At 38.5% G+C, this 66,937-nt stretch overlaps 1 protein-coding gene across 1 annotated transcript; it reads left to right on the top strand.

Annotated features, from left to right (window-relative positions):
* The first annotated feature begins 23,894 nt into the window (after window positions 1-23,894).
* SLC10A2 (solute carrier family 10 member 2) lies at window positions 23,895-48,545 on the top strand. Its single transcript, XM_032151294.2, has 6 exons — window positions 23,895-24,324; window positions 31,837-31,955; window positions 37,494-37,582; window positions 38,771-38,946; window positions 40,748-40,905; window positions 43,920-48,545. Exons 1-6 carry the CDS (start codon window positions 23,948-23,950, stop codon window positions 44,045-44,047), a joined length of 1,047 nt encoding a protein of 348 aa, XP_032007185.1. The 5' UTR covers window positions 23,895-23,947; the 3' UTR covers window positions 44,048-48,545.
* Window positions 48,546-66,937: the final 18,392 nt, after the last annotated feature.

Here is a 66,937-nt window from a genome sequence, read left to right as displayed (position 1 = left end):
GTGGTGGACACCTGTAGTTCCAGCTACTCTGGAGGCTGAGGCAGGAGAATGGTGTGAACCCAGGAGTTGGAGCTTTCAGTGAGCCGAGATCAAGCCACTGCACTCCAGCCTGAGTGACAGAGCAAGACTCCGTCAAAAAAAAAAAAAAAAAAAAAAAAAAAACTTACTCATTAGTTCTAGTATCTGTTTTGTAAATTGTAGATTTCTAAGGTTATATATGTACAATTCATGCCATCCATATATAAAGACACTTCTTCCTTTCCAATCTAAAGTCTTTGTTTTTCTTATCGTATTGCACTGCATAGAAAAACCTCCGGTACAACACTGAATTTAGGTGATGAAGATGACTAGCTTTGTCTTATTTCTGTCTTAGGTGCCTAATGTCGGTAGACATGACTGAAAATAGGTTTCTTTTATAGACACCCTTTACCAGGTTGTGGAAATTTTCTTCCACTCCTAGTTTACTGAGAGTTTTTACCATGAGTGGATGTTGTATTTTGTGAAATTCTTTTCCTCAACTATCAAGATGACATGAGTTTCCTTTTATAGTAAGAGTTAATAAGTTTTTCTTTTATAGCAAGAGTTTATCTCTGGAATGCAAAGTTGGTTTATTGTTTGGAAATAAACCAACAATGTAATCATTATACTAACATAATGGTTAATATAACATGGTTTCTATATATCACTTAATTCAATTTGCTACTGTGTGTGTGTGTGTGTGTGTGTGTTTGTGTGTGTGTGTGTGTGTGTCTTGAGATAGAGTCTTACTCTGTTGCCCAGGCTAGAGTGAAATGGTGTGATCATAGCTCACTGCACCTCAATCTCCTGAGCTCAAGCAATTCTCCTGCCTCAGCCTCCTGAGTACTCTGCCCTGCAAATTCCAGCCTCCTCCTTCTCTGTCTTCTCAGATCAGTGCAACCACTATGCTCTGCTTGTGTTCCCTCTCCTCATATCATGGTCCAAAAAGTGTTTTCAGGGAGAAATCTGAGGCAACTATAGGACTCACATTGTTAGTTTCCCTTTTCTCAGGCATTAGAAGACTGTGCTGCCTATTGCCAAATATCTGAAAAGTTATTTCCTACATATCAGCCAACATGGCAGTTGATTGCATAGATAAGTGAGTCCTATATTACCTATTTCCTTCTCTTTTTTTTCTTTTTTTGGGGGAGGGGGAGGGACAGAGTCTTGTTCTGTCACCCAGGCTGGAGTGCAGTGGCCCAATCTTGGCTAACTGCAACCTCTGTCTCCCAAGTTCAAGGGATTCTCCCGCCTCAGCCTCCTAAGTAACTGGCATTACAAGCATGTGCCACCATGCCCAGCTAATTTTTTTTTTGTGGTTTTGGTAGAAATGGGGTTTTGCTATGTTGCTTGGCCAGGTTGGTCTCACTCTTGACCTCAAGTGATCCACCTGCCTTGGCCTCCCAAAGTGTTGGGATTACAGGCATGAACCACTGTCCCTGGCCACTATTTCTTTCATAGTTGAAATCTCTATGCATTTCTACATACATTTAATATACAATGTGTCATTTGAATTATAGCTTTTTAAAATTAATCTACGACACCCTGCTAAAACACTTTGAGGTCAAGAATTTTTGTCTTTCATATTTATGAAACCTGTATTTAGCAAAATGCCTGGCATATAATGAACATTGGCATAAAATGTTTGTGGAATATGTGCTTTCTTCTTCTCTCCCAACTCTGGCCTCCAGTCTCCTGGATGTGTACTGGCAGGCTGACTTAATTTTATTTTTCATAAACCTTGTTTCCCCCATTATTCTCTCTGTTTCCTTCAATTCAGGTGTAGAGCTATGTAATTTAAGCCAAGTCAGGTCAATCTACCCTGATTCCTGTTTATTTCTTGACTTGATTTTTGGTATCCCAAATCCAACTAAATTAGTAAGAGAAAGGGAAAGATGTAAGCTTCCTCCTTTAGCAGGCCTAGGAAAATCAGATAACATATGTGGTAATGCACATCCAAAAAATCAGGTAACACATAAATGGTACTTAATAAATGTGTTGTTATTCTCATACTCTCACTTATCAGCCTTCATCAACACAGAAATCATCAAAGGACCCACCACTTTTCCATTCCCAAATACAAGTTAACAGAAACACTCAATGGTTAATTTGCCACCCCAATTACACAGCTACCTTGCCTTTTACATGCAAAATTTTTAATCCAGTTTTGACCCATACTCACTTTGAGAGTTTTTGTCTGCTCACTTACTAGTTCTGTGTTTTATGCCTTTGTCTATCAGTTCATCATGTACATAAGCTCCTAGTAGACAGTAATATCAGCAATAGCTCATGTTTATCTGGCACTTAGTCTGTGCCAGACACCGTTGCAAGTATTGTGGATCTATTAATTCATTTAAATTTCCCAACAACCTTGGGTGGTAGGTGCTATTATTTTCTCTACTATAAAGATGAGATAACCGATGCCCATAAAGGACATGAAACTTGCCCAAGGTCACCTAGCTAGTAAATTCAGGAGCTGGGATTCAAATTCCAGAGCTGGAACTCCTGCCCACCACCAGATGCTGCCTCCACAAGGATGTTGTTCTTATGTTTCCTGACAGCAGAATAGTCCTCATACATTTATATTATGTGCCTTGAATTGGATGCCAGACCACCTTATCATCACCTCAGATCCACCAGGCCCCATCTGCCCCCTGGGTCCCAGTCACTTGCTTCATCTTCTGGCCACAATGGCTGCAGTAAAGACAGAAGCTTCTGCAATCATTTCTCTGCATCTTATAACACCATCACTTTTCTCAGTCTCCCTAGAGGATAAGAGTCAGGCTTTGTCTTGGCTTTTATCTCACTCTTTCCTGCAGGAAATACAACCATCTCAATGCCCAGATCCAATGTGACTTGACCCACCCAGGGTCTAGTTACTCAACAAGATGTCCAGAGTGACAAATTAATACTGCTAAGAAGGATGAGGAGTTAATGCCTTATGGAAAGTAATGTGACCTTTGATAGACAGGAAGAAGCCAGGAGATCAATTATTCTTCCTTCCTTCCTACTTGACTGCTCCAAGACACAGTGATTCCATGTCACCTCTCCAACTCTCTAGATACAGCCCCAGTAACTGAGCAACCAACTATGTCATCTTGCAAAGCTGTAGCCTGCTCTATTAGGCACCACTTTGAATTGTTTCCTGTCTTCCTTGCCTCGCTTTATTTTCCCCTCATTATTGCTTCCCTCCAATTATATCCTCTAGCAAAGCATAAGCACATAAGCTTGACGAGGCTTTGTTTTCTTTGGGCAACCAACTTGTTTTATTCCAATAATACAGGTTAATTTGTTCTTACACATATGTTCTCTGTCTTTGTATATAAATTGTCTATTGTTGTATAACAAATCAGTCAACACTTAGTGGCTTAAATCAAGAAACACTTACTATCTCTTGGTTTAAATGCGTAAGATATGCAGAAGCTGCTTAGCTGGGTAGTTATGGCTCAAGGTCTCTCCAGAGGTTGCAGTCAAGATAACAGGCAGAGCTGCAACCTTCTGAAAGCTCAACTGGGGCTGGGCCATCTGCTTCCACAATGGCACACTCACAGCTATCGCCAGAAGCCTTGGTTTCTCACCAACTCTTAGCAGAAGGCCTCAGTTCCTCACCACATGTATCTCTCCATAGGGCTGCTTACGTATCCTCCAGAATGAGTGTTCCACGAGAGGGCAACAAGGAAGATGCAATGCCTTTTATGACCTTCAAAGTCACACACCATCATTTTTGCCTCATCCTATTCATTAGAAACAAGTCACTAAATGTGGCTCACATTCGAAGGGAATAGAATTACTCTCTACCTTTTAAAGAAAAGAGTGTGGACAGAATTTTAAATCACCACACGTGGTTTTTCTAGTTGCTAAGAATATATATTTACAAGACAGATTGCTAGGGTTATAGTCTACAAGCTTGAAATAGAGAGTTGCTAATGATTCTACAAAAAAAAAAAAAATTGAACTCATGGCCACCACTAACACTTTGCAGAGTTCTAACTAGCTGTCTTGCTGTACTGCACTATCACAAATGATTCAAAATTCTTTTAGGATGTAATATGTGATGTCAGCAACCCAAAATCATTTTGGTTCAGCCTTTCTTGGTTCTTTATTCAGTCCTCTCCAAACCTATATCCGCATTTTATGATAAACATCCCAACAAGTGATCGATACTGACCACATCTACTATTGGTAATGAATGTTAACAAAAATAAATCTTCTCATTTGTCGGTAATAACAAGGTTATTAGAAGAATCAAGTAAGTCAGCAAATGAAAAATGACTATCGAGTACTGTCTGGCCCAGTGGGTGGTCAATAAATGTTCTCCTTTAAATCAAAACAAAAGAAATCTAAAAAAAAACTATTTATCAGCTAATAGCTCTTACTTTGCTGCTTCTTGAGTCACTACAACTATACTCTTGCAGATCACATAACCCAAATTTGTTCTGTCCCTACATGGTGATATGTAACTTGCCTCTTTCACCTGATATTTTGTTGGTATAAAACATATAAAAACAATGACATGTCAGGTTGGGTATTTCTGCTAACTATCTTCTTCCCATGCTTTTGATATACCTTGTCTACCACTTCGGCCTCGGTGAAATTGAATCTCACTCACACTACAGGTTCAATGAGATTATTATTGCCCTGCATATTCAGTAAGATAGTAGTATATGTCATTAGTTTCTTACGTCAAGATACATCCACTCAGCTATTGAAACAATTAAAATTTTAACTGAAAACAAATGCTAATTGCTGGCCACAGACACAACTTTCTATGTATTATTATTATTTAAAATGAATATTTTGCACACACATAAAGGTAAGCCTTATAGCCACTCATCGAATATCTTTAGGTCTCTTGTTAAGTTCCTATGTACAGTTAATTATTTGTGCTAATAAGTAACAACATAATTGAAATTAATGAGCCAGTAACTGTCTCCAATCTTCCAAAAACCTTCCTTTTCTCTTTACTACAATGCCTACCACACTTAAAAAATGTATTTTATTTCCTTCTATTTCTTCTCTATGCTTATAAAGTGCTAATAAGCAGAGAAGAGTCAAAATAGGTCAGCCTGAAGAAGAAAAGCAAAGATCTTAGTATACATAAAATGAATATTCATTCCTCAAACAAATGGGAATGAAATGCACTTCTAGGTATAAATACAGAGTGGGAAAAATCTTTATATCATGATAATTATAAGTGATATGCCCTTAGACCAAGAAATTATGTTTATAACTAGGCCAATAAATAGTTTTCAACTCATGTACCAGTTTCATATGGTGCACATACTGAAAAGGATCCCAAAACCAAAGACACAAGGGACAGAGGATGATAGCACATCCTAGGGACGCAGTTGATCCCCATGCTCAGCACATAGCTCCCCAGGTGTGTTTTGTCATCAGGCTAACACTCTATTTAGCATCCATTTCTTTAATGAGTACTTTGCCCTCACAGGGTTGACTGTTGACTCAGACAGATGCAAAAGGCCTCCACACTTGATGTGCCCAAGATCTGGAATGTCCTTCCAGACAAACGCCCAGTAGCTGGGAGCCCATTTATTGTAAAGACAAATGCATTTGTTCCCATCACAGAACTGCAGGCAAAGTCTAGCAGAGTGGGAATGGGAACACGAAAAATATATCTTTATAGTCTATGTCTGTGTATGATTTCAACCAAAGTAACAAGGCCGACAAAGTAACAAGGCCAAATAAATTTACACCAAAGACTTCCTACTCCAATGTTAACATTGTTGTGGATACAGTTTGTAAAATATAAAAAATAAAAACTGGATGCGGTGGCTCAAACCTGTAATCCCAATGCTTTGGAAGGCTAAGCTGGGAGGATTGCTTCAGGCCAGAAGTTTGAGACCAGCCTGGGCATCATAGCAAAACCCTGCCTGGAAAAAATAAATAAATAAATAAATAAATAAATAAATACATACATACATACATACATACATACATACATACATAAATACATAAATAAATATAATTTTTTAATTTTTAAAAAATCTGTTTTGAAGACCAAATCTTAATGTTGTAAGTATCTAATCTAAGTACCATTTATTTAGGTTACTCTAGTGGGTCCTAGATGATATCATGTGCAATTTTTACCTAAATTTCTATGACTTTACTGTTGAAACACTGGACTTGGTATTTTTTAACTTTCCTAGGCTACTTACCCTCAATTTTCCTTTTCCTATTTTTCTCTTTAAGCTAAATTCTAACTTTACCACTTCCAGGCTATGTGATCTCAAACAAGTCACTTCGCCTCCTTCTGAAGTTTACCTCCTGAAGTTTCACCTATGAAGTGCAGGTAAAATAGACCCCACCTCATAAAGCTGGTGGAAGAACTGAATATGAATACATTGAAACCTCACAGAACTGAGGCATGCCTTTCTCAGATTCAATATCACCATCGGAGAGAGGGAAAAAATGCAGGTTACAATATTGGCAACTTCACTCTTATATAATGAATATTAAATAAATATTACCTATTATTATTGGGCCCACTACCCAATAGGACCATGTTCCAGGTATACCAATCCTAGGCATTTTTATCGTATTCGGTCATTTCTCATCAACATCGTTCTCATCATAAGCTGACTAATGACTTTAGACTTTCCCTCTTTTAAGTAGGCAGGCTTTGTATTTGTCTTCTGGCTCCAATCTTTCCTGGCTGTCTTGAGTAAAGATGCAATACCTATCCTCCCATGCCTCCCTCCCAACACCTTTCCCAAGGTAACTGAACATTGATAAACAGGAACCTGTGCAGTGAGAGGGAGCTGCTCAAGTGCATGAACTGGGAAACAGTGTCTTGAGCAAGGGCTGGGTAAATCAGTATAAGTGCATTTTTTGGAGCTTGTTTCAGCTCACTCTTTCTTCCATCACTTTGTGGTTTATAGAGTGATAAATGACATTTTTAAATGTTGCTTTCGTGATACTCAAGTGGAAAGAAAACCTGCCATCAACTAGATAGCAACCTTTGCACATGCTATCCCCCTGTTCCCGTTTCCTGGGCAAGCCTAGAAAGCCCAGGACTTAGGAAGGAAAGTGAGACACATCTAAGTCCAGAAGTAGCAGGGAGCTGATTGATTTGGTCTAGCCAAGCCTCTTTGGAAGACAGAAGCAGGCTATAACACAACTGACGCTCTCGGCTCTCCTCAGATCCACCGTTACTGCCACCAACCTTCTTTAGAGTCTTATCACCTCTCACATGGATTCTAAATTGCTTCCAAGTCTTTCTTGCTCTTACAAATTCCTTCTGATCCACAGCACTTTTCAAATGGATGCCAAATTAATCTGATTATTGCACTCAGATCTTAAATGGTTTCTTGCAGCCGGCCACGTTAGGTAAAAAAGACGCATTCTGGCATTCAAAGCCCTTCAGAAGTTTAGCCCCAACCTCACTTTCTGGCCTGATCTCCTTTCATTGCCTACACACACCATACTCTCCAGCAGGGCCAGATCTTTCTCAGTGATCCTTTTCAATGACTTGTAACTTAATATCCACCAGAAACTTATCTCCCATTTCTCCCCCAGTCAATTTCCATTTCAAATTTTACTTCCTTCCTGACCACAATCACCCTATCCTCCTGCTCTCACAACGAGATGTAATCTCTTCTCCATCAAACAAGTCTTGGTGCTGTAGGTATATCCCTCCTTAGGCTCTTACTACATTCTGTTCTAGATGATAGTCACTTTCATATGGAATTTTTTCCTTGCCACACCAAACCATAATCAGCCTGAGCATAAAGACTGTATCATTACATTTCCTCCGATGCCTAAAACAGAGCTTGGCCTGCTGAAAGCACTGAGGAAATATTTTTCGAATTGAATTGAATAGTGTATCATGGAGAAATATCCTTTATTTACCTTATATTTATTTAAATTTGTTTTATTTTGCAAATATTAGTAACTATGTCAACCTAACATTTATTTTTCCCTTCTGTTCCTATTACTGGCAGTGAACAATATTTTCCATAGCTGTGTCTATATACTGAAAGCCAGAGACAGAGAGAGAGAGAGAAGAGAGAACCAGGCATTATATTTAAAGTTTCCAGATGAAAGCCCACCAGTACTTCATGTTCTCAGGTGACCGCATAATGCACCAGGCCATGGAGTCACTGAAATAAAATAAAGTTTAAAAGGCAAGATTCTATTATTATTCTTTGGGACCATACTTCTCAATTGCCCTTTGGTTTATCTTTAAAAGAGTCTTTCATCCCATGAAATTTAGCGTTCTCTCCCTTTTCTCATTATAAACAATTCACTTCACATATGCAGAAAAATGAAATTAGGTTGAATAATACAAAGTTATGAATGCTGATAGAAAATAAATATCTTCTTATCTTCCTTTCACTTTGCTGCTTGGTCTCTGTGGTTTTGCCTTTCTGGATCTGTGCCTTTTAAATGCCTTAAAGTCTAAAAGTTGAAAGGTAGAAAAGACAAGAAGATTTACTGTTAATGAGCACAATTGGGTCCTATGTCTTTATAGTCAATACTTTAAGTAGTTTAAGGAAAAGAATGTTAATTTAAGAGATAGATCAAATATTTTGTCTTGTTTTTCAACAGAAGCCCCTGGAAGAATATGTTGTTTTTATTTATTAGATATTTACAAAGCTCTCATAGCCCAGCAAATTATGATGAACACTAGGTATTTAATATAATGTAATAAACATAAAAACTGCCAATACAGTTTGTTTGTTTCCAGATTCTTTTAAAAAGTACTAAATCATGGAACCAGTAAAAAAGAAAGACAGAGAAATAGAAGGAAGAGAGGAAGGAAAGAAAGAAACAGAAAAGAAAAAGGAATGCTGATATTGGGAGAGTTAGCCAGGCTGTCTTTCATAATAAGCACATTGAAAGAGCAAAGGGAAGGCTTTCAGCTAACTTACCGAAGCACCTGTCAAAATCCAGGGTTGAGTCTACCTAAAGAAAACAATACGGTCAGTTTCTATTTACATTAAAGAGCTACAATAAATCTATTCGAAATGTCTAAATGTATGCTTATTGTGACTCACTGTTTTGCTGAACACACAGTCATGTACCTATCTCTTATACAGGTGGTAGCATTTAAGGTAACTTTATAGGTTGAATGACCAAAAGGCTATGTGTCTTGGAAACCCTTTGCCCTTTACCTTATACAGAACATCTATGCTGGAGGATCAAGGAAGATCAAGGTGGGGTCAGGGGAGGGGGCTCAGAAATATACAGTTAAAAAAAAAATGAGAAAGAAAGAGTACTATTCCAGAGATTATTCCCACCCCAATTCTTCATTCAGATATTTCTACTCAAAACCTAATTTTCTCAAAAACAAAATGCCTACATATATTTCTCTTGCCGTTTCCTTAAATTAAAATTCCTTCTATTCCCTATTTCTCTTATTGGGGTTGCAAAATTTAGCAAATAAAAATACAGGACATCAAACAAAGTTTGAATTTCAGAAAAATAATGAATAAATTTTAGTAAAAGTATATTCCATGCAATATTTTGTATATACTTACACAAAAAAATAGATTGTCTGCCTGAAATGTAAACAGTGAATCATTTTTAGTATAAGTATGTCCCAAATATTGCATGAAATATATTTACACTGAAAAAAAAATTGATGTTTATCTGAAATTCTTATTTAACTGGACATCCTGCATTTGATCTGGCAACTGTCATGTAAATTCTCCCATCTTTCAAAGCCCATATCAAATCTCATTTCTTTAGTGAATAGTTTCGTAGCCATTTTATTTCAAAAGGATTCATGCATTTATTCATTCAATCAACAAATATGGGTTGAACATTTAGTGTCCTCCAGAAACTGTTGGGCATTAGGGCTAAAACAAAGAGCCCGTTGTTAGAAGGCAGAGAGTACCCTTGAAACCAGCAAGAAGGACACGGGAACAAGAGCTATGAGAAAGGTGCACGGGGCACCGTGGGAGACCCTCAGTGAGCCTCTCCCTCTTGTCTCCTGTCTAACCGCATCACACATCAGCATTTGGAGCTACACCTTTCACTTCTAAGCCTCTCCCTAGTGTACTACTTTGCTCGTGGTAGGCACTTAATATTTATTTGTTTTCATATAATGAAGGGCTTTTTCCATTCACCTACCCTTCACTGGAGTTATTAGAAAGCTAACCACAGGATCGGGTTTGGTTTGTTTCTCTTTAACCAAAGTAAGAAACTGCCTTTTCCAATAAGCTAAATGTGACAAGCTTTGCTCCATGTTCTTTGAACAGTCATTTAATCCTCATGCTGTCATCATGAACTAGGTACTATTTATAATCCGTTTTACTAAAGAGGAAACAAAGACACAAAACGCTTCCGCTAATTTGCCCCAAGTCAGATGAGTAGGAAAGGTAGGGCTGAGATTCAGATGAGCGGTCTGGCTCCAGAATGTTCTGTTGCCACTCTGTAATAAGTAATAGAGGTGACTTTAAACATTAAAAATTAATAAGCTTCTGGAATTTTCTGTAGACATTTAATATGTTCCTTTTTAATTTTATATTTTAAAAGAGCTATCCTTATTATATTTCTGATGATCCGCAAATGAACCAGATAGACTCCTCTCTAATTCAAGAGAAAGAAACGTTAAGGAGAAGGAAGCCAAAACTGTGCCATCTAACATAACGAAGGCATTTGTTTGTTCATTGCATTTTCCTTCATTGCAGCCAATGCAAATCATTCTGGTCTGTGCTGCAGTCTAATGTCTGATTCCAAGGGTCAACTCCATACCCACCGATACGGCTTAGTCCTGGACAGTAGCAAATCTGATGTCACTGGGAAAGTAGAGTCATGAAAGCTTTTCCAAGTGACTGTTTAACTTAAGGTTGGCCACTGTGGAGTTAAAATAAATGAAAACATTCACAAACATTCGCTAAGAAATGTTGAGGAAACGTAACACAGGAGAGAGAGAAGTCCTAGGTATTGAGTGTTGTTACTTTATTGCCTGATCTATGAAAATTCAAATTTAAGTATACTGAATGTTATAAAGTCTAAGTGACTTCCAAAATGTGTTCTGTGTGAAGCTATTGATGAATGTTAAAAATATCCATTTTCCATTTGTAGAGAATGAGGATACTTAAACATAAACAGATTAATTTGGATGCACTACAAGTGCCCTTTCTCTCAACACAGTACTGCCTGTTCCCACTTCTTGATAGATGGGATTTCTCACAAATATGTCATGATTTAAATGTTAGCTACCTGAGATACCAATAGGAACCAGATAAAAACCATTTTTACTATGGGAAAAGATGAAGAATTGACAGCGCTCATAAAGAGACTTTCATCTTCAGGAAATAATTGTCCTGCTTTGAATGGTGCAGGTTGTTGTGGTTTGGCCTCAGTGTTCATGTCCCACTTAGATTAACATGTTACATTAGGAGAAGGCTAGCTTCGTGGAGTCTTTGCTAATAAATTATGTGTTAAGATAAGTAAAATAAATAAAATTGTCGGGATAGACCTGTTTGTCCCTAGATGGCATTCTGATACCAAAGCTAAGACTCTATTGATATTTTTTAAAGGTCTGTTAACTGTAAAATATAGTTTATGGCCTCCTTCACTTTCAAAGTCAGAAAATAATGCAGAAATGGGAAGTTATTGTAGAAAATTCTGTTCAATATCTTATATAAATCACAAGTTTCAGAATCTCAAAACCATACAAAGCCCTCTTATTTTGCATAAACTGTCCCATATAGAAACTAATATGAATTTCCTATATAATTGATAGGAGAGTGACATTTAGAAAAATATAAAATGTCAACAGGGACATCTTGAGTAAACACGTCATAAAAGCCTGTGTTTATAACAATAAAAGACAAATAGATTTGGGGGGCATAAAAGAATCTCAGAGGTTGAAAGAACTTTAAAGTTTATCTAGTTCACCCACCCCACTCTCATACACTCTATATTGTCTCCTCCAGAAACTTGAGCCTGGGTGCTTGGGCAGTATCTCCTAGGAGTTCACAGACTCTGTCCACCCAAACATTATCCCTGGGACTTACTGGTAAAGAACGAGAAAATGAGGCCAAGATCAGGAAGGACTTTGAAAGCAACTATTTTCCCCCTCTCCCACAACAAGCAATGCTTTTGTCTCCCTCTTAACCTCTCAGCACTTTGCCTCCTAACCCTTGGGGAATGTAGGTGCTCGAGGAAGCACCATGGGGTGAACCAAGAACCATGGACAGGAAAATCCATGTGCAATGAAAGCAAGGCCAGGAAAAGGGTGAAGGTCTGCGGGACAGTGCAGAGCTCTGATGGGGGTGGCAAATGTCCTGGCGTTGGTCTGAAGCTGAGAAACAGCCATATGATCCAAGACTATCCTTTCATGTTTAAATTGTGGTTGAAAAAATATGTGACATAAAATTTATGATCTTAACCATTTTTAAGTACATAGTATTAACCATATTCACATTGTTGTGCAACAGATCTCTAGAACTTTCCGTCCTGCAAAACCAAAACTCTATGCCCACTGAACAACGCCCCATTTTCCCTTCCCACATCCCCTGGTGACCACTTTTCTGCTTCCTGTTTCTAAGAGTCTCACTACTCTAGATACCTCCTGTAAGTGGAATTATGCAGTATTTGTCTTTTTGTGACTGGCTTCTTTCATTTAGCTAATGTTTTCGAGGTTCATCCATGCAATAGCTCATGATGGGACTTCCTTCTGTTTCAATATATATATTCCATATATATACTCCATATATCTACAACAATATATATATATTCCATATATATACAACACATCTCGTCAGCCATCCATCTGTCCATGTTTATTTAAGTTGCTTCCACCTCTTGGCTATTGTGAATAATGGTGCAATGAAACATAAATGTGTAAATAATTCTTTGAGATATTGTTTTCAGTCCTTTTGGATATATCCCACAAGTGGGAATGCTGGATCATATGGTAATTCCATTTTTCATTTTTTGAGGACCTCAAGACTTCTTATTTAACCATATTGCTACTTATTCTTTTCAATTGCCTGTTCTTCCAATTCTTGCTTCCCAGTAGAGGCTCTTAAATCGATCCAGGGACACCTGGGGACAACCTGCCACTGGCTTCTCCTACACAGATCACACTATTACTGGGACCAAACCAAGCCCTTCTGTACCACTTTTCACACATTGCTACAAAGATGAAACACAGACCAATCATTCTATACTTACTACATTTGGACAGGAAATAAATGTTGATTCCCTTTAGTAATTATTTCCCATTTTAGTTTCAAGATATCATTCAGGAAATCCTCCCAACTACACAAATGCAATTTTTATTTCAAAGGAGTGATCTTCTTCCTTTTTTCATTTCAGAAAATATTTAGATGTTTTTAGGGGTAAAAAGTATTATTTTGAGAGACTTGATATGAAACATGTAAATATGTTTGTGTATATTAACTTATGAACATAATTTATAAACTAGGTAATGCCCACCAAATAGCTAAGATGGTTATCTTCTGCAAATTAAATTAGTAAAATAAACATGTCAAGGAAAAGATAGATTTATTGCAAAAGTCTTCAGAATGACAATGTTTTTAGGTAAAATCTTCAAAAAGCAGAGCCTATGATATGGTTTGGTTGTGTCCCCACCAAAATCTCATCTTGAATTGTAGCTTCCACGATTCCCATGTGTTGTGAGAGGGACCTGATGGGAGGTAACTGAATCATGGGGGCAGGTCTTTCCCTTGCTGTTCTCATGATAGTGAATAAGTCTCACAAGATCCGGTGGTTTTAAAAAGGGGAGTTCCCCTGCACAAGCTCTCTCTTGCCTGTCGCCATGTAAGACATCCCTTGCTCTTCCCCCAGGATTGTGAGGCCTCCCCAGCCATGTGGAACTGTGAGTCATTTAAACCTCTTTCTTTTATAAATTACTCAGTCTCACGTATGTCTTTATTAGCAGCATGAGAACAGACTAGCCCAGAAAAAACTAGCTATCCAGAAAATGTTCAGTGGGATTATTATTCTGAAAAAATAATGCATAAACATCAAGGCAATGTTCAGCAGAGGTCGAATAAGGGCAAGTGCAAATCAAAGAAATTCCTCTCTGTTTATCAAGTATTTAGAAGAAAGCAAGACTGAATCAGGGACAGAAATGCTGTTCTCTCTAAAGCTCACTGGAGTTGGGAAATCTGGAAGGCAGGGAGAGCTCTCTGGATTTTACATAGCCTGGAAAAAAAGCAGATTTTAAGATTATCTTTCTCCCTTTGCTCTTTTTAGCAAGCAAAATTCTGAGTACCCCTAAGCTACCCTGACACTGCAAAGGAGGTATGTGAATAGAGACCACCAGAAATAAATGTTCTCCATTGCAATTAATAATTATTTGGCATTTTGGTTCAAATATCACTGTCTTGTAAGTTGATTTAAGGAATCAGTCATTGGAAAGTTGATCAACTCCAACCACTCTGCACGAGCACACCAGAAGCTAAGACACAGGGAGACCCTATCCTGGTTCCTGCTTAGCTATGCAATCCGCCTACCACTTCCTGAGTGATAGAAACCCAAAAAGTGACCAACTGCTTGGAATAAAAAGAAATTCTTACAGCAAAAATAATAATAATAATAATATTCAAAGAATTATTCTACCACACATGCAGCGAAAATTCAAAATGTTCTCTTCAGTAATTATCAAATGCCAAGAAAACCCTCCATGAAACAGATAGAATAAATCGTAGTTAAATTTTTAAACATTTATTGGGGCTGCAGCAACTTTGCAGACAGTCCAAAATTCCAGAGTAATATTCTTCAAGATGTAGTGGAGATTTTTGGAGTTCCAACCACATCTGAGAAGCTCTGCTCTTCCTTTTCAGCACTCAGTAACAGAGAAGGGTGTTCTGATTAATAACTTCCAAATCAATGAGATTTTCTGTTTGTGGAAATGAGATATGCCACAGGAAAATCAAGCCCATATGTGAGTAAATTGTGGGGACTTATGATGCTTGATGGGAATTGACACCCATTTATTTTTCAAAATATACATTGTACCAGAACTCAGATTTTTGTTTGTTTGTTTTTTGAGACAGAGTCTTGCCCTGTCATTCAGGCTGGAGTGCAGTGGCATGATCTCAGCTCACTGCAACCTCCGCCTCCCGGCCTCAAGAAACTCTCCTGACTCAGCTTCCTGAGTAGCTGGGACTACGGACGTGTGCCACTGTGCCTGGCTAATTTTTGTATTTTTAGTAGAGACGAGGCTCAGATGTTTTACAAGGCTTTCCCACATAGTATCAGCTTCACCCATTCTATAATTAAGTTCAATCAATATGTCCCAAATACCAGAGGAGTTGTCAATAGTGACAATATTTAGTACAATTGATGTATAAAAATTAAAATGTTTGTTCTTTATTGCATTTAGTTTCATATCATACACCTCTTTACATCTCTAATGTCTCTTCTTAGAACCCTGAGAATTAAATTTTCTTGTGGTAGTTTGTACATATCAATGTATTTTAGAGGCAAGTTTACTGGAAGACCACATAGTATGAAGATTAAACAATCAGCTCATAATAAGAGTGAGAAGTTTCCATCCCTGGCCCCTCTTTCCTGTCAATTGGCTAGTTGAAATCAGGCTTCGTGGAAGAGATTATCTTTAAAGATGAGAAAAGAACAGTTTGAAAAGAAGAAATAGAATATTCCTCAAGATACGCAATAGTAACCCCCACTTCTATCAAGTAAGGGGAATGAACTAAAATAAATTCTAAGTACAGTCAGACCTACAATATTTAGTGACTATTTGAGCATAAAACAAAATACAATGGTAAAAATCAAAGACAGGCAGCAGCCAGCAATAAACTACGTGGTAAGGTTTGAGATGGTGCTTACTAGTATGACTTAGTACCACATTTATCTCAAAATAAAGCTTTCACATTAATTGCAAATTCTGATTGACTAACTCTTTGACAGAAATAAATTCACATATGAATGTCAATCAATAAAAGGACAAAAGGAAAGTAACACTAAAAAGAAACATTTGATAATTCATCAAAATAAAAGTATCCAAGTTAAAGCAGAGTAAGCATTTTTGACCAACATTTTCATGAGACGAAAATAGGTGTAAAAACCTTAAAAAAATCTGCTTGAAGATAAAAGAGAGCTAATAAGATAGGAAATAGAGATCCAAGGAGGTTAAATAAACGGCGGAGGCCATTTTTCCCAAAGGATTGTTCTTGGAATACTAGAAGAGACAATGGAGAGAATTAGCTGCACAGCTGACAATGTTTTAGGAATAGAAGACAGTGATTGGAGTCTGGTACATAATTTTTTAAAATCCTCAAGGAGACAGGCCAGCATAAATGAAACCCACTATGGAAAAAAAAAAAAAAAAAGGCAATGGAATCAGATCCATGGTGGTTCCAGATACTGGAGAGTCTATATTTTTAAGGAAGTCTGCATACTGTGTTCAAGAAGTTCACAAACAAAATTTTCATCAGAGAAGTAGACAACTTAAAAAACTGAAAATTCTGGAAATAAAAGGTACAATAATTGAAATTAGAAAAATATAGATCAGCTTGGCAGCAGAGTAAACACAGCTGAATGAAAAGAGAATTGGTGAATTGGTATAGACCAGAAGAATAGATTCAAAATAAAGGATGGAAAAAATATTATAGACGCTATATAAGAAAGAGTGAGCAACTCAGAAGGCACGGTGAGAAAGCCTAAAGTATGTACAATTTGTGTCTGAGAAAAAAAAGAAGTAATATTTGCTAAGATAGTGGCTGACAGCTTGCCAAAATTGAGATGAGATATTGATAATCTATTTAAAATCATTATGAAGCTCAGGCAAGATAAATAAAAATAAAAGTAAATGTAAGTACATTGTATAAAATGCTGAAAACCAAAGACAAAGAGAAAATATTGAAATCAGCCAGAGGGGAGAAAAAGGATAAGTTACTTTCACAGGAACAATAATAAGCCTTATAGATAATCACTCAACAGACACAATGGAATTCAGAATAAAATGTAATTATAGCTTCAAAGTGCTGAAAGTAAATCACTCCTAAAATATAATTTCATACTTAGTTAAAATGTCCTGCAAGAACGGAGATAGCAAATCACAACTGAAAAAAAATTGCTGCTAGAAGCCTCTCCCTAAAGAAAATGCTAAGTTTTGTCTTCAGGAAGAAAAAAAACAGTTGTTCAGAAATGCAAATAAAAATAAAAATAAATAAAGAGCAACAAGATAAGAAGTATTTGGATAAATGTAATGAATATTGACTTGTAAATGAAAATAATGGTTATTTTCTTCATTTAAGCTAGGGAGACATAAAATTCACGGCATTAATAACATGTGTCCATAGGGGTTCTTGCATTATCTGAGAATGAGACAAAAACACAAAAACTATGGCTTGAAAAGTAAAGGAGGCATGGTGTAATGTCTAATGCCACCAGTAAAATAATAAGAGCAACAGTGTTTAAAACTCCCAATCTAACGCATAGGACAAATGTAATAGAAAATAATAAATTAAAAACAAGGCAAGAAAGAAAAAGGGAATATAAAATATGTATTCAAATAGAAAGTATTTGGTAAAACTAAAGATTTAAACCCAAATATAGAATAAATCATATTAAATGTAAGTGAAAGGAATTTTCAGAATAAATAAAGTCTACATTGCTATTAAAAAAACACATCTTAAATTTAAAGAAAAAGAAAGATTAAAAATGAAAGGATACAAAAAGATATGCCACACAAGCACAACAAAGAGAAATCTGCTGTAGTCATTGATATGGTTTGGCCCTGTGTCCCCACCCAAATCTCATCTTGAATTATAATAATCAGCATGTGTCAAGGATGGTGCCAGGTGGAGATTATTGAATCATGCGCGCAGTTTCCCCCATACTGTTCTCGTAATAGTGAATAAGTCTCATGAGATCTGATGGCTTTATAAATGGGATTTCCCCTGTACATGCTCTCTTACTTGCCGCCACGTAAGACATCCCTTGCTCTTATGCCATGATTGTGAGGCCCCCCCAGCCGTGTGGAACTGTGAGTCCATTAAACCTCTTTTCTTTATAAATTACCCAGTCTCAGATATGTCTTTGTTAGCAGCAGGAGAACAGACCAGTACAGTCATATTTTTTAAAACTGATAAAATTTACTTTAAGACAAAAAGCATCATCAGAGATAGATAGATTGGCAGGCATTCCCCGTGTCACTCAACATGTCCAAATTCCCTCTTTTTCTGAGGACACCACCCTAATGGCCACATTATAACTTAACCACCACTTTATAGACCTTATCTCCAAATATTATTACATTCTGAGGTACCAGGGATTAAGGCTTCCGATTCATGAATTTTGTGGGGACACAATCAACCTATCATCGGTAATTATAGTAACTCACAGAAAATGCTGATCTGATTAGCTTGAAAATCACAGCGGATAAGTAACTGTCCGTTTTTACTATTTTATATTCTATGACAAAAGCCCCCACACTCCTTGTTGTTTATAGCACAACCTCGTGTTTCTGTGGTTCCATGGCTCTGCTCCACGTGTCTTCTTATTCTACGAACAGAGGAGGGAAGAGCTTTTAGCTGGGATTTGCCATTCCCACACACAGGGGAAAGAGTGGGGAAAATGTGGTGCATGATTTTAGGAGTTTCTGCTTGGAGGTAGCATACCCATCACTATCACTATTGCTGACTTGGCCAAAGCAATCCCACGGCTCAACACTAATGCTTAACAATTGGCTATTCTGGGCAGGTGTGGTGGCCCATGCCTGTAATCCCAGAATATTAGGAAGCCAAGACGGGAGGATTGCTCAAGCCCAGGAGTTTGAGACCACTCTGGGCAACATAGTGAGACTCCCTCCAGCCCACCCCCTGACCCCATCCCACCCCCGCCCGTCTTTACAAAAATTTAAAAGTTAGCCAGGCATGGTAACGCATGCGTGTGGTCCCAACTAGTAGAGAGGGTGAGGTGGGAGAACTGCTTGAGCCTGGGCGATGGAGGCTACAGTGAGCTGTGATCACACCACTGTACTCCAGTATGGGCGACAGAGTGAGATTCTGTCCCCTGATCCTGCAAAAAAAGCCAGAAAAAAAATTGGCTATTCCTTCAACAGGGAAGCACTGCAAGTCAATTTCAACAGCTGTGGCTACAGAATCCCATTACAGAGAAGTAGGAAGCAATTAACTGAGAGCAATAATACAATCAGCCACCGCAAGGTCATGGATTTACAGAAATTTGCTATTCATCCACATTATAAAAGCAAAGACAAAAAATGTGAGTAACGAAATGTTTGTCATGCTTGCAAGAGACAACAGGAGCTATTAGCAAAATACATCAATTAATTTTCTACTTTAAGATTACGTGTTACTAGTGAACCAGAAAGCATGCAAAAGTTGCTGTCTACGAAGAGGATTTGCTTGAAGGTTTACCCAGGACTGATTAAACAAAAAGTATTTAATTATAGTTTCGGAGAACTTAATGTTTCCGATACTTAGAAAATGTTTGACTGACAACAACAACAAAATGAGTAAGACACAGGATAATCAACAGAGCCAACCCTTGCTAAAATGATGAAGGTGAACTAGCCATCCACCTACACACCTCCTAGCCCTATCCCCCAACTTCTCCTCCCGTCTCTACTCCCAGCCTTTATTCTCTCCTGACTTCTTCTCAAGTTTAGTGTCGTTTCCTGCCTTCTCTAGGCCTGGGCACAGACTGCTTCCCAATCTCTTCTTATCAAATGTGTCAGGTTGATTTTTGTTTTTGTTTTTGTTTACTTTATATTGAAGTATTGGTACTTGTGACCCCTCCTAGTGTCTGATCTTCCATACTTCCAAGGTAACGACTATCCTAACTTCTAACACCATAGATTTGCTTTGCCTGTTTTTGTATGTGTTCTTTAGTTTCTGGTTTCTTTCACTCAACATTAGATTTGTGGTAGTAGGTTACTCATCCAGCTGATGTATAGAAGTCCATCGTGTGAATATACCACAATATATTTACCTATTCTACCCTTGATGGACATTTGGATAGTTTCCAGTTTGACGATATTATGAATGGAGTCACTGTGAACATTCTACTTCATGTCTTTTGGGGAACTTAATTTACAGATTTCTTTAGATTGAAACCTAGGACTGGAATGACTGGGTCGGAGGGCATATGGACATTTAGCTATAATCATTTTCCAAAGTGGTGGGCCCATCCTACAGACGTTTAATAAGGATTCACATTCATTCATAAAAACATGAATAGTCTGCACAGTATTTTCAAAAGAAGCAGATCTAGAACCCAGTTCTGATTCCAAGCCTAGTGCATGTTCCATCCAGTAGATTCCAGGTTCTTCTATCCTACTTTCTTCTCCTCAATACTATGCTGCCTTTTTCCTCTAAAGACTCAAGAATGAATAGCTAGTCATTCACGGGGCATTCTCCCCAGGGTACCTTTTGCCTTAAAGAAGGTCAGTGGTAACTCTAAAGAGCTCTACTTGTGGGACTTTCAGGTTTCATAAAAGATCAATCTGTAGAAAGGAACTAGAGAGGAGAGAGAGGGAGATAACTTCAGTCACAGGAAAGTACTTAACAGAGTCAATCAAATCCGAGAGGTCCATTGATCTAAATAGAGCCATTTGTGATGAAACACAATAGAAGATAGGAAGCTCATCTTTTATCATGTGAACTTCAGGGCAAACATGCTAGAAAGCTGTTAAACCCTGGCCTCCTCACACTGATACACAGGAACCAAAGGGAAGCCTCAGATGTCAAATTCTCACGTCTGTGCCCAGGCGGCCAGAAGCAGGAACTGGCTGCTGGTTTCTTGAGGGTGGCCTGCATGTGAGCCCAGGGTGTGACAAAATGTAGCAGAAAAGACTGAGAAGGATGATGATGAAAATGAAGCTCCAGCCTCCTGACTACCCCTCTCAGGTGTGCATCTGTTCCCAATTCCATATTACAATTAAAGAGAATGATTTTTATATACTTAGATACTTTCAGTGTCTGAATTTGAATATAGCTGAAGTTAAGGGTACTAATTAATTGTGAATCATTCCAATACTTGAATATAAAACCTCTCGAGCCTAATGTGCAAATTTATGTAAAAACAATGTGAAAATTAGAAATGCATTGGCATTTTTTTTTTTTTAAGCAGAACTGTAGCACTCTGTCTAGTCAAACAGACTGCTCATTTGCAAGTTGTCTATATGCAAAGCATTCTGCCCCTGGGAGCCTAAAATCTCCTTAGCAAGTCATCTGAAATTTGAGAAGAGCTTTGTTCTGAACCTGCTTTCTGCTCTCTTCACTTTTCTTCCCTGCTTCCAGCACTGTGGGCAAAAAGCCTAAGTATGGATTACACCTGGCCAACCCAGAAACAGCCATGGCCCAAACAGGAGGCCTGCCCTGGGAAACCCATTTGAGTTCAAAGGAGGGTGTCTAAATATGTTTGTCTTGAGCCCTGTGCATTGGGCCTTGCACTGCAGCCTTCCAACTTCAAGAGAAATTTCAGAATCCAAATTCTTCCCACCTGCAGGGCTCAGATTTTCCTTTGCAGATCAGACCTGGTGAAGAGGCTATTTGCCGTTCAATCCTAGGCTAGCTTTCTACCTTTCACCTAATGTTTGAGGTTAAGAGAAATCAGAAAAGAGAGACTGTAAACTGATCAACACTGCATGGGCATCTGCCTCACCCAGCTTTGGGAGTGGGGGGAAGAGTCAGCCACAGGTGCTCAGGTGCAGGTGCCCAGGTGTGAGCGGCCAGGTGCAGATGCTCAGGTGTGGCAGCAGGGAGTGCACTTGGCTCATCTGCCTTGGGGAGGGCCAGCTCCCAACAGAAGTAGGCCAGAGGTCAGTCCCAGGAAATGCTTGGAGCGGCCGGCAGGGTAGGGCCAACTCATGATACACCTAGGAGTGGGAGGGGGGGCCTCTTTTGGGAATTACCTGGTTTATCATTTAGCTGTTGGGGTGGGGAAGGAGGTGGGAAAGACAGAAGGCTCTACCAGGAATTGGCAGGCGGCCAGGTCAGAGGTAATGGCAGCCCACTTGTGCTAGAAAGGCAGGCAGGATATGACTGCTCAGATATTCTCTCCTGGGCCAGGAGCCACATCAACAAGTACAAATCGCGGTTGCCCTGGAAGGAAATGGCTCAGGTTTTTCCCAGTAGCTCAGTGCCTCGGCATCCCCACCAGTGGTTTGGGCATTTCACTCTATTAGCTCTTCTGCTCAGTGGTCCATTCTGCTAGCCACAGCTCACATTTACTCAAGTTATGAAAAAGGTTAATTTCCCCATATTGAGTTTCTCTGCAAAACCTGCTTTCAGTTGTGACCGGTAAGTTCCGTTGTCACCAGTATGGGTACAACTGTTGTGACCCTGATATTGTGAAGCTGTGATACTAAAAGTGTGACCCTAGATCAGTGTCATCGCCATCAACTACAATCTTGCTAGAAAGAAAACTCGCCCTAGACTTCTACAATCAGAATCTGCATTTTAACAAGGCCCCCAGGGGAGTCCTGTTCACACTGAGTTTTGAGAAGCTCTGTTCTAAGCTATTACTTCAATCCCCAGCAAGCCAAACCGACCACTTTCGTCACATAATCAGAACGCTCGGTTCCAGTATTTCCAGATACGAGCCATAGGAAAGCACATTGTTCTCTCATTTCCCTTGCACTCAATTTCCTCAACCCTTAAGTCCTCATCTGTAAAATGGGAGTGCTAATCCTACTTAATTTAAGATGATTAAGTTGAATAATAAATTAGAATTTGTCCTACAAATTGTGAATCATGATCGGAATATTCAATTTTATTATTACTCTGTGTCCTAACTCAATAACTGGGTTATAAACTCCTGAAAACAGGACAATCTCTTCTCTACCTCTTTCTTTATCTTCCCTATATACTGAAATACAGCGTTCTGCCCATAATGAGGTCGACTATTTGACATTTACAAAAATCTCTCTTGGAATCCCCCTGCCAAAAAAAAAAAAAAAATCGAATTTCAATTTATGACTCCAAGCACAAAGAGATCCTGTCACTTTGACCTAATTCTCTGAGGTTCATCCCTCTAAATAATTGTATTGTCTCCATCTATAAAGTACTCTGTTACTATGACAACGCACACATAATTGCATGTGTAAGTAGTTGAGGATGGCTGTAGAAGTCAGGCTCCTTTCCACCAGAAAACACAGAAAACATTCTATCTTCCCAAATGTTACTCTCTCAGATTTGCACCAAGACCCTAGAAGTTTCTTAAACTTCCATATACTTTATGGACACTATAAAGCAATTCCAGGAAACACTAATAGAGTAGCAAAACTATTGGGGAGTGGAAATTGGATGGAGATCTGGGTCCCAGTTCAGAGTCTGACACCTGATTTGCAACATAATTAGGCACAGGGCACTCAACTATTCAGGGCCCTAAACCCTCCTATTGAAAAGGAAATGAGAGAACAATATGTGTTCCTATGGCTCAATCCCTATAAGATTCTGTACTGTTCAGAGTTGATTTTAAGTGTCACTTAACTGAAATTATCCAACAAACCTTCATGGCATGAAACATTAACATGGCTCTTTTTATATGGCATGGTTCCTATGCCTCAATCCCTATAAGATTCCGTACCATTCGGAGTTTATTTTAAGTGTCACTTAACTGAAATTATCCAACAAACCCTCGTGGCATTAAACATTAACGTGGCTCTTTTTATATGGCATGGTTCATTATCATGCCAATAAATGATTAATCGTAACTCTCTGTCTTGACCAATAATTTTGCTGGACTTTTATGATTCACAACGTGCTCTGTGTTGTAATGCTACCTCTTGAAACTGACATCCTAGCATTTATTGTTTTTTATTACTTCCCTAAGGTGGCTTTCAAAAGAGACACCAAATGACATATTTTTAGGAGGAGTTTAAAAGTTTGATGGGGTAGAAGTAAACATTGCTTAACTCAACCGGCAGCAGAGCCAGGACCCAGGGACCAGCGCTTCTGTGGACTTGGCCTTTCAAGCAGCAGACCCAGCAATGAATGATCCGAACAGCTGTGTGGACAATGCAACAGTTTGCTCTGGTGCATCCTGTGTGGTACCTGAGAGCAATTTCAATAACATTCTAAGTGTGGTCCTAAGTACGGTGCTGACCATCCTATTGGCCTTGGTGATGTTCTCCATGGGATGCAACGTGGAAATCAAGAAATTTCTAGGGCACATAAGGCGGCCGTGGGGCATTTGTGTTGGCTTCCTCTGTCAGTTTGGAATCATGCCCCTCACAGGATTCATCCTGTCAGTGGCCTTTGACGTCCTCCCCCTCCAGGCTGTGGTGGTGCTCATTATGGGATGCTGCCCTGGAGGAACTGCCTCCAATATCTTGGCCTATTGGGTCGATGGCGACATGGACCTGAGGTAAGATTATCTATACCTCTAACTACTGCAATCACCTTGGAGTAATCCTTCCAGAAGCCTACGGCATTCTGAATGTCCAACTGATTTGCTACGCGTCTAAAGTATGACTAAGGAATTAAACAGGGGAGAATAAATGCATTCACATGCCTTCTAGCACAGCTGTTTAGCTATTGGAATTGGGGGATTTATATTTTGTGTTTGTGTTTTTAAATCTAACTCAGTTAACAGGGAGTTGCATAATTGCTGTTGATCTCTAGGAAAAGATTCAAAGCTTTTTAAAAAAAGTAATCTTTTCCAAACCACAAGCTGCAGCTGAGGAGGTTTATCCTGTTGGTAGCAGGAAAAAATAAAAAGCAAAATACACTTTCTTTGTAATGATGAGGAGCTCTGGGTGCAATCATAAAATAAAACTGTTTGTCAAACATTAGAACCTCTAGTGAGACAGTGGTCAACTCCATCAAATATAGCCAGTTCTTTGGGCAAATATTTTCCTGGTATAAAACCTAAGGAAGAATTCATAAATTTGCTTCACCTCTACTGGCATTAAAAGTGGGGGGAAAAGCCTACAGCAGCTTTTTTAAAATTATGCTTACCTTACTACAAAATAAACAGAAAATGGTTTCTCCACTTCCTACAGAGTAATCTAAATTGCAATGTTTGCCCATTTCATCCTGTGCCAGTCTGAACTAGCACTGGAAAAAAAAAAAAACTAATAGAAATAAGATGTAGCATTAATGTGACTAGACTGAGAAATTTAATGCTGAAAGTTGAATAGACAAATGTCTTTTTCCTTAGCTCACAATTCCTCATTTCCCTTGAAAGGTATGCATTTCCTTCTGCAAACCATCCAGGTGCTAATGCAACGTGTGCTTATTAAATACTGTACAGTAGGCAATTAGCTCTGTTCATCCCCAGCTACTATTGGCAGAGGAGAGAAGCACAAAGTGTAGAATTGTAAACACTGGATGGATAGAGTACCCAGTGAGCAATTAGGAACCTGCTGTCTCATTTCAACTGGTGCTGGTTTCTCCAGAAGCTTCAGAAAAGTCATACAAACCCTATACCTTCATATGGCTTAGTCTTTCACATAAGAAAACACATGATATCCACCTTGCAATTGCTTTTTTTTTTTTTTTTTTTAAGGAAAGCCCTATAAAACAACATAGGATGGCAAGTGCTATTCAGGTTTAGTTAATCTGTGAACCACAATATAGCAATAAGGTCTTCTTAGACCTCAATTTAGTTTGACCTGGACACAGGTACACAGAAGTGAGAATTCTAAATGCCAGCACCTATTACACTGAGAAAAGTGAACTACATGCAACACTGGGCCTTGACCTCCAATAAACAGCTTTCTCATAATATTTGTAACTTTTAATGCAGAGGAGTTTTGTACCTCAATGTAATGTCACACATGGAACCCTTTTATAAGACACAAAAAAATGTGTGTGGTGCTGGACTATTAGGTTGTTGAAATGAATTCTCTTCTCTGAGCTAAAAACAGTAAGATCTAACCTAAAAGCTCCAAGTTACATTTTTCTGTGGTTTTAAGGAAATCTTATTTCTCTTGAAACAGGAGATGATTATGTAATCCTGTCCACCTAGCATAACAATTCCTATAAATTTTTTTTTTAATAAGAACTAAAAGTAGAATATGAAGCCTTGGTAGAAACCTCCAGCTAAATCTGTGTAAATGAATCCTTCCAGCAAGTCAAAATAAGCCCTATAACACAACATGGAGCAACCTCACCTATCCAGAGCTCAACAAGACCCAATAAAAGACACTGCACACCCAAAATAAATTTCACTTAATCTCATAAATGCTCCTCATGCAGGACCAACTTAACTATTTTTATTTTAAAGCTCTGTTGTGCTATTTCCCAGAAATAAGAAGCGGGGAAGGAAGCAGAGTGTTAGGAAGGGCAAAAGAGAAGGTGAAACGCCTACAAAGCAAAGCAGACACTGGCAACACACAGCCATCTCTCTATCACTTATCCTCTATCACTTATTCCCTCTATCACATATTCTCTCTTAATTATCAATTATTCTCTCTGGTTTCTGTAGCACTTATTCTAGTCTCTGGTCTCTGTATCACTTATTCTTCTGCAAACACAAGAAGATGTCACTGTATTTTAGAACAACCGATAATCATGTTTATCATGATCGGTCTTAATCATTGAGAAGAGGTTAAATTATACTGCTATGTAAGATGATGACATTATGCATTGTGTGTTAGGAAAACAATATTCCAATATTTCTTTAATACAAATTAATTAAAAGAGTAAAACCTGAGCTATTGGGTAACAGTTTTCCAAAACTTTTTATTCTTCCGGATTAAGAATTGGATAACTAAAGTCTCCTGATAATTTATTTAGATACAGTCCTATCTAACATTTATACTACCAGTTGTGTACACTTAGAATTTTACCTTCTCCATCTCCACTTGAACTCTAGCAATGGCATGAAGACATGACTGTTTATGTTAACAGGCAGCTACACTAATTGAGCTAATGCCACACAATGCCAGCAAAACCATTCCACCTAGTTTTAGCTCTCTTGGTTATGGTTCTTGGGAGAAGAAACCAAAACATTTCCATCTCACCCTATCACCTCTTATGAACCCGGAAAGCCACTGCATTTTGCAATCTCTAGTGACTTTGAAAAATAAAAAATAATAGACAATAATTCTTGATCATTGGAATCCAGCAAGTACTATTTCAGCTCCTTCTCTGACCACTCCCAGCCTGGAGTTTGTGAATCTGATTGGTGCACATATATTTTCACCTAAGTTGCAGCTGTGCCATGGATATCACATGCACAAAAAGCATCAAGGAGAAGAGAAGGTGACCTTTCAGGTGAATCTGCTGGTGGCCAAAACCCATAGTTGTTTTGGCCACCAGCAGAAAACACAGAAACATCCTATCTCCTTTGTGTCTGCTGTCTCCCCAGACACAGGCAAATATCCTGTATCTTCATCCTTCTTAATGGCCTCAGCCACACCATGCAAGGACTTCTCATTTCCTTTCTTTGGCTTCCTCTTTGGGGAATCCATTCTTATGCGTCCTTCTCCCAGTTGCCCTCAATTCCTTCCCTGCCACCTACTTTCTACTTTCCTTTTCATTGTTTCGTAGACTTTCCTACCACATCCTTTGTTCTTTGGGTAAACACTGATAGATTTTTCAGCTTCCAGTGCAGCATTCATTGATATTTTAGATATTCAAGAAACCTCACCCTGTAGCTTATCACAAATTCACAGCAATCAATCCTTCCTATGTCAACCCCATAAATGTCCTTCTCTTCTCTACTCTGGGATACCTAACCCAAAACCATTTGGCTTTTTCCTTTATTCTCCCTCAAAGTAACCAAACATTGTTTCTCTCCAGTAGCACTGATTTTACTAGCTAATATTTATTAAACACTAGTATATGCCATGCACAGTGCTAAGTACTCAAAATAAGTTGGTGTATTTCGTCCTCCCAAGAATCCTCTAAAGTTAGTACTATTATTTTCTGCATTTGGCAGACAATAAAGTTAAGATTCATAACCTTGACCAAGGTCATTGAGTCAATGTATGCCTGAGTCAGAATTGGAATCACCCAGATCTACCCACTAACACTTTGCAGGCTCATAAGCCTTCCCTACACTGTTTCTATCACTTTTCATTTCTCCAGTTTCTAGCACTGCCTGTATACACTACATTAGAGCCTTCAAACTTGGTATTTTACTTCTAATATGATTACAGTCTTTTACATTGCTTAACACTGATTTCACTGAATTCCTCTACATTCACTAAATTTACATTTATTCTTTCTTTTATTTCCATACACACAAAAGAAAATCTCCCTGGCAGTTAATAGAGCTGAAGTCAAAATTAAGGCCAAGATTTTTTTTTTAATTTTCTTATACTTTACTCTTTTCTCTCATTCTAATATAAATTCAAGGCAGTATATGTATTTTTTATATCCATGCCTTTTATAGAACTTCAGATTTTTTCGTGTAAGATGATATTTTCTTTTGCTGATTTAGGCTCCTATATTATTTCTTAAAATTCGTTATCTGTGAATTGTTTTGAATCTCATTTTGAGTGGTTTGATTTTGTTCTTATATTCATTCAAATAGCATCAACTTCCAGCTACCTATTCGTCTGTTCATCTGCAAAGTCTCTTCGTCAAGGCTGCTCACAAGTCTAAACCTTTCCTTCTCCAAATCCTCTTTCGTCCCTCATCACGATCCTTAAGAAACTTCTCTCACCAAACTCAAAATTATGATACAACGTCATAGATTGTCTTAGCAATATTCAGAATTAAAGGTTTTGCAAGGATCTTTGAAAGAAAAACAAAGACAGAAAAAGACTTCCTTCTTAAACATTTTCTCACATTTTAAAACAAAAATTCTCAGACTTCTCTTCACTGGAACCCAGCTAATAAATCCTCCTCACTTCCCCACCAGATTCCCACCACACTCTAGAAAAAAAATATTGGACGCACAGAAACAAAAGTGATTTTATTATAGGGACAATTTTAAATCCATTCTAATATATTTTTAAAAATAAAAGATAAAGAGAACACTGAAAGAAGGGAGGAAGGAACAGAGAAAAAAAATCACCTTCAAACTCCAGTACTTTCTTTATAAGTAGAACAAAGTACTATTAATAACAAATTAACTTGTTTGTGTGGTGTACGATTCTGCCTTAGCATCATTTAATATCTAAATTAAGTTAACCTATAACCAGAATAGATTGAACTGCTTAAAGTTTTAAATACATCCACAGCATTTGTTTCTGTTATAACATTTTAGCTCTACTAAAACAAGTATTTTTATCTAAATTATTTAAGCCTATTTTAAATGAGGTCATTCTGGTTAAAAATAAATATGTTATTAGAGAAGTTAAGCTCTCTGATGAACTTTGTCCCACCCTGTATTTTGCCAAACTGTGCAAATTTAACTGTGCCTTGAAACAAAATTTCTCATTGTTAGCTCCTTTCTTAGTATAGTGTGGTGGTGGTGGTGGTGGTGTTGTTGTTGTTGTTGTTGTTGTTTTGGGCGGCAGGTGATATAAATATTTATCATTTTCTTTCAAGTACACCTGTAATACACTTAAAAAATTACTACTCTTGACAACCTCAATGACGACCTGTTGGGAGAAATTTCTCATTTCTCTAAGTTTCCCGATTCTATTTGGTGGAACACAAAATACACAAACATGGTAACATAAATGATCACAGCAGAGAGATGCAGGGTACGGTGGCTCCTGCCTGTAATACCAGCATTTTGGAAGGCCTAGGCGAGTGGATCACCTGAGCCCAGGAGTTTGAGACAACCCTGGACAACATGGTGAAACCCCATCTCTACAAAAAATTTAAAAATTAGCCTGGCATAGTGGCTCGTGCCTGTAGTCCCAGCTACTTGGGAGGCTGAAGTGCAAAGATCACTTGAGCCCAGGCTTCAGTGAGCCAAGATGGTGACCTTGTACTCCGGCCTGGGTGACAGAGAGAGACCCTATTTAAAAAAAAAAAAAAAAAAATGGTAGTAGCAACCAGCTCTTAATAGAGTGCTTTGCATTGTTCTAAGTGCCAGACACCATTGGCTCATTCTATCCTTACAGCCATTTTAGATAAGGAAACTGGTAAAGAGAAGTCAACTAAATTACTCAAATTAACACACTAAGTGGCACCGCCTGCTTTCAGCCCAGACAGCGTGTGGCTTTAGAGCTCAGGCTTTAAAGGCAGAGAATGTATGCTGTATACAGATCACTTCGAAGAGGACCAGGAAGACTTACTCCCCAAAAGTCTTTCTTTGACCCACTGTCCTAGTACTAGAGATAGCATCATTTGGCATTAATGTCTCCATGTAGAAAGCCTACTCAGCCAGACCCTGTTACTAAAATGCAAACGCTCTGAGCAGGGATGATACCAGACACTAGTTCTTCTGAACACACATTTGCTAAATTGCCAGTGACCTACTCAGTGCTAAGAATTTAGGTCTACCCTGCCTGCTTGCATGCTTTCTTTTGATTTTTAAGTCAGTTTCCGCTTGTTTTCTCAAGCTAGGGTCACTTGGGCAGTAATTTTTCTGCTTTATGGCAACACACTGAGGCCTCCTCCCTCGGACATGCGTTCTATTCCAGGGGCCCAGGGAGGCCCGTTCCATCTCAGCATGGTCAGACACATGCAGTGTTTGTGGTGTCAGCTGCTTTAAATGTGTTTGCTGTTTTTTGATTGAATGTTTGAAGGATGGCACACTTAGCGAACCTTATACATTATTTAATGATGACTTTTAACCCATCGTTTAATACTGTTTCTGACCCTTAAGAATAAAGGGAGAGGGAAGGATAGCACAAGGCAAAGTGGAAAGACACCAAATATGGCCCATTTTGCTCAAGGCCAAGCCCTGAATACATTCAGGCACATGTATATTTCTGTTCATCACACCAGACGATGCTACAGGTTGAGACAGATTCTTGCAGGACTTTCTTATCATAAATCGAAAATAAAAATTTTCTCCCATTCTGGAGGTTGTCTACTCTGTTGATAGTTTCCTTTGCTATGCAGAAGCGCTTTAGTTTAATTAAATTCCAAGAAAACAACGAACAAACCCATTAAAAAGTGGGCAAAGGACGTGAACGGACGCTTTTCAAAAGAAGTCACACATGCAGCCAACAATCATATGAAAAAAAGTTCAGCATCACTGATTAGAGAAATGTAAATCAAAACCACAATGAAATGCCATATCACACCAGTCAGAATGGCTATTACTAAAAAGGCAAAAATGAACAGATGCTGGCAAGGTTACAGAGAAAAAGGAACACTTATCTTCTGTCGGTGGGACTGTAAATTAGTTCATCCATTACGGAAAGCAGTGTGGCAATTCCTCAAAGACCTAAAAACAGAAATACCACTCAACCTATCAATCCCATTACTGGGTATATACCCAAAAGAATACAAATCATTCTATTATAAAGACACATGCACACATATGTCCATTGCAGCACTATTTCCAATGGCATACACATAGAATCAACCTAATTGCCCATCAATGATAGACTGGATAAAGAAAATATGGTATGTACACACTATGGAATACTATGCAGCCATAAAAACGGATGAGATCATGTCTTTTGCAGGAACATGGATGGAGCTGGAGGCCATTATCCTTAGCAAAGTAACACAAGGACAGAAAACCAAATATTGCATGTTCTCACTTATAAGTGGGAGCTAAATGATGAGCACATATGGAAGCATAGAGGGGAACAACAGACACTGGGGCCTATTGGAGGCTGGAGGATGGGAGGTCGGAGAGGATCAGGAAACATAACTAACGGGTACTAGGTTTAATACCTAGGCAATGAAATAATCTGTACAACAAACCCCCATGACACAAGTTGACCTATACAACAAACATGCACATGTACCCCTAAACTTAAAATAAAACTTAAATTAAAAAATAAAAATAAAACAGCGTCTTCCCTAGAACACCACAGGTGGATGTATCAATCTGCCGGTTGCCTTTCAGCGTCAGCATGACCACATGCTCCACACTGCTTGCCCTCGGAATGATGCCGCTGTGCCTCCTTATCTATACCAAAATGTGGGTCGACTCTGGGAGCATCGTAATTCCCTATGATAATATAGGTAAGTCGTCCGTCTGCAAGACTGTTGATTGTTACTCTCAAACTCTCTGCTTACCCCCTGCTAGGCCCTCAAACCAGGCTCGCACCTGACCGTTATTGCCCTAGTGGGAGTTTTTGCCCGATTCCATTATAAAGTCACCCCTGTGTTTGAAGAGTGTTGGCAGAATGTAAATCCCAAACCTTGACCTTATGGGAGAGCCTGTCTTTTCTTCAATTTGAATCACCAGGGAAAGGAGCCCCCTCCCCAGCCCCGTCAGTCTGGACTGAGGAGGCTTAAGCTTTGGGGACGTGGGAGCCTCCACCTATTCCTTAACCCAGAGTGTCACTAGCTCATGGTCATAGGATTTTGCATCCAGACACTTGAAATGAAGAAAATTTTTTTTGTTGTTTTTTTGAGATGGAGTCTCTCTCTGCCACCCAGGCTGGAGTGCAGTGGCGTGATCTCGGCTGACTGCAACTTCCAGCCACTGGGTTCAAGCAGTTCTCCTGCCTCAGCCTCCCTAGTAGCTGGGTTTACAAGCATACACTGCCACTCCTGGCTAATTTTTGTATTTTTAGTAGGGATGGGGTTTCTCCATGTTGGTCAGGCTGGTCTTGAATTCCTGACCTCAAGTGATCTGCCCACCTCAGCCTCCCAAAGTGGGATTACATGCATAAGCCACCGCGCCCAGCCTGAAGAAATTTTTTAAAATCACATAATGGTTTCAAACTAGAGCACTGAGTAAGCAATCCACAGTGTCACAATAGAAAACTACTAGATGAAACACACTGTTTCTAACACTCGACTGTGAGCCATACCTTGATGCAAAAGTTGATTTAATGGCAAAGTCTGTATCTCATGCTCCAGGAGCCAAATTTACTAGTAATGACTCTGTCTCATTTCACCCTCATCCCAAAAACCTTATTTTCTGTTTCTGGGGAAACAAATTATAGTGGGAGATTAAGTTATTGTTGTAACTTAGGGATGAGGGTCAAGGGAAGAACAAGAGAGTTCCTGGTATACCAGGAATAGGCATTTCCCACAGAACTATCACGAATAAAAGACAAGATGTGGGCAAAATAGTACATCAGTAACAATCACCAGATACACTACATGCTAAATACCTGGATTTTTTTTCCCCACTGACCTTGGAAACAAATCCCAATGAGCTGCCTCAAAAAGGTGTGGGTTTCCCATTGAAGAAAGCACCCAAGCAAAGGCTAAATGGTGAGCCACCTGGATGCTTGTAAAAGGGACTCCTATTGGGATAGGAAGCTGGGCTGAAATGCCTTCCATTTCCAAGAAAGACTGCTTCCGTGATTTACTGTGATTGAGGGAATATACAACTGAATTAGAACAAACTTTGTGAATACTAATTGGGGATGATCTGTATTACAACGTTTGTAGCCTCTTCTCTCTCTCCTGCTCTTACAATTACCATTAGACCAAAAAAAAATTGTCCTCCTTGACATGCCCTATTCAGTATGGGTTTTTGATATACAAGATTCTTTTGACCCCTGGAGAGAACCTTAATATCATATATAACCTCCTGACAACAGACTTTAGGGTGACCCTCCATGACCACCTGCCTTTGCCTTCGTGCTGCTTGAATCTCTGGCTGCTCTCTCAGTGGACACCTTCCATAGAGCTAAAAACCATAGTTTACATGAGTGGTGACCATTATATCCCTCTCAAAGAACCTGTCTGCTGAGTGAGGAATTTTGATTCCACATTACTCACTGTAATAATTTAATAATTTAAGCCATAGAATATTCTCCTTTTGATATACATTCCCTTCTGGGAAATGACTCATGGAAATACTGAATGATTCTAACTACAGTGTGAATGACTTATACCATATTCTGTAATGTGAATAAATTTTGAAATAAGGAGAAAATGAAAAATCAATTAGCACCTCAATGGAGGAAAAGGTCATTATAAGAGGTAAAGAGTGAAAAGAAAAGAAAAATAGGAAAAGAGAAAAGGGAAAAAGAGAGAAGTCTGAAAAACAAAGATATTGTTATATGTAAAATATTAATTCAGAAACAGAATCCTTGTTCCTCAGTACCACAAGGAAAAATCAGCATTCAGACAAAAAGTTTTCTCAGCAAGGCAATTTTACTTTCTGCAGAAAGAGTGCTCCTCGCAGATGGAACAATGGTGAGAGCACACCTGAACAATGGAGGGAAGCAATTCGTATCCCTTACACAGCTTGTCCCTGCTACTGTGTCCTGTCTCCATTGGCTGGAGCCAGACCTCACAATCTAAGCTAAAACCTGACTGGCTAATAATTTAAAACTTTTCTAAATAGGTATAGGCAATAGACAACAAAGGAAAAGGGGACGTTGCTTATGAAAGGACTTAGAAAAGTAATAATATTTCCAAATAAGGAAGGGGCATAGGCTGCAAGCTGCAATGTGCCTGTGAGCATGTTCAGCACAAATATCTTGGTTAAAGTACAAGGACATAGAATGTACTTATTCCTTCATATCTAACAGCTACATAGAATAGGGCTTAACAAAGAGTTACTAGCACAAAGCAAGGAGGCTTGAAGGAAGTTAGTCTTTAAAAGAAATTATTATTTCTAATGTTTATTATTATTATTTTCCTTTAACAAGAAGGGACACTTTGAAGAGGAAACTTTTTACTTTCTACAGATATTAACCCTGCTCACCATGTTTGCCCAGGCCTCCAAGCTCACCTTTTTGCTGTTGGTTTTTCTAGATCTTTAACATAGAAAATAAATGAACTGACTGCTTCACAAGATGTTATCACTGCTTTCTAAATTGTGGCTCAGGGTAATTATTTGCCCAAGGTCACCAGGAAGCTGGAATAGCCTGCAGTCTATTCTCTACACAGCTCTATGGGCAGACGTGTTTGGTACAACTTCATGCTCCAGTGATTCAGTAAACACCTGCGAGCCCCCTCAGATGCTGACATCTGGATCGGGAGGAGGCAGACTGTGCAGCTGGTACCACTAAAATAAAACCACTGCTGCAAATTGTTGTACTTACTCCTCTCTACCCCACATTTCTAAGTGTCTTGTGCCAAGAAGTTTATAGCCATTTCATAATTTAATTATCACAACAGCACTGTAAGGCAGACATAACTCCACCCATTTTACAAATGAGGAAACCAAAGCTTAGAGGGGTTCAATGACTTGCACTGTTCCCACAGTTTGGGAATACAGAAAGGTTCAGCTCCAAATCTATCTGGCTCCCAGTCCCACCACATGAATCCATTCACCACCACTCTCTTTCATTCTCATTCTTCTTTCTACCTTTCTTTCCTCTGATATCTACTGTGTAAACTTTATTAAAGACCAAGTTATGGATTCAATGTGTAACCATGAGTGGATGCTTTTTCATCTGCATAGACAGGCACTTTACAGAGAGAACATTGGTATATGAGGCATATGTAAAACAAACAGAGCCCGGGGAAAGAAAAGCGCGAGATCACCAGCCCACTGGAGACCAAAGTTACAACATCCACCTCTACAAGCAGGAGCCACACATTGTGGGTGTAAAGAGAAACAAAGAGTCCCTTTCCCTGTCAACCCCAGGTCCCTGAAAAACTTCATCTGGCCTCATCTGGTCAGGAAAGAAAAGCAATTCTGCCATGAATTTCGGCAGGTGGTGCTGCTTATGTGTTATCCCGTTGGCTTGGGCTGCCTCAAAGAGATGAAGACTCTTAGCAGGAGGGGCCAAACAGATTCAGCACATTAAAATATAGGACCAAAACCTAACCACACTAACATTCCAAGCACAGGACTTGCACCTAGATTTAAGCTACCACATCACAAACAAGTCTTATATCCAGATGGTTTTAAGACCTACAAACTTCAGAAACTTAGGCAGTGGTCTAAAGACCCAGGAGGGGGTGTTTCCTTCTTGTATTCGTTTGTTCTCTCATTGCTATAAAGAATTACCTGAGACTGGGTAATTTATAAAGAAAAGAAGTTTAGTTGGCTCACAGTTCCACAGACTGTACAGGAAGCATGGCAGGGGAGGCCTCAGGAAACTTACAATCATGGCAGAAGGTGAAAGGGAAGCAGGCACCTTCTACATGGCTGGAGCAGAAGGAAGAGAGTGAAGAAGGAGGTGTGCACGCTTATGGACAACAGATCACATGAGAACTCACTATCACGAGAACAGCAAGGGGGAAGTCTGCCCCACAATTCAATCACCTCCCACCAGGCCCCTCCTCCAACAGACCCCTCCTTTAGTTGTAATCCTCCAACTAGGGATTATAATTCAACATGAGATATGGACAGGGACAGAGAGCCAAACCATATCACTCCCAAAACAGCAAGATGCAAGGTTACCCAAGGGAGGTTTTTCTGGGGCATCTCAGCAGTACGTGTGTCAACGCCACCCTTTCACATCCTTTTTTCCATTATTCCCTCCTTACTCCCCCTCATTTACCTTTTTTTCCTACTCTTAGTACCCTTAGCCATTATTTAATTCTGCTGAGTAATTTCTGCGCAAAAGTCATCACTGACCCTTAAATTTCCAGGAGGGCTAGAAGGCTACAAGGAAATTATGTTTTCATCGTTATTGCATTCACTTTAAATTAATATCTATAGCCTTGGATTCTAGAGTCTGTTTTCCAGTCCTAGTTCAATCTACCTAGTTCATCAATACTAAGCAACATCCACTCTCAGAATTTCACTGTTCAATATCACTTTCTTATACTCCTTTAAAAGGATGTTTGAAAAAGAAACGACCTATGACAAGTTAGAAGTTGTTGGTGCTAAATTATATGAAATCAGCTATTGGACAAATATGAGTGTTAAATAACGTGGAGAAATAAACCATATGTCGCAAGAACAGCAGTAAATTTAACATGGTGAAACTGGAGTATAACTCTTTTATCTGGCCGGGTGAGCATGTTACTGCAAAGAACTATAATTACATGAGAGGTGGTCAAATATATTATCTCACGGAAAATTTAAAGCACACTTTCTCAACTTTTGTTCTCACCTCTATGCTGTAAATTTAAATAACTAAAGCTAGTTTTAACCAGAAGTCAGGAGATGTCAGAATACCTGGTGATCTTGAGCTAATTTTGGACATTTTCTTTCATTTTAAAATATTTTAAAATTATTTTTTATTTCTACTACCATGAACTAGCAGACAAATGTAAAATGTCATCTTTGTATGCCATACACACACACACACACACCTTGGTGAGCTATTTTTCCTAGAGATATAAAGATCCAAAGACTAAAGAAGCCAAGATTCTGACAAACTAAAACTAACGTATGCTGGCAAAATAAGAAACTCTAAAAAATTAATGCAGAATTTAGTGAAAGAATTTACAGCATTGATACTATCAATTATCTACCAATAATATTAAATTATTTACTGGAGTGAGTGAAGAAGTTGAGTAAGTGTGTGTGTGTGCATGTGTGTGTGTGTAATTCTGTATTCTGTTTTGTGTATTCAAGAAGGAAGACTGAAATACTACCTAATCTTTCTTCAGGCCGCTTGTTCTTCTGTTTTTCTCTTTCCTGTGTCACCTGTTCTGCTGATCACATTGCCCTTCTGTCATCTTTAGGTACGTCTCTGGTTGCTCTTGTTGTTCCTGTTTCCATTGGAATGTTTGTTAATCACAAATGGCCCCAAAAAGCAAAGATCATACTTAAAGTAAGTATCCCAGTTCACGCCGTTAAATATTCCATTGTGACCATCAAAACGATAGGGTTTTCCATCCATGAAATGGTTTCATTCTCATTATATGATTACTGTTGAGTGGGGGCCTGAAGTCATTAGCCATGCAGTCTTCTCTTTTAGAATGTCCTTCTTTCTATGTGTGTAGAGAGAGAGAGGTGGGATCTCACTATGTTGCTAATGCTGTTCTTGAACTCCTGTGCTCAAGTGATCCTCCCAAAGTGTTGAGATGACAGGTATGAGACACTGCGCCCACCTAGCATGCCCTTCTTTATTGCAGTCACAGGAAAAATTTCTACCCATTCTTTAAGACACTCAACTGAACTATCACCTCTTGGTTTTACTCTGTTCTGTCCTCACCGCATGTTACTGTTATCTCTGTTATGTGAGTTTGTGTTATACAATATATCTAAATGGCTTTCTTAGAAAATAGAACATATCCTTCTTATGTCTGTATCCATATGGCCATTTCATTGCCTGGCAATCCCATTCGCTAACTATATTCTAGCTAGATGATCTGGATATGGATGTAGATAATATAGATAGATTCTGCTGCTCAAGGGGCAAAGTAAGTCCATTGAATTCCTTGCTTCTCTTGACAAAAAATGCTTATAATCTCCAACTTTTGTTTTAAATGTGAAAAGGAGAAAAAAAATAACAACAGTGTTTTTCATTTGCTTATACCTTTTTTAAAGTTGTATAGAGTTCTATACCCATTTTCTCATTATCGTAACAATCATAAAAGGAAGCTGGGGTGAGATTTTATCCCCAATTACAAATAAAGAAACCACTGTTCAGAAAGTTCGTGATTTACTGAAGGAAACAAATAGGAGTAGTTGAATCCGGAAGCCAAGTCTTCCAGGCTTTTGTTGAAACGGGTTGTCTTTTTGTTCTGACAAGGATAATTTTCAAGTCAGAAAATCTTCAGACTAATTGCAAATGGATGCTACATGTCCTGTTGTGTTCTTAAAGCTTAAAGCATGGGACAAGCATCAGTATTCCCAGTAGGCTGATTGCAGCCTCCTGGCTAGGAGTACATAGAAAGACAACTTTATCATCACTTCCCCTAAGGACAAGGAGACTGCTGAGGTTTTGTCTCTGACAAACATACTTGGATTTGCTTTGACTCATGATTGCTAGGTTCACTTATTCCTTTTTTTTCAGATTGGGTCCATCGCAGGTGCCATCCTCATTGTGCTCATAGCTGTGGTTGGAGGAATATTGTACCAAAGCTCCTGGATCATTGCTCCCAAACTGTGGATTATAGGGACAATATTTCCTGTGGCGGGTTACTCCCTGGGGTTTCTTCTGGCTAGAATTGCTGGTCTACCCTGGTACAGGTATGGCATTTTAGTAAATCACATTGGGAATTTTAATCTGTAATATCTGTTGTATTCCTTTGCTAGAGTTGCCATGAGACAGAACCACAAACTGAGTGACTTAAACAACAGACACTTATTGTCTCATGGTTTCAGAGACCAGAAGTGAAAATGAAGGTGTCGCTGAATTGATTCTTTCTAAGGGCTATGATGGAGGGATCCCTTACTGGCCTTCCTCGTGGCTTGCAGACAACCATCTTCTTCCTGCGTCTTTCCTCAGTGCACCTCTCTGTGGCCTGACTCCCCTTTTGATAAGGACACCAGTCATTGGAGGAGGGCCTCCTCTAATGAACTCATCTTAACTAATTATATCTGCAATGACCCTGTTCCCACGTAAGGTCACATCCTGAGGTGCGGAGTGTTAGGACTTCAACACATGAATTTGGGGGACAGGGAGACATAATCAACCCATAACAGCTGCAAACATTGAAGACAGGATCAAAATCCTTAGCCTTACATCAATCACATTCATCCTATTTCTGAATATGTCATTCTAAATAGGTCAATTCATTCCGAAGCCACGCAAGTCCCCAGAAAGAAAATACTGACTGCCTCTTTTTTGCTCAAAGTCTTCTGGACCATTCCGCTTACAAGGCAGATGGGGTTCTTCCATTGCTAAGCATTCTTATTCTCTGAGTGGAATGACATTAATGAAAGCAGTTGGGCTGCCTTGGAATAGACAAGCGTTCCTCCAGCTGGCAGCAGGGTGAGCTCATTCTCCAAAGGCGCCGAATATTAGAATGGGTTTCACACTTCTGGATTTGGTACTGGGCAAAAGCAATTCTTTTTGACTAATCCATCAAATCCACAGGCAGAGAGAACACAGGTGTAGGGACAGATGCATGTATGAAGTTGGGAAAGAGAGGAGTGGGTATAGGCAGCGAGAAGAGCGCAGTGTTTGAGTCAGGAAGACCTGGGCTTGCCTTCCAATCCGACCACACACTACCCGGGGGACCTCAGGCCCAGCACTCACTCTTTCTCTGAGTTTTATCATCTGTAGGATGGGGACAATAGTTTCTACCTTATAGACTTTTTGTCAAGATTTAAACAATTATTTTTTTTTGAGACAGGGTCTCACTGTGTCGCCCAGGCTGGAGTCCAGTGGCATAATCATAGCTCACTGAAGACTCAGTTCAAGTGATCCTCCTGCCTCAGCCTCCCGAGAAGCTGGGACTACAAGCACACACCACCTTGCCTGGCTAATTTTTTTGTTTTGTTTTGTTGTTTTAGAAACAGGGTCTCATTACGTGGCTCAGCCTTGTCTTGAACTCCTGGACACCTGGGCTCAAGAAATCCTCCCACTTCAGCCTCCCAAAGTGCTGGGATTACTGGTGTGAGCCACCTGTTTAGTCCAGCCTAAACAAAACAAATTAAACAACAAAACAGCGACAACAAATACCGTATCTTGAGCATTTTCTGAGCTGCTGCCCTGTGCTCTACACTGTTAACAAAATCTAATTGAAAAGGATGAAATGAACCCTCTTGGCCACTTACACGAATACTGTGGTAAATGAGCCAACTCTTCATATGTACATATTAAATATATTTATTTATATTATATAAAATAGGTGATATGATGTATAATATACATTAATAAGTATTATACTTATTCCATAGAAAGTTATATATTGAATAAGCCTGTCTTAAATATATGCATTAAAAGCAGAGACAAAATGCATATATATGTACTTATTATATCTGCTTTTAATGTTTCACAATAAAACAACAACTAAAATTTGTGCTCTCTTAACATCTTCTTTAGGTGCCGAACGGTTGCTTTTGAAACAGGGATGCAGAACACACAGCTATGTTCCACCATCGTTCAGCTCTCCTTCACTCCTGAGGAGCTCAATGTCGTATTCACCTTCCCACTCATCTACAGCATTTTCCAGCTCGCCTTTGCCGCAATATTCTTAGGATGTAAGGAATCATGCCAATCCCATTTCATGATGATCTTTGAAAAATCCTGGAGTTGCTAAAACAACTTTTTAAAAAAACTCCCCGTTCCTGGTGGTGAATTGTACAAATATGTGAGGGGAAAAAGCCACCATCATATTATCATGACTTTCCAATCGCTGATGAAAAGATGGTAGTTTTACCAAAAGATTCTAGCAAAGATTATTTTTAAGTGAAAAGTAATGGAGGCAGATTCTCCCCATTGACTTTCTTTTCCTCAGTAATTAGGAAGGCAGAGGAACCTGTTGGGACCATTTTATTGTGTGCCTTCCGGCATTCGCCCAGGAACTCAGGATTTGCTGATCTTTTTCAAAACATTGTCTTGATATGCTTTATAAATATAGGATATTTATCAGAAAACTGGTATACAAAGAAAATTTACCAGGCTAACTTACAAGGCAGATGCGTGTGTGCATATGTGTATATACATGTATATATTTTTTAAATACCCATATAATTGAAGTGGTTGAAGCAAAAATGTTCTTTATGTAAAGTACTAGGTGTAGTTTAAGTAATTCTTACTTCTCCTGTCCTGTGGCATGAAGCTCCCAGCGTCTCCCGTCAGGCCCCACCACCCACTGGCCTTCACCTAGTTGAAAATTCTTTCTACATTTTCCTTTCCAAGAGTTGATAATATTTAACCTCTATTTTTACATTCTATTTTTTTAATAAAAAAAAGCTAGTTTTTAAAGCCTCATGACATTTTAATGGGGAATATAAAGTGAAGGCACACAACAAAACTAATGTAAATGTTAAGTCACAAAATGTCCAGAGATACAGTTTGGTTTTATTTGGTTTTGCTTTACTTTTCTTTTTTTTAAGAGATGGAGTCTCGCTCTGTCACCCAGGCTGGAGTGCAGTGGAGTGCATCATTTCATGGTGATCTTCTTTGAAGATCTTGGCTCACTGCAACCTCCGCCTCCCAGGTTCACACCTTTCTCCTGCCTCAGCCTCCCAAGTAGCTGGAACAACAGGCACCCACCACCACGCCAGGCTATTTTTGTTTTTGTGATTTTAGTAGAGACGGGGTTCTGAGGCAGGCAGATCACGAGGTCAAGAGATCAAGACCATCCTGGCTAATACGGTGAAACCCCATCTCTACTAAAAATATGGTTTTGCTTTACTTTTCTACTTAGCTTCATCAGCTCTTCAACTTGCCCTGTGATGCTGATCTCCCGTGCACCACTGTCTTGAATGTCATTCTCAAAGCAGAGGCTTCTTTCCTAGAATAGAATACTCTGAATCCATTGAAAACATCCCACGGATTTATTGCTGCTCCAGGAAGCAGGAGTCCATGCTTAATTACCTTGTTTTCTGTATGATAACGTTGTTTGATCTGCCCCATTTGGCACACAGTGGGATTTTTCCAAATAATTACTTAATGATGTCTACTAGACAAGCCAGAGAAAGTGGACTGGTTGATAGAACAATTAAGTAATGCACTAGTTGAACACTAACCCCAAAGAGGTTGATTAATAAAAAATTAAGTTGAAGGAATGAGGAAAAGGGAGCACTCAACTCGGTCTTGAAATTTCCCACAGTTATATCAGTAAGTATAAAAATAAGGGAAGAATCTTTGTTAAGTGTATACAATGCCTGGAAACATATTTTGGTGATAAGACTAGGATTCTAAATTTTTTTTGGAAAAAGGAGAGGAAGGAAAGAATGAAAAAGGGAAAAAAGGAAGGATGGTGGAGGGAGAGGAAGGGAGGGAGAGAGGAAGGCAGGGAGAGAAGGGAGGGAAAGAAAAAGGGATAAATAAGAGGTATAGTTTGGTTAAATGAAATCATTGGCATAAGTTTAAGCTGAGGGACTGTCAGCTCAAAACAGTTTATAATAAGTGGCGGATCTTCAAATTGACCACAAGCTCAATTAAATTCAATAGTGTGGTTCAGTGGCTTTGAAAATAATATATTACTAGAAGTTCAAGGACCAATCTAAAGGAGATATTGATCTTGGGTTAATAAGATCTTTGAAGCAAGTCATTGTCTCTCTCAGCTGTGTATCATAATGAAAGTTAACATTTATTGAGCATTTACTATTCTTCACAGACCATGCTAGGCATTTAATTTTATCTCATTTAATGTTCACAATTGCCCTATGAGGTAGATAATATTATTACGGCCATTTTATATGTGAGGTATTAGAATTCGAGGGGTCCTATAAGGAGTATTTTCTGTCCTCCTCTTGCCTTTGTGACCAATTGAGAAGTAGAAGAAAAATCAGATATTCAGATAACAAAATAGCACTTTAACTATGGATAAAATTTAATTGGAAAACATGACTTGAATCTGCAACCAAATGGGCTTGTTGAAACCACCCTTTCCTCCACTGCCTCACACATGTGCAGACATGTACTCACACATACGTAGACACTGCAGGTCTTGCCTCGCAGGGCAGAGCCTACCCTGATGAGCTGACCTTAAAAATAAGCTGAGAAATGCTTGCTACCAGAGACCAGCAGCTCCACAGAAAAGAGTAATGCTGATCACCCATCAGCCGAGTCTCTTCTCTCCAGGGGAAAGATTGAATGAAGGCAGGGAGGGAATGGGAATGTTGTTACAGTTCAAGTCCTTCTACAGAGGACCATCAAACCAAGGTCCTGGAGGTTGCACTGCACCATGTGTATATTTATTAAGGACTAGCACATTAACTGGGATATGGCAGTACAGAATAAATCCTCCCTATTGTTCTTATCATTGTTGAGTACCACGTGCAGGGCTGAATGCCTGAAGAAGCTTGTGGCTGCCCTGAGCAAATGTCTCCTAAAGATTTATGCTAGGTCTTCCTGAAGTGCAGTCATCCCTCTTGCCATGAGTAGCCATAGAACTAAGAATGGTGATTTCTTTCTCTAAGCAGCCTCCAGTCTACAGAAAATGTGATCTGCCATGTGAATCATAGGTTATAATCTCTATGAAAAGTAATTTTGCAGTTTATTATTATAAAATGTACTTAACTACTTGTGTATTGTTTTCTAGTTTATGTGGCATACAAGAAATGTCATGGAAAAAACAAGGCAGAAATTCCAGAGAGCAAAGAAAATGAAACGGAGCCAGAGTCATCGTCTTATAAGGCAAATGGAGTATTTCAACCTGATGAAAAGTAGACATCAAGTGGACAAAAAAGATGAGTTCTAAATTACATTCTTAAACCATAACTATATTTAATTATTTGTTTTGGTAAGACAGTTGGCAGAAAAGAGTTAAAGTGAAAATTTGAATTTCATTTGAATTCATGTATTGGTTTCAGTACCAAGTGACTAGTGGCCCTATTCTTTAATGGGACAAATATTGTTTCCTATATATATGTATATGTTGTATATATGTATGTATACTCATATAGATATATTGTCATTGAAATATTCCCCCAAAATATTCTCAGACTAAACCTGACAGAGGGAACACCGAGAATGAAAACATCGTAACACCAAAACTGAATTCTTATGCATAATTTCCTAGCCCAGAGATGACGACCTGACTTTCTGTATGTTAAAGTAGATGTAATGAATTATTATTATTATAGTGGTCAAGATTTTCTTCAGTGTTTATGATTATAAAAATTGACATGAACATCTTTCACTGACATTTTAATCACTATTTTGAAAGCTTTGCAACCTATATATTTATATAACTTTGTAATATAACATGGGCAAATATCTGACTTCTGTATTTTTAAAAAGTTGCCTTCTCCAGTGACAGTCCAAAAGCAGAAATGAGAGGAAATTATTACAAAATAGAATTCAATAACCATATTGGATGCAGGCTCTTAACTCAGCAGGGAGATTGCACATCTATTGCTCTACCTCAGGGGTCCAGTGATACCCACTAGATCTTTCAAGGAAAATCATAATTCTTTCAAATGGTGTGTATTTGGCAAAGAGCCCTTCAAACCCGGGAGAGGGACTTCCTCAAGGTTTTCCTGTGTGCAGCGGGTCCACATAGCTAATATGACAGCTATTCAGTTGACAGGGACCACCCACACAGTAAGCACCATGGTCAGGGAGGTGGCAGGAGGTGCAAAGACAGAAGTATTGGGAGAAACACCAAGACTCTAGTGGAGGAATTAATTCAATGGGAGATAGCATAAAATACATAGAAAACACAAGTAACAGAAACCCGGTTGAAATGCTTAACTAGAGTCAATTAGATGTGCAGGAGTAAGTAGTATAAGAAGAATGAAGTCCGAGAGTGATCAGGAAATGAGTATTAAACAGTATTTGAAACAGAGAATGTGTCCCAGGGCCCAAAAGTAAGAAGGGCCCCACCAGCCAGGCAAGTTGTTTGAATGCTGTAAGCAGGTGTAGCCAAGGGAAGCCAGGACTATCTGATATACGGCAGCAGGGGTTTATGGCTGCCAGGGTAAAATAACTGATCAAGTGTTGGATTTTCAATTATAAGATCGAATTTAATTTCCTTTCCCTCATTCTGCAGCAATCAGAATACACAATCTTAACCGCTCGGTCCTTAGTGGTTTTGTTCCATTTTGCGTTGGGTATTTTCACTGCCTCATAGAGTCTATTTCAAGTGTTTTGGCTGAAAGGGCTTTTTGCATCTGCATGTTCTGAGTTCAGATCCTGCTGGTGCACCCAAGCATTATGGGAACAGGAACTCAACTTAGCTCTTCCAGTAGAGGGATGAGGGATTCTGCTTTTCAAATTCGTAGCATTTATCTTTTTATACAAGGCTTTCATTTACAGTTGAATACGTACTTCATATTTTTCCATCATTAGACAAATACAAAATGGACTAAATAATTTTAAGAGATAGTGGAGGAGAGGGGGCTTCTTTCTTAGAGACTTCCTTCTTAGAGAGTGTCAGAGAATATGCTCCCAATGGTGGAAAGGAAGATTTTCAGTCTAGCGGCTAAGTACCTCCTACACATTTCTCATCAATCAGAAAATAGACAGGTGCACTAAAGGGACCCTGAGAACTCTGTTGTAATTTCAACACACCCAAAATCAAGGGCCTGGATGCCAGCAGCTGCAGCAAGCAGGTTTTTCCTCCCTGTTGATCAAGACAGGTGAGCAAGATAGAACTTGGCTTTCTTACATGATGCGGTAACTTGTGACTTGTGTCTTTTTCCCTAATGTGCTAGTGGGAAGAAAAACAGCTGAGCTTTCTAAAACGATAGCTCTCTATTTTTAAATGAATTTGAAAAGTAGTTTAAATTATGTATTTTATTGCCTCTGAGTATCATACTAAATGAATATTTTATTTTAAAGTCTTAAATAAATGAAAATGATTTTTGTAATGTTTGTTCTAGTTGAATCTTTGTGACTTGTGTCAAGATTTTCTCACTGCTCAGTTCTAGAGATACAAATAAGGTGGAGTTTCTCAGATATTAAATTGTTCTTTGAAAGGTGCCTGAAAGAAACTCTTAATTAAACACTCTCATAATTCGGTCTCCCACTGATACTGACTGGGATTTTCCTCCAGAAAATCATACAGGGGGAACATTAATTAAAGACTCTTAAAAATAGTTTGACAATGATAGCTGATTTAAAATAATAATGAAAGTATTTCATGAACTTACAAATGAAGCCACCATCTTCTACGAAATGGTGATGTATATACACACACACACACACGTGTGTGTGTATATACACACATACACAATGATAGCCTATTTAAAATAATAAAAGTATTTCACGAACTTATAAATAAAGCTTTCACCTCCTACAAAACGGTGGTAAATGTATGTGTATATGTATAATATACACATACACACACAAAGAATTATGGAGCTCTTGCATTAAAATCTCTCATAAACGAGACTTGAAGAAATTCAGGTTATCAACCTCATTTGACTCCTCCTCAAAGACATCATTCTCTTTTCAATCTACGAAATTCTCACTCTCTTCCAGTAGGAAACAATTTACCTCCTTGGAATATTTGGTATCCCACTGCTTCTCAATGCTTCACCTTTTCAAAAACCACATAAGTTTAGAACAACAGTCTCCAAACTGTGGTGTGGTTACCCCTGGGAGTTCATGAAATTGTTCAAAGCGTATGCAGGCATGGATAGGGAGTAAGTTTCCATTTCTTCAACTTCCTGATGTACGCCTTCCCCAAACTGCCCTGCCTGAAATGCCCAGTGTTTGAGTGGTCCTGGGTTCTCCATTTCCACCTCCTCTCTCATGGTCAGGCCTTATTCTCAGGCCTAATCTTACTATGGTACATTGGTCAAGGGTAGGAACACTTTTTAACACCAAGCAAACAATTCAAAATATTGATATCTGAGAAAAGTGTATCTTTCCCAATCATATAGATATGTATTTAATGATTTAGAAATGAAGTATGTGGGCCCGTGTTGGAATATTTGTATAGGTATGTATTTCTTGATTTAGAAATGAAGTATTTGGGCTTGTGTTGGAATATGTTGAATATATAAATACTATAAAGTGGTCTAGGAGAGAAGACAATTTTCCATTAACATGCCAGCACTTCCATCCCAATATTTACCCACAAAAGCCATCACCCTTGAGAGTAAAACTGTGAGAGCAAACGAAGGAGTATTGGTTAGAGACATTGAAAGAGGACACAGGGTTTTTTTTCCTCCAAGAGATACCAAACTATAACAAATGTCTGAGCCTTGTCTATCTTTCTTAAGTTGTAATTCAGATGTGAAATGGTCAACACAGAGGCCCATGTTGATATATTGTTAAGACTGAAAAGAGAAGTCAAAAAAGTTTTTCTGACAAAAAGTCTGATGTAATTGACTGGTTTCTCTGCTAATTAAGAAATATAAAAGACATTTCTTGTAAATTACATGAGCTCAATCTGCAGCTCTAAGGTTTAAAAAATATATTTAAAACATATGAAAAGCACATTATAAAATAATTGATCTAAAATGTATAAAGAACTCTTGAAACTCAATAATAAGAAGTCAAGGAACCCAATTGAGAAATGAGCAGAGGAATTTGAAGAGACACTTCAGCAAAAAATGGTACTAAAAGCAAATGAGCACATGGCAATGGGAGGTACATTCATGAGGAGATACTCAACACGACAATATTAGATAAATCCAAATTAAAACCACAATAAGGTACCACTGCATACTCAATAAAATAACTAAAAAGAAAAAAATGCTGACAATAACAAGTGTTGACAAGAATGTAGATTGCTAAGTGGTACAACCCCTTTCAAAAACGTGTTGCAGCTTCTCATAAACATACACTAACCATGGAACCCAGCAGTCTCCCTCCTAGCTATTTACCCAAGGTAACCAGAAGGAAAATGGTGACAGAAAGCCAATCAGGCATCAAGCATCTGGGGAGGCAATTACTGCAAAAAGACATGACGTACCATTTGGGAGTGACAGAAATGTTCTATATCATAACTTTGGTGGTGGATCCACAACTTTATACACTTGTCAAAATTCACAGAACTGTACTTTTAAAGTTAGTGACTCTTTTTTTTTATTTTTTTAAAAACATTGGTTGGAACAGGCTGTATACTCATTTTCTTTTCTTTTTTTTAAATTTTATTAATATTATACTTTAAGTTTTAGGATACATGTGCACAATGTGCAGGTTTGTTACATATGTATCCATGTGCCATGTTGGTGTGCTGCACCCATTAACTCGTCATTTAGCATTAGGTATATCTCCTAATGCCATCCTTCCCCCCTCCCCCCACCCAACAACAGTCCCCGGAGTGTGATGTTCCCCTTCCTCTGTCCATGTGTTCTCATTGTTCAATTCCCACCTATGAGTGAGAACATGCGGTGTTTGCTTTTTTGTCTTTGCGATAGTGACTCTTATTCTATGTAAATGTTATTATAATAAAGCCGATCAAATATTTTATTGCCCAAGATGTAGCAGGAAATGTATCTAATATTTTTATCTTCTCCGCCCTTTTGTGAGAATAGAGTTAAATTTGGAGACTCTAAGTGGAAGAATAACAGTCTAGAGCTCTTCGATACATTTAGCAAAGCCTTTGGTAGCACACTTTCCAGAAACTGAGATGGCAAATGACTTCAGTTCAAGAAACATTTTGAAAGATGGGTAATTCCAATTCTTTACTTTCAAGACAACTGAAAGAGGATCCCATCAAGTTGTTAATCCTTGTATTTTAAAAAAGTTTTGATGATAGACCACTATGTGGTATTGTTTTTGCGTGTAACTTGGAAATTTGAGGGACAATATATGCCAAAAATCCTCTCGTTATCATCTTCCTTTTTATGTAAACAAGGTTTATAAGCACTTAAATCCATAAAAAAGAGGCACGAAATAGTTGTTGCTGTGTCTCAGTCTAACGGTAACAGGATAGTGTGTATTGCATTCCAGGCTTTCGTCTAAGTTATTTACACATGTGAACTCATTTAGTCCTCACAATAACTCTGTGGGATATGTAATATTTCTCCCACTTTTACAATTGAGGGAACTTAAGCACAGAACGGTTAAGTAACTTTCCCAATGTCACTCAGCTGGCAAAGGGTGAAATTTGAACTCCAGAAGTTTAGCTGTATAGTCTGTACTGTTGACCACAGCACTAAACTATATAATATTTATCCAAAAATACACAAAGTATCAAAATTTTAATAAATACCTTACATTAGAATAAAATTCTATAATGGAAAATGGATTAACATAAATTCAAGTCAAAAGAAAAACAACGTAAAATTCTCAAAAATGAAGGCAGAACTTCTCATTTTTAAAAAATCGGTAATAAATATCTATGAGGTGTGTAGATTTCAATGGATATATTTAAAAGTGATGTATCACTTTAATTTTAAATTTCCATTTTTACCAAATTGTATTTTCAGCTTTTGTCAGAAACTGAACTTATAATTATTTAACCTTATGATAACAAATGTTAAATATCAACTAAGAATGTGCAAAGTATACATCAGTTTTAAAAATTGTTTGGAGTTATATAACCAAGTTTCTTTTTTTCTAAATTCCAGTGGTTTGACCTTCTATTAATTTGCTAAATGGTACATTTAAAAACCTGTTCGGTGTTATAAAGCTGGTAGGGAAAAATTAATTCTAAGAAATGATCACTGCCTTTGCTGGGAATAAGTACATACCAACAAATATACATGTAAGTAATAAGAGACACAGTATCATCATTTAAAATTAAAAATAGTAGTTTAGGATGTTTAAATACAAAGATTACTTGCATGTCAAACCAGCAGGGTTTTCAGCTGATTGACTGATTTACACAATATAAGTGAATTCTTAAGTCATTGTGGTTACTGTTCTCAAATCAGAAGAATTTTAAAAGAACAGCTTTGAAAAATAGCAAATACGATTCTGTCCTTTTGCTACTGGGACATAATGACCCTTTTATGCCTCGTGGCATAAGAAACATAAGGCTAAAGTTGTATCGCTAATGTCAATCCTTTAAAGGAGTCAGTGAAGACAATACAGACATTCATTAAGAACAAAATGAGACAGAGAAGGAAAAGGGTTATGAAATCATGTTAAGTGAAAAAGCAAATTGGTAATTAATTATATTTATATTGCAATCCTTGCAAATGATAGGGAATAAAAAGGAGGGGAAACATTAAAGGGTTTTTTTAAGGAAATGAGACCATGAGGTTGCTTTTTCAATATTTTTCTTTACTATCATATGATAAATTAGACAATAAAATCAAGAGAAAAAGAAATATTAAAAGTGGCTTCAAGGGTTAACATGGCTCCCCTGGGGTCAATGTACGGGTCTGGTGAGTATGGATGGAGTGGAGAGAAATGAACCTCTCCATTGCTCTTGCAGTTTCTGCCATTTGTACCTTCTTCCTTCCCACTGGCCCTAAGAATCTCTGCCCCTCACCAGTAAGGCAGAGGCTTTTCAGGTGTGGCAGATACTATTGTCTGGTTAACCCAGCACTCATTTCCAACCCCCTCTCCAATTCCCACCTCAACTAAAAACTCACATGTCAACCTTCATTTGCAGCTGGGTAGCCATTTGACACCTTTCTAGACAATTACATAGAAGCAGAAATCTCTTCAGGAAAATTCTAGCAAAGCCTTTGGTAATTTTTTGTTGATGTTGCTATCGAGGTAATAGAGACACCTATCATTGACCCTTCTCCCACCTCCTCCTGCCTTAAAGACAAAGGGTTGCCTGCTGCTGCAACAGCGACTATAGAACAGCACAGAACCAGCTCTAGCAGTGTTGAGCCACTGAAGCAAAGCCAACAGCTGCCAGCCTGTAAACTTGACACCTAAGCAAAACAAACACCTACTTACTTAATCTGTTGTTACCCAGATATGTTATCACTTGCAGCTAGAAGGATTCCTAATTTATAGACCTGTTGATCCCTGTCACCGGAATTGCCTTAGGTATAAAGTACCCACAAAAATGCCTGAGGAATCAGTGATGGTGAACAACAGAAAACTTAAAAGGCTAAGAGGAATATCAAGGCAGTCTCTCCACACAGCATTTGGTTTGGGGCACAACAAGGTGGAAAGTTCCATAAAGACGATGACTATAACATTTGATTTGCCATATCTCTCATTATCACAAAGGAAACTTATTGCCTACTTATATTCATATTGGCCCTGAATCGGAATATTTAAAACATTGCTCATTTCCAAGCCAAAAGAATCTCCCCCATAGACTTAAATTTAAAAGTAATAAACATAGAAGTTGCAGAGATAGAGAATAAAAATTACTTGTCAAATTTCCAAATAGTTACTGCCAAGCTATGTGTTAAAAATATTTCATTTGTACACCGTGCAATTATAATGATTTTTATTAATTCTCCACCAGACCATTACAAATTTCTTTAAAGGATAATTACACTATTTATTTGCAGTAATAAAAATAAAGTCCTGCCATATAGCAATTAGGTGGGGGTAGAGAGCAGAAAACAAAATAAAAATTATGTAATTCTAATGTGTAGTAATGGTTTTTTAAGCTTTTGAATACATATTTATTACATTGGGCTTCCAACTGCACACAGAGCCATCACTCATACCGTCCTAAGACTTTTCAGTAAATATGCATTAGGCGAGTTTTAAGCACTCATTATTAACTCAGTCAACCAGAGCAAATTCATTAACTGTAAGCTTATCTAGTTTATCAACTGAATCTAGACTAAGTTCATGGGAATGTGCTTAAACTTTAGATATTTATTCGTTAGACCTTGCTAGAATCCTAGAGTAATATATCCATTATGCCAGGGATTTTTAATGTGCTGTGTCAAATTATGTTCTCCCAAATGCTCAAGTGATATAATATAATTAACTTTATAGCCTGGGTGTTAATTCTTATGATATAAAGGACCATGAATGAATCACCAGCATTGCAGGGTTTTGCTGCCTTTGGTCACGAGATCCCCCATGTGTTGTCTCTTCCAACATTTTCAGCTCTCGCCTCTCTGCTCATACTAGGAAATTTGGTTTCTTTCTTCGCCTGAAAAGTCTACTGTTGAACCGAGAAATTCCCTCAAGCCAAACACTGATACCTCCCCCAGGATGTATCTTACTGATACTCAATAAGGTCCTGTGCTTAAAGTTGCCCCTAAATCCAGCCTCCCTTCAAAAGAATCTCACACCTCCCTAGGGCCAATGAGGTGAGAATAAAATCACTTGTCCATCATGAACTGCTATCTCTACAGGATTCACTTTATCTTACATGACACACACCACCACATTGGTTAAGATACTGTCAATTATTTTTCATATTTGGTATCTCATTATTCTCCACCCTTTCTAAACTCCCATCATTTTTATTTTCTGCACTATCATTTGGCACTTTGCAAAGGCTTATTTTGTTAGTTTTCTTTCACCCTCTCCAAACCTCATAAATAGTTATGGTTTGATGACTATTCAGTAAATTAATGATGATTTTGATGACTATATCAGAGACCTACCATATAGGTCTTTAAAGTTTCAAAATGTCTTTACTCCTTTTCCATGCCACCTAGCAAAGGCATTCTTATTCTTGTGGAAATGTGGAATGAGCAGAACCTGAGGTGTATGACTTACACCCATCACCATCATATATAATACAGCTTCTTTCTTTACTCTGGGGAGTGAAGCTGCTGAGTAGGCCTTTTCTGCATTGTTAGAAAAGCGTGTAATAAAAAAAGGGGAGAAGCTTCAGTAAGCCGGACAACGCACACGAGCGATAATCAGAAGGTCTCTCCTTTGCAAATACACATCTTGCTTTTGCAAGGATAGTGCTGTATCTTATTCCTGTCTTTCAAAATATCATTAGCCCGGCAACAAAGCATCTCTTAACTCACAAAATATACACTGACTCCACACATACATATCAGCAACCCTTTCGCAGTCACACCTTGCCGTTCATACCAAATGTTTCCTGGCTAAACAAGCAAGCATTTATGTATAGCCATACTTTGCCGTTACCTGAATTATCATCAATTCCATGGAAAAACTTATGAGAAATGATGACAGTTACCCAAGAGTCAACTGTGTGACTGTGTTTGTGTGTATGTATGTGAGCATGTGCAAGCATGTTTCACGTGTCTAACTAGTATAAACAGGATCCTGATATTTACGCAGATGTTTTCCATGAGATACAGCACCATCCTTGCAAAAGCAAGATGTGTATTTGCGAAGGAGAGACCTTCTGATTATCACTCGTGTGTGTTGTCCAGCTTACTGAAGCTTCTTCCCTTTGTTTATTACACACTTTTCTAACAATGCAGAAAAGGCCTGCTCAGCAGCTTCATTCCCCAGAGTAACAAACACGTCTCAAGTGCCTAGTCCTGCCCTGTCCCCTTACCGACTCCCTCTTTCAAGGACTTGAACATTGTATAGACTTGGAAAGAAGCTGTATCATATATGATGGTGATGGGCGTAAGTCATACACCTCAGGTTCTGTTCATTCCACATTTCATCTTATCTTTATTTTATGGCTCTATTTTATTGTCATTGAGATTACTGAATCATAAATCTAAGAGGAAAAATGTTCCATTTTAAAATATATTTTATACTATTGGGGGTTACACTCATAGTATGAATCTTTATATCTATGTCATTTAGTTAAAATGCCTATGTATTGTATCACACAATATTATGGTGTTTCAACCTCTCTTGCACTCACCCCACCGACGGGTGACCTCCATGAAGTCAGGGACTTTTATATTCAGTCTTACAAACTTAGTGACTAAAATAGTACCTAGCTCATAGTAGACACGCAACAATATTTCTTAATAAGAAGTCTATCAAAATTAATATTGAAAACCTCAACACATGTGACACTTGGCTGCTCCCATTTTTCTGCCCCTCATAAGTCTTCTCTTCATCTTTCTGTGATCTCTCCTAGCAGTTGTGAATATGTGTGATATTTATTTATTGCCTCTGTGATATCAAGCATAGAAAATAAGTAATTTGCCTTATTAAATTAGATGTATTGGCTTTAACTTTATACTGTTAATGATTCTAATATCTATTTCCAATCTTGATCTTTAATTTAAGCTTCAGTCCTATAGCTCTAATTGCATACAAGTCCCTACTATTTTAAGGTGATACCTGTCCTCTTCACACTAAAATTGGATCCACTTACTTAATTCCATTCTTTCTATCAACAGGATTCTCTCAGTCAGCCCACTGAAAATCTGAAGCTGTCTTCTACTCTTTCCTTTCCTTTATGCCCAATAGCCAACCAGTTAAAATGATCAGTCTAATCCTAGTTCAAAAAGTCTCCTAAATCCAGTCCTTCCTCTTTGTTTTCATTACTTTATTCTAGTAATAGTTATCATGTTCTTGTATCTGGACAACTACATCAGCATCTTGGTTTCTCTTATTCTAGTCTCTCCTCTCTCTAAAACCTTATGCACCCCACACTTGACTACATGTTCAGTGAATACTAGGGGTCAAGTACTATCTGTTCAATGAATAAATGAAAGAATTATTTAATGGATAAATGTTGTACCATATAACATGCCTTAGATACTGAATTTATCATAGGGGATGTCTGCCCCCATACATTTCAACCTAGACTTCAAATCTGTTCATAACCTGATTCCAACTTTTGTCCACCATGTCTAAACAACCCCCACTGTCCCAGGTAGTTTACGTGCATCCGTCCAGACTCAAGTTTCTCTAGCTCTGAAGAGCACCTCTCACACTTTTCATATATGTAAAATTTGCCCTATTACCTCTGTGAATAGATGTCAAGAATGACTTGTGCTGCTCATTGGCCTTTCATCTTCTCTGAATTCTTCTAATATTCTCTACATAATAGTAATAAATTTTGACATTCTATCTGCAATGTCACTTCACAACTTCTTGCACATAAGTCTCTTTTCCTCAGAGAGATTTACATAATCTGGGAGGCCTGAGACTGTGTCTTAAGGTCTTTGCTTGACTGACTCCAATGATTTAAAGGACTGGGTATTTCTTTAATGTCTACATACTTCATTTTGCCTTTGTATACTTCCTGTGAAGAATAAAAAGGGAAACTAACTTTAAAGCAGAACAAAATCTACACATAACGGGTTCCTGAAAGGAGAGAAAAGCACATTCTACATCAATTTATTAATATGGAGTATATAACTCAAGAGGACCTTCATAAGTAGAACTCCCTAAATGTTTTCCATTTATAACCATGAAATAGGAAAAAAAAAGGAAAATATCAGGATAAGAATATCTTACTTTTTTTATTGTTTCCTGAAAGGCCCAGAATTGACTTGCTAATACTGCCTATCAGTAGTCAGTTAAAATGAGAAAAAGCATATACACTTGTTCCTGTTCTTATAAAAGAAATGTCTAGAAAAACATTTCATTCGAAGGTTTTCTATGTACTTAAAAGTAACAAATCTGAATGACCTGTTTTTAAAAGCACAGTAATAGTAATAGTAATGCCAAAAGAAAGACAATAAACGGAGCTAGAAATCAGATATCAAAGAAAGTACCATATAATTTTATTAAGAATGTTTGTTCCTGCAACTCAAAAGTTGAAAATACTCTTATCAGATAAGTTTCAAAGATAAGAAGCATGACTGAAGATAAGAGTTTATTTTTGACCCTCCAAGGACTTTACTTTTAGTAAAGTATTAAAAATAACAAAAGATATAACTCACATTTTTTCACCTAAGGAAATACTCTGCTGTTATGGAAATAATTTCCCAACTTTTACTTCCACTTTTTTCAGATAATTATTTCAGTATTCATTTGGCTTTGGTGCTTAACGGTAAAATAAGAGTTTTTGAGGAAAGATCTCAGGCAAAAACATTAATATACAAACAGAACCAACCCGAGGCAATTTTGAGAGATGAATCGTGTATCTTCTTTTTCCCCTGCAGTCAGCTTCCCTCTTTCTGCCAGGTGTTCTCTGTTGGTTATTATAAGCTTCTAGTCTTATCTTGTACCACTTCCCTAGAAAACCTATTTTCTAAAAAGGCCAATTCACTCAATATGTTACAGTCACTCCTCATGCACACTCAACTCCACGCTTTTATGTGAACCACTGCAGTGGCCTGGAACATTTTCCTCTTCCCATCCAGATCTCACTCATCTTTCAAGGTCCCACTCAAGCCCCACCTTTTCTGTGTAGCCCACCCTGATCACATCAGTATCTTCTGAAACTATACAGAGCTGTAACATTCATGCAAATGCTATGTCTTCAAATGACTACCTACTCTTTTAACTCTCTCCTCCACTTTCCTGTGTAGAGTTCAGTAAGTTTTCACATCTTGTTTATTGCCCTGTATTTTGATGAGTGCTTATTTAAACATTTCTTTTCTTTCTTTTTTTTTTTTTTTTTTGTTTAGTTTTGTTTTGTTTTTTTGAGATGGAGTCTCACTCTGTCACCCAGGCTGGAGTGCAGTGGCATAATCTCAGCTCACTGGAACCTCCGCCTCCCTGGTTCAAGCAATTCTCCTGCTTCAGGCCCCTGAGTGGCTGGGATTACAGGCACGCATCAACACGCCTGGCTAGTTTTTTTGTATTTTTAGCAGAGACGAGGTTTCTCCACGTTGACCAGGCTGGTCTCAAACTCCTGACCTCAGGTGATCCGCCCACCTCGGCCTCCCAAAGTGCTGGGATTACAGGCGTGAGCCATGGCGCCTGGCCTGTTTAAACATTTCTTATCTTCCTGACAACAGTATAATCCTCAAAAGAGCAGGGATATGTCTTATATTGTATGACTCAACCACCGAGACTAGCGCCATCACAGGCAGTCTGCTCTCCGTATCAGTGGGTTCCACGTCTGTAGATTCAACCAACCATGGATTGAAAATATTTGGAAAAAAAAATTCTACAAAATTCCAAAAAGCAAAACTTGAATTTGCTGCATGCCAAGTACTACTTTGAATCCACACAAATGAAGTCATGTGTAGGCTTTGTAGTAGGTGTTTTCAGTAATCTAGAGGTGATTTAAAGTATACAGGAGGAGGTACATAGGTTATTTGCAAATACTACACCATTTTATACAAGGGACTTTAGTATCCTTGGATTTTGGTATCTGTGGAGGGTCCTGGAACCAATCTCCCATAGACACCTCATGAATAGTAGATATACAACTGTATATGTAATAAGAGATAATTGGGAACTCAACAGTAGTCTAGAGAGTTGGAAAATCCTGGAATCAAATCATAGCTTTGCCATTTACTAGCCATAGTGATGTAACCTTGGTTTTGCTATTTACCCTTCACCAGCCTCATTTGCTGCATCTGTAAAATGTGGTTGTTCTCTGGTATTGTCAGTATTGTTGATGTGGTTGTGGTGGTGTCGGCAGTCTCTTTTTACTCAATAACTGGAAGAACATCCATGTCTGTGACAACAGACAATTTTTTATTTAAGAAATCTTTCCAGGCATGGTGGCTCACACCTTGGGAGGCCAAGGCAGGTGGATCATCTGAAGTCAGTAGTTCGAGACCAGCCTGGCCAACATAGTGAAACCCCATCTCTACTAAACAATACAAAAATTGGGTGGGCGTGCTGGTGCATGCCTGTAATCCCAGCTACTCGTGAGGCTGAGGCAGCAGAATGGCTGGAAACCAAGAGGGAGGCAATTAGCCGAGATCACATCACAGCCAGGCATGGTGGCTCATAGCACTTTGGGAGGCCAAAGTGGGCAGATCACTTGAGGACAGGAGTTCAAGACCAGCCTGGCCAACATGGCAAAACCCCATCTCTACTAAAAATACAACAATTAGCTGCACATGGTGGCGCATGCTTGTAATACCAGCTACTTAGGAGGCTGAGGCAGAAGAATCACTTGAACCTGGGAGGTGGAGGTTGCAATGAGCCAAGATCGTGCCACCGCACTCCCGTGTGGGTGACGGAGCAAGACTCCATCAAAAAAAAAAAATCTTAACTATGTCATTAAACTCTCTTCAGAAAATTTATTGACACTTATCATTGTATTTTTCTGAAGTTTTTCTTTCGAACTCCTAAAAAATGTATGGGAAGGCAATAAACACAAAGGAAAGGAAATATTAATAATAAATATGTTCACTCTTAAAACTCCAAACAAATGTTATCACAAAAGTATTTGCTGTCAAATATCACTCTGTAATCTTTGATGGGTGTTCAACCTCAGTTACGAACTATATGTCAGATGTGGGGATGATTTTATGGTTCACTGCAGCCTTGGTAGAAGTCTTTAACCCCATGACAGTTGCTTCAGTGAGAAAGTTCAAAACTACCTCAGTCATTTCAAATACGACAACATTGACTTGCTTTTTGCTATTTTGAGTCTATTCTGCAGCGTAGAGGTATACCGAAAAGGCATCTGAGCAGACATGTGGCAGTCTTCTGATGTGCTAATATTTGCATGCCTGCATGACTCTGATTCTCACATGCCAAAATAATTAAAGAAGCAGATGTAGGTTAAAAATTGTCAAGTTTTTTTTCTCTTTCTAAGTCATTGCACACAGCTTTTATGCATCATTTGTTTTCCATTATGCAAACTTTAGTATCTTGTTTACCACCGTTCAGATGGACTATTCCTATTTAGGAAAGTTTCTGAGTTTCTGTGAATTGGTCAAGGGTGAGATTTCAACATATAAGGAGCAGTGATTATTCAGTTAAAGAGGAATTTATGATCAACAATGAGTATGTGCAATAAATGCTCAGGGAAGTGAAGAGATGAACTTGCTCAAGACCTGTCATTCATCTGAACATTCCTTGCTTATTGAGCAAATATCATATTCCAGGCACTTTACTGGGCACTGAGAGTAGATCAATTGCTTTTCTTAAGAATACTATATGTTGTCTTTCACATTTTTGATCCTTAATTAAGATAATCTAATTAACAACTCAAAGAGGAAAACATTGCCACTCCAGAAGATTGGTCTAAACATGAAGAAAAGAGTGTAAAAATCACTCTCTCAACTATTGTCTTGTTGACTTCCTAGCCGTGGTTTTTAAAGCTTTTCAGTACAGTGCCTCCCTAGCATCATTATTTCATTATCCCCATTTTTCAGGACATTAAATATATTGTCTTATGTAAAGTCAATTAGGGCAAAGCTTCTAAGCTGTAAGTGCATGCTTTATTTAGCCCTTTTAAAACTTTCATTTCTCTATTTTGTTGCCATTCTTCCCATCCTTAGAAAAGGTTCTTTCCACTATATCTCCACTAAATCAAGAATGCTTTTCTCAAACTCAAGCGATAGATTCATTTCTCCCAGGAAATCCTTTTAGCATGGCTCGAGTAATGATGTCCACTCAAATAAACAACATTCCAATCAATGTCATACAATATCTAGATCATTCTAAAATATAAATGTCCTTGGTAAATATTCATTTATTATGCACCTTGCACAGAGCAGCTATATAATTAATATCTGGTGAATGCATAAAATTCCCTTTAATTTCTTACATCTTTAGATGAAGTCTTTCCAATATACCATCATTTTCTATCACTGTACATTTTAACACTCCAAACAGGAAAATAAATCAATTACAAAGTTATAAAGACCATTAGCAATATTAAGAAAAATTATGGGAAAAAATGTTGGCAAGATGGTGGAATTGAATTTTCCAGCACTCATGCCTCCCACAGAAACACTGATTTGAACAACTATCCATGCATGAAAATACCTTACAAGAGGCAAGGAAACTAAGTAAGAGATTACGGCACCTGGGTGTGGCACAGAAATGAGAAAAGGCACATTGAAGAGGGTCAGAAGGACAGTTTCACATTACCCATGTCACCTCTCCCCCGTGTCCAGGCAGCACGGGCTGGAGAGGAGATACCTTCTGCTTGGGGGAAGGAAAAGAAGGAGAGCATAGGACTTTGCCTTGAACCCCAATACCCAGCCCACTCCAGTAAAACCCAGCACTGGGCAGGTGCAGATGGACACAGACTCTGGCTCAATATCCACAGACTTAACTTCCAGGCCCACCCAGGCACCAGACTGGATCCCATAGGCCCAAGCTCCAGGTCTGTAATGTAGACACAGTCTCTGAACTGCCCCACCACTAAGCCAAACCCAGCCAACCCAGTCTCTAGACCACTCCCAGCACCAGGCTGACCCCCACAGCACCAGACTTCAGGCATGGCCCAGCACCAGGCTGGCACCCAGAGCCCACGCCATCAAACCAGCACCTGCAGGCCAGGGACACATCAGCTGAGATACAGGCAACAGATTTTCTCAGCACCAGACCAGCCCCTGTGGCCATAGGCTCCAGGCCAGTAACCATGGACTGAACCTTTGAGTCTGCACCAGCCACAAATAGGATCTTGCAACCCCAGGTTCCAGGCCAGTCTGATAGACTAAGTGTCACAGGGCTGGGCTCCACAGGCCCAGGCTTTAGGTCCACCCAAGCACCAGGCCAGTTCCTGTAGCCCTAGTCATCCAGCCACACCCTCGGACCCATCCTCCAGGTGGGTCCTTGCAAGTTTGGACCACAATCCCAAAAGATACAATCCTGAATGTCATAATCCCAAATGCTGAAATATCAAAAATCCCTAACATCTAAAATTTTAAACATCAAGCCAGGTGCAGTGGCTCACTCCTGTAATCCCAGCACTTTGGGAGGCCAAGGTGGGTGGATCGCCTGACATCATGAGTTCAAGACCAGCCTGGACAACATGGTGAAACCCCAACTCTACTAAAAGCACAAAAATTAGCCGGTTGTGGTGGCACACGCCTCTAGTCCCAGCCACTCGGGAGACTGAGGCAGGAGAATTGCTTGAACCCAGGAAGCGGAGTGAGCCGAGATCATGCCACTGCACTCCAGCCTGAGTGACAGAGCGAGACTCCGTCTCAAAAATAAATAAATAAATAAAATTTCAAACATCACAATCACAGGATAGTTGTGTCATTTTAGATGAAATATACCTTGTTTTTGCCTTTGTTTGAAAATTTAGTATGGTTTAAGGAGCTATGTATGGGTACAAGTTGACAAAGCATAGACTTGTGGACTTACTTTTAGAGTCAACTTGACTGAATTAAGGAATATCTAGAAACCTAGTAGAAAATTATTTGGGGTATGTCTGTGAGAGTGTTTCCAGAGTAGATTAGTGTGTGAGTCTGTGTGGGCTAGATGGGGAAGATCTGCCCTCAGCTTTGATGGGCACCATCAAATCAGCAAGGGTCCCAGAGAGAACAAATACAGAAGGCGAACTGGTCCCTCTCAGAGCTGGGAAAGGCTTTTCTTCCACTTCCTTGGACATCAGAACTCCAGGCTTGCCAGCTTTTGGACTCCAGGACTTATACTAGCAGACACCTAGGTCCTGAGGTTTTCAGGCTTGGATTGAGAGTAACACCATCAGCTTCCCTGACTCTAATATAAAAACATTGAAATTTCCTTCAATAAATGAAGAGATATCCTTTTTTATACATCTGCATTCATAAAATATAAAATTCTCAAGATCTCAGCTCTTTGGGCAACCGCATAGGCAGTAGTAACCCATTGTGGTTTTTGATTGATCTTGCCAAAAGACTTAGATTGTTCATCATGGTATTTTAGATCACTGCAGTTATAAAGCTCGGTGCACACAATTACCAACCATAGTGATGTGTGTTCATACATTTTGCTTTTTGATCTAATTCTTTATGAACATGATTCTCTGCTCCTAACTGTTCTACTCATGCTACTCTCAGTAGTATACTTGAGTGCTTATGCTTGCAATAAGCACTTGCAATAAGTCTCTTGCAATAATATGTAAGTTATTATTTTCTATTTTATTCTGTAAAATGGCCTATGCAGTGTTCTGTCATGTTTTTATGTGTTTGTAAAGTAAATCCCCCCTGAAAATGTAAATAATGTCTTTTAAAGAATGTTTTAATTGTTTTTCAGAATTATATTTTTGGGATTTTGTTATTTCAGAATTCTAAACATTTGAGATTGTGTCTTTCAAGATTATCATTGGCCCACTTGTGGGTAAAGGCACCAGGCACACCTAGCAACATGCAAGCCCCTGTGGCTCCAAACTTCAGGCCTGCCCAAGATTTTAGAACAGCCCAGAACTAGGTTGGCCCACAGAGTCCTAGGATTTGAACCTGTCCCAGGCTGGCACCCCTGGCCTCATGCCCTGTGCCTGCAGCACCTGTGGACACAAGCTCTGGGCTTGCTTAGTGCCAGGTGGGTCCCTGCAGTCTCACCTACCAGGCTGGCCCCTATAGCCCCATGCTTCAACAAACCCGGCTGGAGTCTGGGAGGCCTTGGTAGACAGACCAGTTCCCATGGACCGAGGCTCCAGGTTCCCCCCAGTAGATCCAGGACCCAGGGCCATTCCCATGAACTCAGGGGCCAGGCCCACCCCAGTGGACCCGGTACCAAGGCAATCCCAGCACCTGGCCAGTCCTTGTAGACTCAGGCTCAGAACCCAAACCACCAGAACAGCCTCTATGGACCCAGGCTTCACAAACACAGGCTGCAAGCACATCCTTTCTGTGGACCCAACCAACAGGTGGATCCAGTGGATCCAAGCCTCAGGCTCAACCTCATGGTCCCAGGCACCAAGGCGAACTTCCAGAGAACTCCAGCAGCAAGCCCGTCCATGATCATGCCAAATAGCCTGCCCAAAATCTTTTGAGTGGGCTCACTGCCAAAGGGCTTTCCCAAATAAAGTCAGTCTGCAAAGACTAGGATGCCTCTCTCTTTCTTCAAATGCACAGACATCAATGTAAGGCAACAAGAAACATGAAAGACCAAGGATATGTAATACCAGCAAAAGAACACAATAATCTCCCAGTAAATGACCCCCTAAAAATGAAGATATATGAACTGGAATCCAAAATAATAGTTTTAAGAAAGATAAGTGAACTTCAAAAAAATACAAACAATTCAATGAAATCAGGAAAACAATAAATGACCAAAATTAGAAATTTAATGGAGAAATTAAAATTATTTTAAAAAACAAATTCTAGAGCTGAAAATTATAATAAATGAAATGAGAAATGCAGTAGAGGGCATCAACAGCAGAATTGATCAAGCAGAAAATAAAATCTGTCAATTTGTAGACAGCTTATTTAAAAATATATAGTCAGAGGAGGAAAAATAAAAAGGAATAAGAAAAATTATGAGATTTATGGGATAGTATCAAAAGAGCAAATGTTTGAGTTATAGGAATTTAAGAAGGAGAGGAGAGAGGACAAGTAATAGAAAGCTCATTTTTACAAAATAAAAGCAGATAACTTTCCAAATATAAATATATAGGAGATTAAAAGTGTCCAGTCAGATTCAATCCAAGCAAGGCTACATCAATATATATTATAATCAAATTGTCCAAAATCAAAGACAATGAGAATATCTTAAAAGCAGAAAGAGAAAAGAAGCAAATCATATATAAGGGAGTTTTAATAAGGCTAGCAGCAGATTTTTAAGCAAAAGCTTTGCAGGCCAAGAACAAGTCAGATGATATATCTGAGGTGCTGAAGGGAAAAAAAAACTACTAACCGGGATTACTATATCTAGAAAATTTACCCTTCAGAAACGAAGTAGAGACAATTACTTTCCCAAAAAACAAAAGCTTAGGGAGTTTACCACCACCAGCCCTGTCTTACAGGAAATACTAAAAAGAGTTTTTCAAATCAAAAGAGAAAGAAATTAATTAGTAATATGAAAATGTATAAAAATATAAAACACATTGGTAAAGGTAAGCACACAGTCAAAATCAGAATATTGTAATACCATAATAGTAGTGTGTAAATCACTTATATCTTTGGTATAAAGGCAAAAAGACCAAATTGTTAAAAACAATAATAGTATAATAATTTGTTAAAGGATACACAATGTGAAAAGAAATAGATTGTGACCTGCAAAAGATAAAATGGGGAAGATAGAATAAAAATGTTGAGTTTTTTAACGTGATCAAATTTAAGTTGTTATCAGCTTAAAATGGCCTATTATAAGATGTTTTATGTAAGCCCCATGGTAAACACAAAGCAAAAACCTATCATAGATACACAAAAGATAAAAAATAAGGAATCAAAGTATATAACTAGAGAAAATCACCTAATCACAAAGAAAGACAGGAAGAGAAAAAAAAAAGAGAGAGAGAGAAAGAGAGAGAGAGGATGAAAGAAAGAAGAAAAGAAAGAAAGAAAGAGAAAGAAAGAAAGAGAAAGAAAGAAAGAAAGAGAAAGAAAGAAAGAAAGAAAGAAAGAAAGAAAGAAAAGAAAAAAGGAAAGGAAAAGAAAAGAAAGAAAAAGGAAGGAAGAAAAAAGGAAGAAAAAGCAAGGAAGGAAGGAAGGAGAAAAGAAAACATCACCCAAATTGAAAAGAAGTTAATTTGTTCCTGTTTGCAGACATCATGATCTCATATATAGAAAACTTTAAAGACTCCACCCAAAAACTATTAGAACCAATAATTCAGTAAAGTTGCAGGATACATAATTAACATACAAAACAGTAGCATTTCTATACACTAACAATAAACTATCTGAAAAAGAAATCAAGAAAACAATTCCAGTCACAGTAGCTACCAAAAAATAAAATAAAATGATTAGAAATAAACTTAACGAAAGATGCAAAAGACCCATACACTGAAAACTATAAAACATTGAGGAAAGAAATACAGAAAGGCAAAAATAAATGAAAAGATAACCTGTGTTCATGGATTGGAATAATTAATATTGTTAAAATGTCCATACTACCCAAAGTGATCTACAGATTCAATGTAACCCCTATCAAAATTCCAACAGCATTTGTCACACAAGTAGAGAAAACAATTCTAAAATTCATGTGGAACTAGAAAAGATCCCAAATAGCCAAAGCAATCTTGAGCAAAAAGAACAACACTGGAGGTTTTACACTACCTGAATTCAAAATAAACTTCAAAGCTACAGTAATCAAAACAACATAGTATTGGCATAAAAGAGATACATAGACCAATAGAACAGAAGACAGGACTCAAGAAAAAACCATGCATTTACAGTCAATTGATTTTTAACAAGATGCCAAGAACACACAATGGAAAAAGGACAGTCTCTTCAATAAATGGCACTGAAACAACTAGATATCCACATGCAGAAGAATGAAATTAGACCCTTATCTCACACTATATGCAAAAACCAACTCAAAATGGCTTAAAGACTTAAATGTGAAGCCATTGTGGAGGAGTGTGGTGATTCCTCAAGGATCTAGAACCAGAAATGCCATTTGACCCAGCAATCCCATTACTGGGTATATACCCAAAGGATTATAAATCATTCTACTATAAAGACACATGCACACGTATGTTCATTGCAGCACTGTTCACAATAGCAAAGACTTGGAACCAACCCAAATGCCCATCAATGATAGACTGGATAAAGAAAATGTGGCATAAATACACCCTGGAATACTATGCAGCCATAAAAAAGGATGAGTTCATGTCCTTTGCAGGGACATGGATGAAGCTGGAAACCATCATTCTTAGCAAACTAACACAGGAACAGAAAACCAAACACCGCATGTTCTCACTAATAAGTGGGAGTTGAACAATGAGAACACATGGACACAGGGAGGGGAACATCACACACTGGGGCCTGTCAGGGGTTTGGGGGCTAGGGGAGGGATAGCATTGGGAGAAATACCTAATGTAGATGACGCATTGATGGGTGCAGCAAATTACCATGGCACATGTATACCTATGTAACAAATCTTCATGTTCTGCACATGTATCCCAGAATTCAAAATATAATTTAAAAAAAAAAGAAAGGAACAATGTTATGTCCTTTGCAGGGACATGGATGCAGCTGGAGGCCATCATCCTTAGCAAACCAGGGTAGGAACAGAAAATCAAACACTGCATGTTCTCACTTATAAGTGGAAGCTAAATGATGAGAACACATGGACAGATAGAGGGGAACAACACACACTGTCAGAGGGTGGGGAAAGTAACTACTGCTACTAGTCTTAATACCTGAGTGATGAAGTAATGCGTACAAAAACTTCGATGACACATGTTTACCTATGTAACAAACCTGCACATGTACCCCTGAACTTAATAAAATTATTGGAAAAAGAAAAAAAAGCTACCAGAACACATAAGAGAAAAGTTCCATGACATTGATCCGAGCAATGATTTTTTCTGGATATGACCTCAAAAGCAAAAGCAACTAAAGCAAAAACAGACAAATAAGATTACATCAAATTCAAAAGCTCATGCAAGCCAAGGAAACAATCAACAGAGTGAAGAGACAGCCTACGGAATGGGAGAAAATATTTTCAACTCATACATCTGATAATCATTTAATATTCAAAACATACAAGGAATTCAATTCAGTAGCAAGAAAACAAATAACCCAATTAAAACATGGCTAAAGGACCTGATTAGACATGTCTCAAAAGAATAAACACAAATGGCTAGTAAGTATACAACAAAATGCTCAACAGCACTAATCAGCAGGAAAATGTAAATTAAAACTATAATCAGATATCATCTCACACCTATTGGAATGGATATTATCAACTAGATGAAAGATAATTGCTGGTGAGGATATGGAGGAAAGGAAACCCTTTCACGTTGATGGTGGGAGTAAATTAGTATCGTCATTATAGAAAGCAGTATGGAGGTTTCTCAAAAATATTAAAAATAGAACTACCATTGGATCTGGCAATCCCAATACTGGGTGTATATCCAAAGAAAACGAAATCAGTATGTCAGAGCGATATTTGCACTCCCATGTTTATCGG

This window comes from Hylobates moloch, unplaced genomic scaffold, assembly GCF_009828535.3.
Source record: "Hylobates moloch isolate HMO894 unplaced genomic scaffold, HMol_V3 SCAFFOLD_4, whole genome shotgun sequence".
Taxonomy (NCBI): Eukaryota; Metazoa; Chordata; class Mammalia; order Primates; family Hylobatidae; genus Hylobates; species Hylobates moloch.
Note: the sequence above shows the minus strand (reverse complement) of the source record. Positions and strands in the feature narration are given on the sequence as shown.

Excerpts from the sequence above, each read along its gene's own strand:
- SLC10A2 (XM_032151294.2), top strand. The coding sequence starts at position 23,948 with ATGAATGATCCGAACAGCTGTGTGGACAATGCAACAGTTTGCTCTGGT. Across the intron at positions 31,956-37,493 it reads AATTCCCTATGATAATATAG|GTACGTCTCTGGTTGCTCTT; the intron begins GTAAGTCGTCCG and ends TGTCATCTTTAG. Across the intron at positions 40,906-43,919 it reads TGCCGCAATATTCTTAGGAT|TTTATGTGGCATACAAGAAA; the intron begins GTAAGGAATCAT and ends ATTGTTTTCTAG.